Consider the following 72089-nt stretch of genomic DNA (forward strand, 5'->3'; position numbering starts at 1 on the left):
TACTCCTATCTGAAGAAGAACTCTGAAGCCCGAATCCATCAAATGGTTTCAAACAAAGAGCAAGCAAAAATTGAAGCTGCAGTCGAAACAGAGGAAGTCCAGGTAGATGAAAGCAATTCTAGCAAAAAAGTAAAAGTTGGGTCAGGACTCGAGCAGTCCTTCAAGGAGAGATTAATATCCTTGCTCCGGGAGTACAGAGATGTTTTTGCCTGGAGTCCAAAAGACATGCCAGGACTACATGAGTCCATAGCAATGCACCGCTTGGATGTCAACCCCAACAGAAAACCAGTCAAACAGAAGAGAAGAAACTTTGCCCCAGAGAGGCAAAAAGCCATCGACGAAGAAGTGGAAAAGCTACTCAAAGCAGAAATCATCAAAGAAATCAAATATCCGGAGTGGCTAGCTAATGTGGTCATGCTGAAGAAGTACATCGACAAATGGAGAATGTGTGTGGACTACACTGATCTGAATGATGCATGCCCGAAGGACCCTTATCCTCTCCCAAATATTGATCAACTGATAGATGCCACCTCCGGACACATCATGCTAAGTTTCATGGACGTCTTCTTCGGATACAACTAGATAAGGATGAACCCAAAGGACATCCCCAAGACAGCATTCATAACTCGAAAGCAGTCTACGCTTATGTGATGCTACCCTTCGGGCTTACCAGCGCAGGATCCACTTACCAAAGAGCCATGAACAAGATATTCAACTCCCAGATTGGGAGAAACTTGGAGTGCTATGTAGATAATATGATTTCAAAATCAACAACTATACCAGGGCATGTGGAAGATCTGAAGGAGTGCTTTGACAACCTAAGGAAGAACCAACTCAAGCTGAATCCGGAGAAATGCCCCTTCGGAGTAGGAGCAGGCAAGTTCTTAGGATTCATGATCAGCAACAGAGGCATAGAAGCCAATTCAGAGAAAATAAAAGCAATCCAAGAGATGAAAGCTGCCAAGACCCAAAAAGATGTGTAGAATCTGGCAGGATCCCTAGCAACACTCAGGAGATTTGTCTCAAAACTAGCAGAGAGGTGCCTACCATTCTTTGATTTACTCAAAGGAGCAACCAACAAGAAAGTGGTGAACTGGAATCCGGAGTGCCAAAAAGCATTCGAGGAAATCAAGTCCTACCTCTCTCAGCCACCAGTCCTAACTAAAGCACAACCAGGAGAGCCTCTCTACTTATACTTGTCAGCAGGAGCACAAGCCGTAGGAGCTGCCCTAATCAGGGAGGAGAATGGAACACAGCAACCAGTATACTACGTAAGACAAGTGCTAAAAGATGCAGAAATAAGATATCCAAGACTGGAGAAGTTTGCCTTTGCCTTAGTCATAACTTCAATAAAACTCAGACATTACTTTCAAGGGAGAGAAATCAGAGTAGTGACAAATCAACCACTAAGGAAAATAATTCACAAGCCAGATGTCTCGGGAAGACTTGTCAATTGGGCTGTGGAGTTGAGCCAGTTCAATCTAAGCTTCATTCCCAGGACTGCAATCAAAGCTCAAGCGCTTGCAGATTTTATAATCGAATGCAACTTCCCAGAAGAAGATCCGGAACCAATGGACATGGATCGGGACCCAAAAAAGGATACAAGCCCGGGAGCCTGGACCTTAAAGGTAGATGGTTCTTCAACAAGCGAGAGGTCAGGAGCCGGACTCATACTCAAGAGTCCAGAAGGATTCAAGATTCAGACAACTATATCTTTCAGCTTCCCAGCAACAAACAATCAAGCAGAATATGAGGCATTGATCGCAGGACTAAAGCTCTCCCGGACTCTAAGGGTCCAGAACTTAAAAATCTACAGCGACTCCCAGATAGTGGTCAAGCAAACAAATGGAGAATACATAGCAAAGGACCCTACTCTGGCGAAGTACCAAGTACTGGTTCAGAGCTACTTAGCTTCAATACCAAGCCACCAAGTCCTTCAGATATGCCGAGAAGAAAATGAAGAAGCAGATATCCTATCCAAATTAGTCCGGAACTCATCAGATCTGGACTACTCAGTCTACTTCGAATAACTCCACAAACCACCCATTGAATTTGGAGAGATCTTGGAGATAGAAAGCAGTCAAAACTGGATGACTCCATTCATAAACTACTTGGACAAAGGGGAGCTCCCAGAAGACAAAGGAAAAGCTCAAAGGTTAAAAGCAAAAGCAGCCAAGTTCTTCCTCGAAGAAGGAATACTCTATCGCAGGACCTTCTCATCTCCTACCCTGAAATGCATTGGCCCAGAAGAAGCAAAATACTGTTTGGCAGAAGTACATGAAGGGATATGCGGAGACCACATGTCTGCAAAGGCCCTAGCTCATAATATTATAAGACAAGTCTACTACTGGACAACCATTCATCAGGATGCAACAGAATTCGTCAAGAAGTGCAAGGAATGCCATCTCTTCAGCAATGTGTCCCGGATCAGCCCAGTCCTACCATCCTCAGTCCTGTCACCTATCCCCTTCGCTGTTTGGGGTATTGACATTATGGGACCCTTCCCCCGGGCCAAAGGAGACCTCAGGTACCTACTAGTCTCTATTGATTACATGACAAAATGGGTTGAAGCAAAAGCAATGAGGACAATAAATCAACAAGACTGCATAAAGTTTATGGAAAATATTTTGATGAGGTTCGGGATACCGCGAGTCCTAGTATCAGACAATGGGCCCCAATTCATTGGATCAGAGTTCGAGTCCTACCTCCAAGAGCGCGGGATCAAGCACAAGAAATCATCAGTGGCATATCCCCAATGAAATGGCCAAGTAGAAGTAACTAACAGAATCCTGCTCCAAGGTATCGAGAAAGACTCAAAGAAAGCAAAAGCAAATGGCCAGAAGAACTACCAAGTGTACTTTGGTCCTACAGGACAAGCCCAAGGACAAGCACCGGAGAAACTCCATTCAAACTAGCTTATGGAACAGAAGCAATGCTTCTTATTGAAGTGGGCTCTCCTTCCCACAGAGCAATAAACTTTGAAGAAGAAGCAAATGAAGAAGGACTCAGAATAAACATGGAGCTAATTGATGAGGTCCGGGACCAAGCTGTAGAAAGGATGGAAAAATACAAGGAGAAAATAAGAGAGCACTTCAGTAAGAAGTCAAGAGTCAAAAACGTCCAAGTTGGAGACTTAGTTCTTCGAGACACTGAAGCATCAGATCCCACAAACACTGGAAAGCTAATGCCCAAATGGGAAGGACCATACAAGATCAAAGAAGTCCTCAGGCCAGGAACTTACAAGCTCCTGAACATGGATGGCTCAGAAGTCCCAAACACTTGGCATGGACTAAGGCTAAGAAAATTCTACCAGTAGGAAAATAAACAAAGCAACAAAAAATCTTGTAGCCAATATGGCAAGCAACCAATTCGTTTCTCCTTCTATCTTGTATGAATTATTAATGAAAAGCTTTTTCCATTTACATATTTTCAAAAGCCAACACTAGTCCGGACAAGCTATTAGTCAGGACTAGAGCAACCATTTTTACTTAGAATTAATTTTCTAGCTAAAAGCAATTACTAGTCCGGACAAGCTATTAGTCAGGACTAGAGCAACCATTTTTACTTAGAATTAATTTTCCAGCTAAAAACAAACACCAGTCCAGACAAGCTATTAGTCAGGACTAGAGCAACCATTTTTACTTAGAATTAATTTTCTAGCTAAAAGCAAACACTAGTCCGGACAAGCTATTAGTCAGGACTAGAGCAACCATTTTTACTTAGAATTAATTTTCTAGCTAAAAGCAAACACTAATCCGGACAAGCCATTAGTCAGGACTAGAGCAACCATTTTTACTTCGAATTAATTTTCTAGCTAAAAGCAAACACTAGTCTGGACAAGCTATTAGTCAAGAATAGAACAACCATTCTTACTTAGAATTAATTTTCTAATTAAAAACCACCACTAGTCCGGACAAGCTATTAGTCAGGACTAGAGCAACCAGGATTACTTAGAATTAATTTTCCAACTAAAAGCAACCACTAGTCCGGACAAGCTATATTTCAGGACTAGAGCAACCAGGATTACTTAAAATTAATTTTCCAACTAAAAGCAACCACTAGTCCGGACATGCTATAATTCTGGACTAGTGCAACCATTTTTATTTGAAATAAAATTTCTAAGTAAAAAAGCTACCTACTAGTCCGGACAAGAAGTTAGTCCGGACTAGTGCAATAAATTTTACTTGGAAAAATATTCTAAGGCAAAAAACAAACAACAAAAACAAAGCGAAATAATAGTAAATATTAAAAATTACCGGACTTGAATAAGCCCGGAGCAGAGTACAAATATTACAGATGTCAAAGTTATCAAACGTCTTCAAGAAAAATCAAAATTACAAATTCAAGGCTCCAGAGCGTTAGGAGGCAAGAAGCTGGGACAGGGCCCGTCGAATGGTTCCGGATCTCCTAGCCCAAGTTCAAAATCTTCCTTCGCCTTAATAAACTCAGCAACAAAGCTGTCCCAGTCGGCTTCCGGGTTGGTCTTGATATGTCGCTCCAAAACCAACCAACAACGGGCTATCTCCGGAGCACCAACATTGGCAAGAGCTTTGTCATATTCTTCGGATCTCTTAAACTCAGCAATAACTTCAGACTCCGGACGCACAGCAGACATCTACCTCCGGAGCTCAGCCAATTCAGATTTCAGATCAGAAGCTTCTTTTTCAGCACTCTCAGCCCGGATCCTGACATCATCAAGCTGCTGGTTCAGCCCGGAGAGAGAAGTGTCCTTAGCAATGATCTGGTCTCGGAGCCTGCTAATCTCAGAATCCTTATCAACAATAGCAGTCCGGGAATTTTTCAGCTCATTGTAGGCCAGAGAAGCTGATCCGGCCATATACCCACCCAGCTACAAAAACAAGAAAACTTATAAAAATATTCTAAGGTAAGTAAAAACAACAAACAAGAACAAGAAGAAAACATACCTGACCCCAGAGCCGGGAACACTGCTTCATAGTTGCATCGAATCCGGACTGGTTCATCCTCTTCCAATCAGATTGAGTAGGAATCTCAGCCATAAAACGAGCAACTTTGTCCTCCAGCCCCGAACCACCAGCATCCGGACCCTCTTCATCAGCAATCTTTCCTTTACCAGCCCCGGACCCAGAGCCAGCCTCAAAATTTTCAGCCCGGGGAGGTTTTGACCCAAGAGTCCGGAGCCTCTTCCTCCTCCGTCCAGAATCAGCACCCGGAATTTCCCAAATAGGGCCAAGATCCTCAAGATTATCAAACTCATTTCCGATATCCAGCTCAACATTGTGATCCGGAGTAGACTGGTTCACGACAACTTCGGCTTCTGGCCTCGGAGCCACATTACTCTGGGATCCTTCCTCCATAGAGGCATTATATCCGGACCCAGCAGCCGCATTCTTCTTAGGCAACCTGAAAGCCTTGCCCAGACCTTTCAACGCATCACTGTATGCAGAAGATGACATGTCCGGATTATAGTGTGGCAAACCTGCAGGAAACAAAGAAAAAACACAAGTCAAGACGAATAAACAACCAAAGCAGATGAAAGCAGAAAAGAAATATATGGGAGGTCCGGACAGGAAGCAAAACTACATACAGCCTAGTCTATGCATAGTTCTATGATTCATAAAAGTGTCTCGGGTCATTTAGAAACCCAGAGACTCACAAAATGCAAACATTAACCGGATAGCTTCACCCCGGAGTACATCCCTACGGAAGCGAGTCCGGACCCCTTCTGAAGCAATATGGGGAAGATAGTACAAGTCTAAGCCCCGGAGCATGATCAATTCCCCATTCTAATACTTCAGCGAAGATTGCTGGATAACAGGCCTATAGGAGCCACAATAGCCGCACTCCGGAGCCCGGAACCGAAGTTCATATAAAGGGAACTGGCTGGACCGGACCAAATGAAAAATATGATGCCATAATTTGAACATGGGCTGCACCTTGAACTGATTGCAAGTAGCAATGAACCAGGTCATCCACTTCATACCATTTGGGGTTATGTGCATCGGACAGACCTTGTACACATATTTGCACAGATGCTTCAGGAACAAATGCCAATGAGGATTCCATCCGGACCGGAGATGCTCCAGCCATACCGGAACAAACCCATCAGCCGGTCTATGATGAGCCCTCTCGTCCGGAGTCGACCACCTCCACTCGATCCGGGGGTCCAACTGAAAAGCGGCCCGGATCGCAGAATCCTGAGCCGCGTGATCTAGGACAGCATACTCATCCTTGAGCTTATAGTGCTCCTTAGCCACTATGCTATCAGCAAACTTCCTATCAAACGTTTCCCTATCGTAAGGTCCCGGACCAGCATTTTGCTGCCTAGTATATCCAGACCTAATGCTCCTATAATAAAAGCTATTTTCTATATCCTCACTCTTACTAACAAAATACCCCAGATTCTCCACCTACAGCCCCTCCGGACTGCAAGGCACCTTTCGGGAAGAAATCTTAGCAACTGGAAGCTTCGTTATGGCCTCAGAGTCTGAAGTGGAAGCCTTCTTCCCCATCCCAGCTCGTTCAGAATCAGCAGAAGACTCGAAATCCGAACCAGATGGTCCCGGATAGCAAGTTATGTAAGCTTTGGCACGCGCCTTAGTCCGGACCATAAACCTAAAACAAGTGATAAAGGTTAGTTCAAAACCCTACAGTTTATTTATCTTGAAAGCTACATGGTCCGAACTACCCTATGTTCAATTTTATTACAAGTCAAAACCAAACAGTCCGAACTGAAAAAACCTAAAGCTAGAACCCAGCTCCGGACTCAAAGCTAGCATTCACCTCGAACCCAAAGACCAAAACATCACAAAAAACACCAAACTACAATTTCATAAAACAAAATCACTAGTCCGGACAAGCTAACCAAGTCCGGACCCAAGCAAAAAACCCTAATCCCAAAAACACAATTCGACAAAATCAAAATACCAAAATATGCCAAAAAACATATACATACAGATATACACAAGAACATTCAACCAAAAAGAACACAATAACACAAGCACAAAGAAACAAACCACTGGAATAGCAAACTAAAAGAATAAAACAAAGAAGCAAAAAAAAGACTTACGAGGATATAAAATATGGAGTGATTGAGGACGACCAAGAAATAGCAAAGAATCACCACGAACTCTCCTGTAATAAATGGCGGCGACGGAAAGAGCAACAAAGAACAAGACTCAGCGAAAACAGAAAAAGAGAAGAGAAGAGATGAAGAAAGGTAAAAAATAAAGAAAGAGGGTAGGGCCTCCTTTTATAGAGGCAGTGAAAAACTGAGCAGCCACGCCATGGGGCACGGTCCCAGCCGCCCATCATGAGCGGTCATTATTGGAGAGTCATTATTACAGCACGTCTTTTGAAAAAAGACAACTGTAACAATTCAAATCATTGGGGGTAAAATACCAAAACCGTTTCAACTTCCAAGTCCGAACTCCACCACTCAATTTAATCCGGACCAAGGGAAGAAAAGCTCAACTCCTGACTAGGACAACCACCTTAGTCCTGATTCGCCGAACTCAGCGCAATCTGGACTTGGGGGCAAGAAAAGCTCAACTCCTGACTAGGACAACCACCTTAGTCATGATTCGCCGAACTCAGCGCAATCCGGACTGGGGGGCAAGCAAAGCTCAACTCCTAACAAGGACAACCACCTTAGTCCTGATTCCCCAAACTCAGCGCAATCCGGACTGGGGGGCAAGAAAAGCTCAACTCCTGACTAGGACAACCACCTTAGTCCTGATTCGCCGAACTCACCGCAATCAGGACTGGGGGCAAGAAAAGCTCAACTCCTGACAAGGACAACCACCTTAGTCCTGATTCGCCGAACTCAGCGCAATCCGGACTGGGGGCAAGAAAAGCTCAACTCCTTCCAAAGCCAAACACCTTAGTCCTGATTCTCCGAACTCACCGCAATCAGGACTGGGGGCAAGAAAAGCTCAAATCCTTCTAACAAAACAATCAAAAACTCATGTTCTACAAACAAATCCAAATGCACTCCCCCATCCAGAAAATTAGCATAAGGGAGTTGGGGGCACATGATAGTACATATAGCTCCTGGGAGGACTACTCCTAGGCTTTCAACTCTATACAGCTCCTAGAAGGACTATTCCTAGGCTCCCAACTCCATATAGCTCCTGGGAGGGCTACTCCTAGGCTCCTAGCTCCACCCAGCTCCTGAGAGGAGTAGTCCCGCACACTACCACTCCTAACCAGCTCAATCCCGCAAGCCTAACCTTGGTAAATCCCAGCACGTGAGACGTTGGCTCAAGCACGTGATGGGGACAAATGTCACACATCAATCATGGAAATAATCAGGGCACGTGTCAGAGGATCCTCGGAACATTCTTCAGCCAGTCCCACACTGACACGTGTAAAGCATCCACTCCAGCCAGGTGTCCTCCGCTCCCAGAACCAATGGCTATGATCTAAAGGTACCAACCCCAGAACTAGTGGATTTAGTGCAAATTTATTTGCATAAATATTGGGAATATTTCTAAAATTGTTTTTATGATTTTATAATTACAATAATTATTTTTAGGATTTTATAAAATTGAGAAATCAATATTTCATTAATTATTTATCTTTATATAATTTTTTGAACATGTTCAATGGTAATATCCATATTTAATTCTAAAATTCTTAAAAAAAATTATGAAACTCATATTTATTTAAGTTGGGAATATTCCAAGAATTTTAAAATTATTTTGGAAATTTTCGGGATTAATTTCACCCGCGCGTTATTTTGTTTAATTGTTAAAAAGCTGGTATAAAGTGTACTTCGAAAATTGTTCTAAAATTTTGAAAATTTCATTTTTATGAACTTCGAGATATTTGTAATATTTTAAAACCATCTTCGTAATTTTCTGAATTTGTTTTAAGTACAGCTCGGTTCGTTAATTGTGAGATACGGGTATAAGTTGCGTTTCAAAAATACTCTTAAAATAATGAAAAATTTATTTTTAATAACTTTGAAATTTTGTGGTAAATTAGAAATTTATTTGGAATTTTTCGAATTTATTTTATTCGAGCAATGATTCGTTAAATCGCAAAAACGGGACAAAATGAGACCGTCAGAATAAGGGAGAGGGGCACGTGGCAGGTTGTTGGGCTAATTTCAGATACGTGGCAGCAGGGTAATTGCAATTGTATAATTGTTGTGGACGCAAAATAAAAAAAAATGCACGCACAAACCCCCCCATCCCCTGTTCTTTCGCCGCCGAGTTCTTCCCCCATATTTCTATGTTTCTCTGATAACTCCCTCATCCATTTCCCCGACTACTCCCTGTGGCTGGTAATCGTCTGTGCCGCCTTCTATTGTCCGTTATTGCTTCTCCGTTCGCCGTTTTCTATTTTCTTCTTTCCGATGACATCGACGTTTTGCTCAGTTTCGATGGTGGTATATACATACATGCGCGTGTGTATGTATTTCTGCGCGTGTATGTTACCACTGTTGTGTGCTGCCCGATTTCTGGGAAAATCGAACTACGGAAATACGGAAGCGTATCCGACGATTACCGGGATGGTGAATGGTTATATAAATATATATGTGTTTAATATGGAACTTGATTGCACGATGTGATGAAATAATTTACTAAAATCCATAACCCTGATTTTGTGAAATTACAAATATACGTATTTTCGGAAAGCGAACACCAAACCGATTTCTCGAGAATGTGAACCCTGACTGTTGGGTGTGTTGTTATATTATAATAATCCATATAATTACGAGTCGGGTTTGAATATCGTTGAGTAAAAATTAGTATTGAGGATATGTCAAGCATACCTAGACGTCTAACGTAGGATATTTCGACCCTGTAGGTTATAGTCGGGAACCTGAAAGTGGATGATGGACTAAAGATAACCTAGTGGTCAGTTGACGAGCTCAGTAGAGTTTCATCAGAAAGACCTGAGTGTCAAAGTCGAATCCAATGGGATCTAGTGGTTGGACGTAAAAGCCTAAGGGTAGAGTTGGCCCAGAATTGATCAGTAGTAGTTGTAAAGCCTTGTAAGGCAAGTACTTCCAAACTTTTCCTCAAGTTATATCACAATTATTTTCGAACTGTTTGATAAAATGTCGCTTTTATTAATAATAACTCTTGTTTACATTGCAAGTGCATTAAACTATTTACCCTTGAATCCCTGATTTTTCTTGATCTTGAGCCGTAAGACTTGTTCTTTATAAACCATCCTTTGTTGATTCTCAAACACTAAACCACACAAATATGATATTATTTCCCAAATGTTTAACTACCAAACACCAAACACCAGAAGAAAATGGTTTGAAAACACAAAAACTTTTATACTCCAATCATTCTTAGTAACATCAAAGAACCATATCCTGAAAAATCATTACTGGTTTGATACCTGACCCTTGTGCAAACTGAAAACCGTTTCTTATACATATCCTGATATACCCTTGAGATATCCATGAGTTTTCTTACATTTTTATGCAAATATTTAACATCATCGATTATGATCTTGTGTTATTGAATCATATTGTTATCATATTGAACTGCTTTAGGATTAAATAGTTTTTATATATGTGGACCAGATTCGTGGTCAGACCATACCAATGGTCAATTTAGGCCAATGTGTGCCTTGGATCCAGTAATTAGAGCAGTGTTGTATGCTTTGCTCGGGGTTAGTGCGTGACTGATCAGCAGCCTAACCTTGGTTTTATAACTTAAAATGAATATCCAATTCTAATGATTAGTTAAAAAGAAACTTGATTCCTTTGAATCATCTCATTTGATCGTTGTTTAACCCATGTTATCACTATTATGACTTGCTGAGCTAGTTAGCTCACCCTTGCGATTCTTTTATATATTTTAACAGTTGAAAAGAATATGGATGATAGTGAAGTTCCTCAGTCAAAAAGTGCGGGCTAAGGTTCCAATTGAGTTAAATCGAGCTAGCAGGAGTTTCATGCGGTATAGAGATAGTCAGATTGTAAGAATGATTTTAATTTCAATTGTAAGTTAAATTAGTTGGAATTTGGTACGTTGTAATAAAAGTTAAGGTTGTGGCTTGTTTTCATACTTTAACCTGTTGCGATCCGTGGTTTTTGTGAAGCAGGGTCATTATAATTAATATCTCTTTTACAGAGTTATATATTGTGTATGTGTTGTGGACCTCAAACTTCTGACCCAGGTTTGGAGGGCGCCACAGGTTGGTATCAGAGCTACAGGTTATAAGTCACTGAAACAAGCCTAGATTGTCGGGATTGGGTAGAGGGTTAGGATCAGGAATAGGAAACAGAAAGATAAGACGTTGTGAGGATGAGTGCGACTATATAGCAAGTCTTGGGCACGGTTCGTGTTGCGATTCGGGATTCTCAGCTTGCGACGTGATTTCCAGACAACGGCAATGGTAGATCATGATTTCCCGGTGTTATTTGATCATTTGGAGCTTTTCATTCGAGGATCGTCATCTTCTCCCAGATTGGAATTGCACCTTGTTCCTCCACCAGTATTAATGGCATTACCTTCTGTTATAACGGTTGCACTTCTTCAAGCTATTCTACGCTACTTTTGCACCTTTTGATATGATATCACCTATTCAAGAACCTCCATCTGTTTATTCTTGTTTCACTAGACATTCGGCTGTGAGCGTATCTCTTTAGTTTACCCTACATCATGTTCCATGCCCCCAGTTTAGAACTTGTCCTATGAAGCGATTGTATCTACGAGGATGGATTCGAGAGCTACAGTAAATGGTGAGCGCTTGAGTTATTAATAGTGGTGAGATAAAGTTTAGAGAGGAGATTTGAGTGTTTCAGAGGATAGCTGTTATCGGGTTAAAAGAAGCCCTTAGTGACTAAGCCACCCGTGAATAAGTATGGGATGAACTAGATGAATTTTGAAAGAGTAAGAGAGAAAAGTATAAACCTGGGATTTTTGTAAAATTAAATGATGATGATGATATGATAAATGCGATATGTAAAGTAGTAATGTGATGTGATACGAGCAAACTTTGTTCTATGAACCAGACTTATTGACTATTGGATAGCCCGTTTTACTTAACTATTGCAACGGTAATGTCGGGAGTATTACCAGTATGGAAGCTTTGACATGAAGCTACGAATAAGATATCATGCAACGACAATTGAAGTTTCGTCGATTAGGGAAGGCAAATGGACCCGATGAAGGAGAAAAGGTAGATTGGAGTGAATGAATTTTTATGTAATTATTTCTTTAATATGGTATCTTGCTATAGGTTGGAAGGACAACAACCAACTCATATAGTAAGGACAACCAGGTTTGTGATTTTCCAAACTTTTAAATAAGTTTTCGAAAAAGATTTCTCTTTATAAATTTCTAAAAGCCTTTTCGAATAAAATGATTTTTAAACATTGGTTGTCAAGTTACTACTTGAGTTTCTTGTTTGTTAGAAAGCCTGGATTACCTGGAAGGATGTTGTTTCAGACTTAGTATTGCTAATTTCGAGAATGAAGTAACCTATGATTATGAAGAAGTTGATTATTCCTAACAGTAAAGTGCAAGTATTGTTTGATAAAATTTACAACAGAATCAGCGTACGGAGTAACTATACATTCAATTACTAGGACTATCAGAGTTCGAAGAATTCATTGATTTAACAAAAGCCGGAGCGTGATCGAAGAAGATTGGAAAGATTTTTAGACCTCTCTCAAAACGGAATATTATTAACAAAAGGATCATTATGTCGAATGGTACGCAGTTATTCTAAATTAAAAAGAGAAATCTCGAAGTTACCTGGTAGGAACACCATTATGATTGAATTGTTAAAGTATTATCCGTGTGGGTCGATATTAAAGACGCAAGACGTGACAAGTAGGAATCTACCATATTGCTTAATTTGCAAAAGCATTTCAGTGTACCCTCTAAAGTTGCTATATGATGCAATTGGGATGTGATCGAACAAGCTCGAAAGATGAATACAAGTGAAATGTGGATGGTGACCAATGATATAGTTCTAGTTTTCAATATTACAGCGTATATTCCTTCTCAATTCCTAAAAATGTATGAACTTCTTTTCTCCAATGAACTCTTTTCTATGATATCGAAAAAAGAGGATATTCCATTCCTTCCAAATTTATTTGCTTCCCTCAAGTTTTGCTTTCTGATTGGGATAAATAGTGTTATGGTGAGACACTTTATCAGAATGACGAAGAGTCGGGTGGGACGCCACCTAATCATGCGCTGTATGCCATATGGTAGGAAAGACTGGCCATCTTAAGTACCAATGTGGTTGTTTCATTCATATTCAAATCCTTACTTCTTCTTTCTTTTCAACTCTAAATTTTGTTGAATTTTGAATCCTTCTAGTCGTTTCGTTGTATTGTCATTCTTTGCAAGAGTTTTTCCAATATAAATCAATGTATTATGGACCAAGCGGGCAAAGTCCCATCTACCTCTCATGCATGGACAAAAAATAAGGGCATATGATGAGAATTGTAAATCGCTAGCCCCAGTTAGAGATATACTAAGAATTAAGGGAATCTACTCCAAGGAGGAATACGTCTCCGAGAACGAGAAATTGCAATTTTCCTGTGAAATATATTATTCAGAATATGGATGTGGTGATGTGAATGATTATCGTGAATACTTTATGCATTAAAGTATTGAAAGATGTGAGAGCAACTTAATTGTTTAGCTCCTAAGGTTTTGTTGATAAGATGAATTACCCTGCTGAATTGACAAGATTGTGATTAAAGGATTAGCAAGTCAAGAATGTGTAATTGTTAAACAAGTAAATACCAATGGTGAAATTGAGATTCCTGGCAATAAGTTGTACAGAATCGATATCCTGGAAGATAAGAAGATTTGATATTGTTCTAAGGAATGGGTTGACTACTAAAGTGTGATGTCCAGACAGACCGTCGTGACGAAAAGATAATTCTACGAATGCCAAATGAGAAGGTGAGGAGGTTCAGAATATGAAAGAAGGTAATGAATTTGTTAATAATGATTACGGTGATCAAGATATGAGCATTATGGTGATTATGGAATACATAAAAATCGGAAGCAAACAGAGTATGAAGATTTTATAGTAATTAAGGAGTTTCAAGATATGTTTTTGGATGAGTTATCAACGTTTCCTTCAGATATAGAAATTGAGTTCGTGATTGATTTGGCACCTGAAATGAAGCCAGTGTCCAAGGCCCCGCACAGAATGGCGCCAGTTAAAGTGAAGAAGTTAGCAAAGTGAATGCAAAAAATGCTAGAAGAAGAAGCGATTAGACTTAGGGTGCCCCATAAGGTGCACCGGTATTAAATGTTAATAAGAAAGATGGAAGTATGTGATTATGCGTCGACTAGCAAGAGCTCAACAAGTTTACTATCAAGAACAAGTATCCGTTACCTTGACCCAATGATTTGCTTGAACAAACGAAGGAAGCAAAATACTTTTATAAGACTAATTTAAAACTTGGTACTTCACCAATTAAAGATTAAACTTATGGATTTATCAAAGACAATTTTCAGAACTAAGTACTGTTCTCGTATTGTTATTTGGATCAACCAATATACTCGTAATAATTGAACCTGATGAACAGAATCTTTACGGAATATCTGGATAGGTTGTATTTGTGTTACTTAAAGTCAATGGAGGACCATGCGAAGTATTTAATGATAACGGAGGAGTCGGAGAAGAAAGAAGTGTACGTAAAGTTGCAAGGTGAAAGTTTTGATGATAGAAAGCGTAAATAGTTAGTGAGGAGAAGATTAGAGGAGATCCAGTAGGAATTAAAGTCACCATGAATAAAGAAAGGCCAAAAGCACCAACAAATGTAAAAAGTTTTACCATGGACTGGCTATACTGAAAATTAGTACAAGATTTCTTGAAAATTTCAATACCTTTGACGAAGCTAATTAGGAAAAGCAATAAGCGAATATGAAATGGAGAAGGGTGAAGAAAGTTTTGTAGAGTTAAATGAAGGAATGGTTATAGTACCTGCTTTATCACTTTGAAGATATCAAGGAGATTTGGTAGATTATAGTAATGCTTCTCATAAGGGAGTAGGATGTGTGTTGATGCGGTATAATAAAGTTATTGTATATGCACCCAGACAACCGAAATCTTATGAGCAGAAGTATCCTACTTATAACATGGACTAACAATAATAATATTTGTTTTAAAAGACTGGGAAAAAAAACAAAGCAAAAATATTGACAAGCGATAGGCAAAAAGGAGAGAACGAGCATAGAGTCTGCACCAGAAGAATTAACTATGGGATTTTGGAAGTTGGAATTGGAAGCTAAAGGTTATAATCCAAAAGAAGCAAGGATGGATAGTATGACGAGATGGAAAGAAAGAATAATGGATCAGGATGTTAGCAGTTAGTAAGAGGAAATTTATGCGCCCAGGAAAATGATCACGATATCTCCAGATTTTTTTCCGGCACCTGGATGCTACAAGTAGAAGAATTAAGAAATGAAATCTCACAGGAAAACTCACAACATTAAGTATTTGAGTTATTGAAGAGATGCTAAGATGTACAGAAATTAAAGAAATATAGTGATAACCAGGTATAAGAAGGATATGTTAAGACGGATTAGAAAGTGTTGGACACATCAAAGAAGTAAGGTGAGGTATTAGAGACCTAGTAGACAAGGGAGACCAAGGAATGGTTTTACAAAAAGCAAATCGTGAAATGTATCAGTGGTGTTGTTAGAGAAAAGGAATGAAATTATGAGATTATGTACTAGTTAGCAGGAGTTCAATAGAACAACGAATAAGAATAAGTGACCCCTATAAAGATTGATTACTTACGAAACCTAATTCAAGAAGTATGTTATATCTTGGAGATTAACTTAAGATCCGACCTGAGAACATATCAGAGATTACGATTAAAGAGTGTTAAGAGCATTGCAAGCTTTGGTGATATTATGTGAAATAACAAGTGTATTAGGTGACTATAAGGAATTAAGGATCATGGTGTATAAGGAGCACTTAGATAGGCAAACTGTATTTATTGATAACATCTTCAGCTACTCAAAGAATAAGAAAGTCTGTGTGGAATGCCCAAGAATTTTTCTCCAAGGATCAGAAGGAAAACAAATATGCGTTAAGTCTTCAAGAATGAAATTTTGATTAAGGTTAACAAAAGATTCTGAATTAATCCATTAACAACTACTTAAGCAAAGCCGTATGATAACAGATGCCTTATACAGAAAGAAGGGATTGGGTGTAGTTAAGACTACCAAGGAATTAATAAACGAATTGGAAAGAGTGAAATCTGAAGTTCAAATACCTGAAGGCGAGAATATGTGAATATATGAAATTACTTTTCAGCCTTAACTGACGAAAAAGAGTAAAAGATGTTTAAATGCTTGGAAACCAAGTTGAAAACGAGCACCGCCTATTATCCTTAAGCGGAGAATCCAAGTACGAAAATAATTCAGGAAATGTAAGATATGTTGAGAGGTTGAGTTTTAAGGAAACACTAGAATGATCATTTATCAGCAATGTCAGCTTTAGAATGCTATTTTATTAAGCTTCATGTGAACGCAAGTGTAGGTCCCCATTCTTATTGAGACAAAGTAGGAGGAAGAAAGTTATTAAATTCTAAATTAATTCAGCACACCAAGAGCGTAGTGCTAGTGGTTAAAGCAGCTCAGAGTAGACAAAGAAAGAAGACGAAATTGTATTGAGAGAAAGTATGAGTATAGAAATAGGACCAGTAGTGATTAGTAAAAGTGTCATCTTGAAAGAGATGGGATAAGTTTGAGTAGAAGGGACAAGCTAAGTCCTAAAATAAGTGAACCATTCGAGGTATTGATAAATATAGATGAAGTTGTTCATAAATGATATGACCGTCACACCTGTGTGTACACCTAATGTATTTTACTTGTCAATATTAAAGTGATAAGTATTGGGTTTGAATTAAGTGATTGATCAGGAGCCAATGGGGCTCTTGTCCAAGTTGTTCTGTATACAGTGATCAATCCAAATTCTTGATTGTCAAAGGCAAGTCCTTGGAAATGAGTGCCTACCTATTGTGAATACGTTTGAACCCTCGAGTAGAAGGGTCTACTTAGAAATTAGAGTCAGATATGCTTGACAAATATCCTCACTTGTGTAACTAGACCAGATTCTGAGGACAGAATCTTTTTAAGGGGGGAAGGATATAACGACTCGTGTAAATTTTTTTTGAATTATTTAATTATGCAAATATGGAAATTATTAAATAAATAAAATATGTGTGTTGGTTTTGACTGCTATGTGTTGTTTGGTTATTATTCATATGTGATTTATAGTGTATCGGATTGTCCGCGCGATTAATTATGTGATCATATTGAATTGTTTTCACTTTCAAAAGTGGATTTAGTGCAAATTTATTTGCATAAATATTGGGAATATTTCTAAAATTGTTTTTATGATTTTATATTTACAATAATTATTTTTAGGATTTTATAAAATTGAGAAATCAATATTTCATTAATTATTTATCTTAAAATAATTTTCTGAACATGTTTAATGGTAATATCCATATTTAATTTTAAAATTCTTCAAAAAAATTATGAAACTCATATTTATTTAAGTTGGGAATATTCCAAGAATTTTAAAATTATTTTGGAAATTTTCGGGATTAATTTCACCCGCGCGTTATTTTGTTTAATTGTTAAAAAGCGGGTATAAAGTGCACTTCGAAAATTGTTCTAAAATTTTGAAAATTTTATTTTTATGAACTTCGGGATATTTGTAATATTTTAAAACCATTTTTGTAATTTTCTGAATTTGTTTTAAGTACAGCTCGGTTCGTTAATTGTGAGATACGAGTATAAGTTGCGTTTCAAAAATACTCTTAAAATAATGAAAAATTTATTTTTAATAACTTTGAAATTTTGTGGCAATTTAGAAATTTATTTGGAATTTTTCGGATTTATTTTATTCGAGCAATGATTCGTTAAATCGCAAAAACGGGATAAAATGAGACCGTCAGAATAAGGGAGAGGGGCACGTGGCAGGTTGTTGGGCTAATTTCAGATACGTGACAGCAGGGTAATTGCAATTGTATGATTGCTGTGGATAAAAAAAAAGAAAAACAAACAAAATAAAAAAAACGCACGCACAAACCCCCCCATCCCATGTTCTTTCACCGCCGAGTTCTTCCCCCATATTTCTATGTTTCTCTGATAACTCCCTCATCCTTTTCCCCGACTACTCCTTGTGGCTGGTAATCGTCTGTGCCGCCTTCTATTATCCGTTATTGCTTCTCCGTTCGCCATTTTCTATTTTCTTCTTTCCGATGACATCGTCGTTTTGCTCAGTTTCGATGGTGGTATATACATACATGCGCGTGTGTATGTATTTATGCGCGTGTATGTTGCCGCTGTTGTGATTGAGGAGGTGATGTTGTTGGTTGATCACTGTGTTTTGCAAGTTTAGTTCGTACAATTGATGTTGTGATTCTGATTATGTTCCCTGTGATTAATTCGAATCGGGTATTAGTGGATTTTGTAACTACTGGCGAAATTCCGACAGGAAACCCGTATTGCACCGTCGGAATTATGCCGCCGTCGGCGATGAACTCGTTGAGCCGACGGATTATTGGCGATGATGATTCGTGAGCCAAATAATAAGTTGTAAATTTATTTTTATAACTCTCGAAATAAAAGTAGTGGATAAATATTTATTCTCGGGATAATTTAGATTGTGTTATTGGATTGGATTGTGATGATTGATTGTTGTAATTTGACGTCGATTTATGTTTCGACAGGTAGTCCGATAAACAAAGGGGACGCTGCCCGATTTTCGGGAAAATCGAACTACGGAAATACGGAAGCGTATCCGATGATTATCGGGACGTCGAATGGTTATATAAATATATATGTGTTTAATATGGAACTTGATTGCATGATGTGATGAAATAATTTACTAAAATCCATAACCCTGATTTTGTGAAATTACAAATATACGTATTTTCAGAAAGCGAACACCAAACCGATTTCTCGAGAATGTGAACCCTGACTGTTGGGTGTGTTGTTATATTATAATAATCCATATAATTACAAGTCGGGTTTGAATATCGTTGAGTAAAAATTAGTATTGAGGATATGTCAAGCATACCTAGACGTCTAACGTAGGATATTTCGACCCTGTAGGTTATAGTCGGGAACCTGAAAGTGGACGATGGACTAAAGATAACCTAGTGGTCAGTTGACGAGCTCAGTAGAGTTTCAACAGAAAGACCTGAGTGTCAAAGTCGAATCCAATGGGATCTAGTGGTTGGACGTAAAAGCCTAAGCGGCAGAGTTGGCCCAGAATTGATCAGTAGTAGTTGTAAAGCCTTGTAAGGCAAGTACTTCCAAACTTTTCCTCAAGTTATATCGCAATTATTTTCGAACTGTTTCATAAAATGTCGCTCTTATTAATAATAACTCTTGTTTACATTGCAAGTGGATTAAACTATTTACCCTTGAATCCCTGATTTTTCTTGATCTTGAGCCGTAAGCCTTGTTCTTTATAAACCATCCTTTGTTGATTCTCAGACACTAAACCACACAAATATGATACTATTTCCCAAATGTTTAACTACCAAACACCAAACACCAGAAGAAAATGGTTTGAAAACACAGAAACTTTTATACTCCAATCATTCTTAGTAACATCAAAGAACCATATCCTGAAAAATCATTACTGGTTTGATACCTGACCCTTGTGCAAACTGAAAACCATTTCTTATACATATCCTGATATACCCTTGAGATATCCATGAGTTTTCTTACATTTTTATGCAAATATTTAACATCGTCGATTATGATCTTGTGTTATTGAATCATATTGTTATCATATTGAACTGCTTTAGGATTGGATAGTTTTTATATATGTGGACCAAATTCGTGGTCAGACCATACCAATGGTCAATTTTGACCAATGTGTGCCTTGGATCCAGTAATTAGAGCAGTGTTGTGTGCTTTGCTCGGGGTTAGTGCGTGACTGATCAGCAGCCTAACCTTGGTTTTATAACTTAAAATGAATATCCAATTCTAATGATTAGTTAAAAAGAAACTTGATTCCTTTGAATCATCTCATTTGATCATTGTTTAACCCATGTTATCACTATTATGACTTGCTGAGCTAGTTAGCTCACCCTTGCGATTCTTTTATATATTTTTACAGTTGAAAAGAATATGGATGATAGTGAAGTTCCTCAGTCAAAAAGTGCGGGCTAAGGTTCCAATTGAGTTGAATCGAGCTAGCAGGAGTTTCATGCGGTATAGAGATAGTCAGATTGTAAGAATGATTTTAATTTCAATTGTAAGTTAAATTAGTTAGAATTTGGTACGTTGTAATAAAAGTTAAGGTTGTGGCTTATTTTCATACTTTAACCTGTTGCGATCCGTGGTTTTTGTGAAGCAGGGTCATTATAATTAATATCTCTTTTACAGAGTTATATATTGTGTATGTGTTGTGGACCTCAAACTTCTGACCCAGGTTTGGAGGGCGCCACATGATGCAGTCAAGATATCAAATGAGTATGATGGGAGAACTTAACTATTTTCTTGGCCTTCAAGTCAAGCAGAATGAAGAAGGAACTTTTATTTGTCAATCTAAGTACACCAGAAATTTGTTGAAAAAGTTTGGAATGCAAGATTGTTCAAGTGCATGCACTCCTATGGCCACTACAACTGTAATAACCCCAATTTTTGGGAAATTTTTGAAACCCTTATGAATAGTGTTTTTGCTGAATGAGAAAACTTTTCATGCCACACTATGTAGGGGTTCTTATATGGATATTCTGAGATTTTATTAGTACTTTATATGGGATATAAGTGTATGTAAAGATCGTCAGAATCCAAATCCGAACACTTTGATTTTTCCCGGAAATACACTAGATACGGAAAGATTTGAGAAAAAGGTAACAGGATAAAAAGGATTTAAATTAAAGGATTATAGGAGAGGATCATAAAAGGAATATAATATATTGAGAAAGGTTAAGGGAACCTAAGTAATAAGATCCCGGGTATGATCCCTCAAACGATAAACGAAAACGAAAGTTAAGCGAACCGTATAACAGATCAGCGGTCATTAGGCAAACGATTAGGAAGTTAATCAAGGGGATTAGTGGGGATGATGTCATCCAACCAATAGAAAGAGGACAAGGAGGGGAGGATGACATCATGAGGATGACACAAGCATGGCATGGGAAGGAAGGAGGTGTGGTTGAATGAGAACCACACAAATTCAAGGGCAACAAGGTAATTGACTAAATCAAACACAAAAACAAAGCAACCAAGCCAAGTAAAATCATTTTCATCAAAATCAAAAAGAAACCAAGGCATTGTTCTTCATGCTCTCGGCCAAAACAGAACCAGAACACTAAAACTGCTGTATCTCCTTCATTTCTCACTCAAATATTGTGTTCTATAGCTCATTGGAAAGGTATTGAGATGGCCTACAACTCTTGTTCACAAGTCTCGTCCAAATAATCATGGTAAGACCCTCATTTTTACAGTTCTTTAAATCGGACTTTTAGAAACTTCAAAGCCTAACTTTGTGTTCTTGATTTCTTTGGAAAGATCAAGCTTGTAGGAGGCTCCCTAAGGCTTCCTAGCAACTTAACACCTCCCAAGGAAGGTATAAACTTCAAACCCTAGCCTTTACTTTATTTGTTAGTAAGTTTAATGGTTGGTGTTGTGAAATGAGAAGCATGGATTGTGATTATTAGTAGTTTGGTTTGATTTGGAAGTGTTTTGGTAATTGAAGCTTGATTATAGTTCATAGGTCTTGATTGTGGTTGTTTGAGTTGAAAACCTTGGAGATTATGGACTGATGTGGTATGGTTTAGGTGAAGTTTTGTTGTATTGATGGTTATGAGTTGGTTGGTGGTTAATTGGAGTAGTTTAAACATTGGTAATCGCGTAAACATAGCCGTCGTAACGTCCGATTTTCTTTGGACTGTTTTTGTGCATAGCATTAGGACCCGAGAACCCCCTGCTAGATTATGACCACTGCCATGTTTAGATAGCTCATGTTACGAGCTTCGTTTTGATATGTAGTTCGTTCGATTCCGATGCACGGTTTAGGAAAAACGACCGTTTCATGTAACGGCGTTTCGCGAACAAAACTTTTCCCCTCGCCTTACTTTGAAACATAGGTTAAAGACCAAAAAGGGTTAATTAATGCATGAAACATTTATGGTAAGTGTGTTAGGCAGTTGGTAAGACACTCGCGAAGGAATCGCCTTAAAACTCGTAAAGGTTAAATTATTAAAAATGGTGGAGCCGAGGGTACCCGGGTGACTTAAGCAAATCAGTAAGCGCAAAACGAGCGTTAGAGTCTGAGTTGGTTAGAGTATAGATTTACAAGTGACTTTGGTTTAATTCCAACTTACTTGTTGCTTATAGGTTACCAGACTCGTCCCGAGCCATTCGTAACCCCCAGTCGCTCAGGCAAGTTTTCTACCCGTTATACTGTTGTTGTGATGAATATATGTATATGCATTATCTTGCGATAGATGCATGTTGGTTAATTAGCAAATGTTGCGATATATTGAAGCATGTTGTTATGGTATATATATGCATGCCTGTTTCGTATTCTTACCATATATATCTGTTGGTTCAGTTGATAATACCTATGCTAGAGAATAGCAGTAATTTGCATATACCCTTAGTATAGGGACCCAAAGGTGAAAACATTTTCTAAAACCGGGAGTCGAGGATCCCGAGTAGATTTTATATATATATATATTTATATATATATATGGTTATAGTTTTCAAAACTATTAATCGAATAAGGTTTATTCGATAACTTTATTTTATTAATGAATATTATCTTGAATATTCATTCGAGGGCTTATGACTCCTTTTATTTTATTAATTGAATATTATTTGAATATTCATTTGAGGATGTATGACTCCTTTATTTTATTTAATGAATATTATTTATAATATTCATTCGAGGTATTATGACTCCGCTTATTACTGAAATATATTCTTTATTTTATTAAAGAATAAGGTGTTAATAATCAAACTTATTTTCGATTATTCAAATAAAGATAATACTTTCATATAAGTGTATCTTTGGTTATTTAATACTCGTTTCTAGTATAAGTTTTAATACTTCTACTTCAATTATTTTTATAAAGATTATTCTTTATGGGAATATTATTTAAATAATATTCAGATATTTTCTAATATATCGGGACTGATTTATTTCATTAAATCAGCTTTACTCCAAACATTCTTAAAAATGTTTTCGAGTCTTCAAAATGATTTTAAAAGTTAGAGCGGATCCCAAAACTCGTTTTCCGATTTAAGATCTTCCTTTCGAAGGAGACTTGAATATTCGCTCAAAATCTTGGGGATCCGGCTCTGTGGTGTATTTTATATTCGCAACATGGTTGCTGTTTTGAGAAAACAATTTGATTACTTGCCCAATGTTCGGGAAGTAAGTCCATCTGATTGAGTCGGCATAAGCGACAGGCCGGGGTACGGTCTATGAATGTGTAAGTGGCTGGGTGGCAGTCCATCAACGCGTAAGAGGCCGGGTGGCGGTCCAGCACAAGGTCCTTATGTGGCCAGGGTGATGACCGGTGGGGGATTCATCCATCTACTAGTAGAAAAGGTTACTTATTGGTATCTTTGCCTGATCAGCAAGATATCTGGTTTATGCCAAAATTCTTTTCCTTCCAAATTCATTGGATATTGCAACTCTGTTCATACTTTACATGACAGAGGTTTTCAGGAAATGTATGGGAGATATATATGAATATATTTATATATCGGGACTTAATGAAGTATCTCGTAACTTCATTATTTATAATGATATTCAAAGATTGAATCTATTCAAATCTTGTCTTGTAGTCTCATCTATGTGATGAACCTTTGAAACTGATTATAACTAGAACGGGGGTAGTTCAACTAGTATTTGGGAAAGATATAAGTATTTTGGGGTATCTTGTAACTTCATCTTTTAAACTTATATCTAGTTAATGATTGTCTTATGAATGACAAAGATTTTCGGAAAAATGTTGAGACAAGGTTAGATATATGAGATCACCTTGCAACGATATTTTTATATAGTTATACACTGGAACTCTGTGTATATTATGCATGGAAGAGGACTTCCAAGATTTTGAAAAGTATATATGTATATATACTGAATATTTTGCGACTTCATCGCATTAAGATATCAAACTTGGTTCATTTCTTTTGACCAAGACTTGCATGAGTACTATGAGAAGGCTCATATATTGTAAATCATTATACATATTATTTTGGTGGGCTTGCTGCTCACCCTTGCTTTATTTCTTCATCACACAACAACAGTTAGGAAAGATGGCCAGACTCCAGCAGACCCAGCGCAAGCGCGTGGGAAGCGTCCCGCGTCTTCCCGTTGATGTTGTAGCTGCTATAGCTGCAGAGGTAGATCTATTGTAGATCAGACCATCTACTTTTGAGAATCAATTATGTATAATTATAACTTGTGGCAGATAATGGCAATTAACTGTAAATTTATCAAGTAATCATTTTGGGTTGTAATAACTTTTAAATTGTGGATTCAAAGACTTGTACTTATTTAAATTTCATCTCTGAGACTATAACGGGTTGTGGTGTGTGTTAGTGTGGGGTCACAGCATAAGGTTAGTTATTATTAATTAAGTGAAGTGATATTGTGGAAAGAAAGACCGTGACGACCCGGATCCCCGACCCCGGATCTGGGGGTGTTACAACAACTAAGTTGGATAAGGATACTTGTAAATTAGTAGATATTACTGATTACAGAGGTATGATTGGTTCACTACTCTATCTAACTAAAAGTAGACCTGATATCATGTATGCTACCTGTCTTTGTGCAAGATTTCAAGCAGATCCAAGAGAACCTCACTTAACAGCTGTGAAAAGAATTTTCAAGTACCTTAAGGGTATAGCTGATCTGGGATTGTGGTATCCTTGAGAATCAGACTTTAAGCTAATAGGTTACTTAGATACAGATTTTGCAGGATGCAATATTGACAGGAAAAGCACAAGTGGAAGCTGCCAATTTCTTGGAGGCAGATTGATTTCTTGGTTTAGCAAGAAACAAAAGTCAGTTTCCACATCAACTGCAGACGCAGAATACATTGTTGCAGGAAGTTGTTGTGCACAGATTTTTTGGATGAAGAATCAGTTACTGGATTATGGGTTAGAATTTTCTAAAATCCCTATTTACTGTGATAATCAAAGTGCTATTGCTATGACAGGTAATCCAGTTCAACACTCAATGACAAAGCACATCAGCATTAGGTACCACTTCATACGGGAACATGTGGATGGAGGTACAGTGGAATTGCATTTTTTTCCAACAGATCAACAACTAGTAGATATCTTCACAAAACCACTGTGTGAAGCTACTTTTACAAGATTGGTAAATGAACTTGGAATGGTTTCAGGTTCTTTCTCTAAATCTGCTTAGTTTATGTTCTGATACGTCAGACTTTATGATCATTATTTACATATATTACTATCTTTGTGTATTTTGTGCTTAAATTGAAAATTGCTTAAGTACTGATTGTTGTCTGATGTGAATTTCTAAACTATGATAGTGATATGAATGTTTCTGTGACTATTCAAACCAATGAGGACAACTGTGCTAGATGCTGACCTAGTAGTCTTTAATATACTAAAGATCTCATGTTTGAAGTAATTGTTTATGTAGAAATCTTTTAACACAAGCAAATTTTGATATTGAGCTTAGTTAAGTTTACTTTGTGTATCTTATTACTAAGTCAAAAACTAGAATAATGCTTCTTATCTGTTAAGTTCTGATGTTAGTAAATCTGGTGGATGTACTAAGTGCTGATAAGCCTCACTTATCAAAAAAAAAAGAAAATAAATAAATATCAGGTACTCCTTTGAGATCTAAAGTTAAAATGTGGAAGGGAAGACCAAAGTGCATTGCTGGTATTAAGTAATATTCATTAGAAAAGCAAAATAAAATTTTCTTGGTGACTTTTCACACTCTATGATTACTGGAGAAATACTCTGATAACAGCATAAATTCTGATAAGCAGTCGTGACTCACTTACACTGAGAAGCCACTGTAAAATGGAATTTCATAAGATGCATAAAATGAGCACAAAACAGTTGAGGTGGACTCATGCATGAACTCATTCTAAAGTAGACTTCAGAATAATGACAGATTTTGAGTAAAGTTCTTAGTTATGCCTTATTTCTAAGATATACTGAAGTGAATCAGACTTTACTCTTTGTCTGATATTTAGCTTAATGCACATACTTACACTTCATATGAATGATGAAAATTACTGTGGTGATAAATATTGTTTTAGATGAACAGTCTTTGTGTCAGATTGCATAAATTCTGAGGACAAGTTTTGATGGAAGTTTTGATGATTAAGTTCTAATGAAACCATATCAGTATTTGTGTGAAGAATTACAGGGATACACATTCACTTTTCGAGTTAAGGAGCCATATTCTGATGACTTTTAAATCATGATAATAATCAAGTTTTGATGCTGACGTGGCAGTATTTATTTACTTGGTTTATTTTTGGTCATTACCTGAACGATAATATTTTTCCAGAATATTGGTTAATGTGAGATAAAACAGTCATAATCATTATGGGTTAGTGGTGAACGTGTATGTCTTGAAAAACTGCATGCGCACAATAATTATTATTATATCGCGTGCCCATTAACTCTAGCTTTAGATTTTTTACTGACTGTTATTATTACACATCTGTCTAGGGAGTCGAGGGGTCATTATTTTTACTTATAATTTTTAACCAGTCCTCGTGTCCCTTAGTATACCATTGCCTATTTAAATGACTGATCATTCATCAGTAAAACCACATATGTTCATTTCTCTCAAACAATGGCACATTTTAGTTGGTATTACTCTTATGGCACAAAAACTGTGACTATCTTTCGAAATGGAATTTCGACTTCATATCCTATCAACAACATTCCATTTGTCATCTAGATTTAACTTCCAGAGAACATTAAAAATGATCTGTTGTCTTTCCAAACAGAAGCTCATCTTCGTATTCTTAAACAGTAGGAGCAAATCATTCGTCTTGTTGTTCTCTTTGTTGAAAGTAGGAAGAAGAATTAATTGTCATCCATCCGTTTCTCTTCACCTTCAGCTTTTTCAGGCTTCTTAGCTTAGGACTAAAGCTGTTGATGTTAAGAATCGTAGAATAGGACTATCTTGTAATTTTTGCATGTAATTGATAAATTTCATGAAATGTAATCATCTGTTATATCAATGAAATTTTCTTTAATTGCAAGATTGTTCTTTGTTTCTCAAATTATGTGACTGTGCATGCTTAATTGCAATTTATTAATCTTTACTTCATCGATTGTTAATTTTTATTTTGTGATGAATGTTTTGATTAAATTCTGTTGATTTGAGGAAACAACTGCGAAACAGGTTCCAATATCAAAACTTGTTGTTGTAGAAGCTGAGAAGGTTTCTTCTCAGAAAGATACTGTAACTGGGAGTTCTAGGCCCCTCAAAAGGATTAGAAAGTTAAATTCTGATGATAAAGCTCCTACAGTGTCTCCACCGTTGAATAAATTAAAAAATAGAGAGCTCACAGGGACATAGTTGAGTCAAATTCAGATGATGTAGTGGATGCAGCTAAGGAAGGGGATCAGGAATCTCTGATCTCAACAGAACCAATTGTTATTGAACCACTTCCTTCTGCACAACCAGAAACTGCTCAAGACAGAATGCCTATACCTCCTATGTCACCTATAATTAATCCAAAACATACTGAAGAACCAGGTACAAGTGTTGAAATTGATATTCATAACTTGATTGTGCCTGAGGTTTTGTACTTGGAAGCTCCACCAATTCAACTCACTCCACCAACAACATCAATTTTGGATGTTGATCAGAACCTCGCTGCAGATCAGAATTTAGAGGATGATGTTAAAGCCTCTATAGCCTCACATACTGCTATTTTATCAGAGGATACTAATACTGCAGGATCTACAAGTTCTGATGCAGCCAATGAAGAAACTACTGGTAAAGCTGCTGCTAATTTCGATGCTGATGCAGCTGGTCCATCAGGACATGCACCTCAACAAACAGTTAATAAAGCTGATTTAGTCAAGAAGTTTGTTACAGGGGAAGCACCAGTACCTTGGAGTGAAACTCCTTGAGGAAAGGAGTGGACTAAGGAATGAAACACAGTTAGTTTTGTTCCTTCTGAAAATATTCTTGCTGAGCATCTGGCAAAAGCTGATGAAATGTTGTTAGATGATGATTTCAAGACATAACTGAGAGTTACTGCACTGAGTACTAGGCACCTTCAGGGTCAACACTCAACAATTCATGCCAAGGTGAACAAAATTCAAGAAACCTTGATCCAGCAAGATATGAATGTGAAACTTGAAAAGAACAGATTTTTCAAACTAGCCTTTGACAGAATTGCCTACATTGAGAAAACTCAGGAGAAGCAACAAACTCAAATTGAAAAAATTCTGAAGAATCAAGCTTCTCACCAAAATCAACTCAATGAGATCCAATCCTCAGTGGAATTGCTTGTCTCTCTTCTTTTACCTGCTGATGCCAAAAAGGGGGAGAAAGTAATTAAGTCCAAATGCAAATCTATTCAGACACTAAAAGGAAAGGATGATGAAAATGATGACCAGGGAAACTCTAACAAGGGTAGAGGTCAAGGTCAAGGCAAAGGATTTTCATCAAGTAAAGCTAGAATTACAAGTCAAGGAACAAGTTCTGATACCGGAAAAAGAATAAGTTCTGATACTGGTAAAAGGATAAGTTCTGGTGAACATCTGGAACTTGATGAAGAAATTTCAAAGCAGTTATTTCTTAAAGAAAATCCAGGAATGGACTTTGAGAGTCTAAAGGAAGAAGAAGCTAGACTCAAAGCAGAAGGTTTCAAGACAAATTCTAAAGCTTCTATTCTTGAAAAGAAATTTCCAAAGCCTAAGGATATTGTGATAAAGGAAAGAACAAATTCTAAGGCAACCAAAGCCAAATCACAAGTGGAAATTGATCAAAGGTCCAAGGGCAAAGAAAAAGTTGATGAACCTGTAAAGGTTTTTATGCCAGTCATGGATGAAGAAATAACTGATGATGAAGAAGATGTTAATCTTACTCTGATGCAAAAGAAGATTTTTCAAACAACCTCTGACATGGCTCATGTTGTTCAGAGTCAAGATATAGTAAGTTCTGATATGACAGTGAAGCAAGCAACCTCTGACATAGCTCAAGTTGGCTTGATATCAGAAGATAAGGAAAAGGAAACCTCTGACATTGCTCATGTTAAACCTTCAAAGATACTCCTACCAGGATTCACCAAAGCTAAACAGGCTCAACCTTTGAAGACTGCAACAAGTGGTTTTAAAGCAAGAGTTGTTACAGGAAAGGAAGCAAGCGATAAATCTGGATTGGGTAGTTCTGATGAAAGAAGAGTACATAACACTACCAATGATCCAACTTCCTTAAGTGAACCAGGTGTTGGAGCAACTCCTGAAAGATTGAATCAACTTGAATCTGTATAAATGGTTTACCATACCTTTTTGAAAGAACATATCTTGTTATATTTTATGACAGATGGAAGGGTATACCAGATTAGGCAGAATGCTATACCATTGAAGTATTTTGAGGAACTGGAACATGTTCTATTTCTACTTTAAGTGAAAGAAAAATTAACAGATAGTGCTGCAGGTTATTTAAAGTCTCAAATTTAAAGACAGAAGAAGCTTTATTCTATAAAGTCTGACAGCACATACTGTCCCAAGTACAGAGATCACAAAGGTGATATTGTCGAAATGAAGCCAAACTCTGCTAAGATTATAACTACTTTTCTGGGTAATAAGGCTGTGGAATTCAATCTAGAGTCTGACAAGGCATATCTGATCAGACTAGATCAGGAGATAAGAAAAGCTAAGATAAATGATCTCAGAGCAGCTATTTTTCAAACTGGTGAAGATACAGCTGAATTGATAAATGCTAAAAGGAGGATGGTTAATGAACTTGAATATGTTGAGAGATGTTTGTTGAAAAACTATCTCAGAATAACTCCTGATATCAAAGAGATCAAAAATTGAAGCCAAGTCAAAGATCTACAATTGCTTAAATTCTGAAGTGTATACAGACTAAAGCTGTTATCAGACCTTAAGATGGTAAAGCTAAAAGGACTGTAAGTTGTAGTTATCTAGTCAAATTCTCATGCATTTGTACTTAATGTTTTTGACATCATTAAATATCTGTTGAACTTGTATATTATGCTAATTTACAAGTTGGGGGAAATTGTTAGATATATTTGATAATGCCATGTGTAATATGATTTGTGTTTAGTTTTCAGATCTTACTTAACAGGACAAATCTGTACTTAACTAGAAATCAGCACTTATACTAAAGACAGAACTTAAGATATCAGAACTTAAGTTATAAGAACTTAAGTTATCAGAAGATATTTATCAGGATATAATATCAGGACTTAAGATGACTTTCAGATAAGGCAGATGGCTGATTGAAAGGAAAGAAGATCGAGACTAAGACAGAAAGAAATATGCATGAAGAAAGAATTCTATGAAGAATAGAATACTTGGAAGAAAAGATAACTAGTTGATATATTTTAGGAAGCAGAATTATATTTCATATCAATTAGAATTTATCTTGTAACTGTGTAGTATATAAACACAGGCATAGGGTTTACACTAAAAGTGTTATCATTATCGAACTTATTATTCTGTGTAACCCTAGCAGCTCTCGTGATAATTTATTCGTCACTGAGAGAGGACAGTTCCATATTGTAACAGAGTTCATTTTGTTGAATAAAATCTGTTTTCTGTTACTTGAATTCTTATATTCGATTTGATTATAGTAAACACTGTATTCAACCCCCTTCTACAGTGTGTGTGACCTAATATCTACCCTAACTAATCATGTCAGACAGCTGGATAAATTGAGCAAAGATTCTGTTAAAATCATAAGGATTGATAATGGCACTGAGTTCAAGAATTTAATCATGGAAGAGTTTTGCAAAGATCATGGAGTCAAACATGAATTTTCTGCACTCGGAACTCCACAGCAAAATGGAGTTTTAGAAAGAAAGAACAGGACTCCCATTGAAGTTGCACGAACAATGCTAGATGAAGCAAAGCTACTGTTAGGTCACACACACTGTAGAAGGGGTGAATACAGTGTATAGCACAATCAAATCGAACTGTAATAACTCAAGTAACAGAAACTTTATTCAAAATAATAAACTCTGTTACAGTATGGAACTGTCCTCTCTCAGTGATGAACAAATATCACGAGAGCTGCTAGGGTTACAATAAATAATCTTCTCGATAATGATAACACTTATAGTGTAAACCCTATGTCTGTGTTTATATACTACACCTTTACAAGATAATCACTAATTGATATGGAATATAATTCTGCTTCCTAAAATATATCAATCAGATATCTTTTCTTCCAAGTATTCCATTCTTCACGAAATTCCTTCTTCATGCATGTCTCTTCTTATGTTTGTCTAGATCTTCTCTTTCTTTAATCAGCTGCCTTCCTTATCTGAATATTTCCTTTAAGTCCTGATATTATCTTCTGATAAATATCTCCTGAACCTTAAGTACCGATGACTTAAATTCTGACTTCAGTATAAGTGTTGAATTCAGTTAAATACTGATTTGTCCTGTTTAAGTAATATCTGAAAACTAAACATAAATCATATTAGACATGATATTATCAAATGTATCTAACAATCTCCCCCAACTTGTAAATTAACATAATATACAAGTTTAACAGATATTTGATGATGTCAAAAACATTAAGTACAAATGCATGAGAATTTGACTAGATAACTACAACTTACAGTCCTTAAAGCTTTACCAACTTTAACTTCTGATAACAACTTCAGTCTGTATACATATCAGAATTTGAGCAGTTGTAGATCTTGACTTGGCTTCACTTTCTGATCTCTCTGATGTCAGGAGTTGTTCTGAGATAATTCTTTAACAAACATCTCTCAGCATATCTGAGTTCATCAATCATCCTCCTTTTAGCATCTTTAAGTTTTGCAGAATCTTCACCAGTTTGAAAGATTGCAGCCCTGAGATCATTAATTTTAGCTTTCCTTATGTCCTTATCCAGTCTGATCAAATATGCCTTGTCAGACTCAAGATTGAATTCCACAACCTTGTAACCCAGAAAGGTAGTTATAATCTTAGCAGAGTTAGGCTTCATCTCAACAGTATCACCCTTGTGATCTCTGTACTTTGGAAGATATATGCTGTCAGACTTAACAAAATAAAGCCTTTTCTGTTTTTGAATTTGACTCTTCAAATAGTTTGCAACACTTTCTGTTATTTTGTCATTCACTTGAAGTAAGAATAATACATGTTCCAATTCTTCAAAATACTTCAGTGGAATGGAATTTTCCCTTATATGATAAACCCTACCATTTGTCATGAAGTACAACAAGATGTGTTCTCTCAAGTAGGTATGGTAAACCATCTGTACAGATTCTAGTTGATTCAATCTTTCAGGAGTTGCTCCAATACCTGGTTTACTTAAGGAAGTTGGATCATTGGTTGTGTTCTGTATTCTTCTTTCATCAGCACTACCCAATCCAGATTTATCTCTTGCTTCCTTTCCAGTAACCACTCTTGCTTCAAAACCACTTACAGCAGTCTTCAAAGGTTGAGTCTGTTTAGCTTTGGTGAATCCTGGTAGGAGTATCTTTGAAGGTTTAACATGAGCAATGTCAGAGGTTTCCTTTGATTTATCTTCTGATATCAAGTTAACTTGAGCTATGTCAGAGGTTACTTGCTTCTTTGAGATATCAGAACTAACTATATCTTTACTCTGAACAACTTGAGCCATGTCAGAGGTTGTCTTAGAAATTTTTCTTGAAGTCAGAGCAAGATCAGCATCTTCAACAGTAATTTCTTCATCCATAGGAGGCACATAAACCTTGATAGGTTCACCAACTTTCTCTTTGCCCTTGGACCTTGGATCTATCTACAATTGTGATTTAGCCTTGGTTGCTTCAGGATTTGTTCTTTCTTTTATCACAATGCCTTTGGCCTTTGGAAGTTTCTTTATACCAACATAAGCTTCAGATTTAGATTTGACTTTTTCTGACTTAAGTCTAGCTTCTTCTTCCATCAGACTCTCAAAGTCCATTCCTGGATTTTCTTTCAGAAATAGCTGTCTTGATATTTCTTCATCAAGATCCAAAAGTGCATCAGAACTTATCCTTTTATCAGTAGCAGAAGTAATTCTTTTTCCAGCATCAGAACTTGGCCTGTGACTTGTAATTTCAGCTCTTCTTGATGAGAAACTTCTACCTTGACCATGACCTCCACCCATTCCAGAGTTTCCCTGGTCATCTTTTTCATCATCCTTCCCCTTCAGTGTCTGATCAGTTTTGCATTGGGACTTAATTAATTTCTCCCCCTTTTTAGCATCAGTAGGTAAGAGAAGAGAGACAAGCAATTCCATTGAGGATTGGATTTCATTGAGTTGAGATTGCTGAGAAGCTTGATTTTGCAAAATTTCATTAATCTGAGATTGCTGCTTCTCTTGGGTCTTCTCAATGTAAGCAACTCTGTCAAAGGTAGGTTGGAAGAATTTTTTCTTATCAATTTTCTGAGTCATCTCTTGCTTGAGCAATTATTCCTTAACTGTAAGCAGCTCTGCATGAGTTGTGGAATGTAGACCTTGAAGATGTCTAGTACTCAATGCAGTGACTCGTAGCTGTGTCTTGAAATCATCATTAATAAGCATCTCATCAGCCTTTGCCAAGTGCTCAGCAAGAACATTTTCAGTTGGAACAAAGGTGACTTTGTTCCACTGCTTAGTCCACTCCTGTCCTCTAGGAGTTTCACTCCAAGGTACTGGTGCTTCCCCTGTAACAAACTTCTTGACTATCTCACTTTTGTGAATAGTTTGTTGAGGTGTATGTCCTGATGGACCAGCTGCAGTAGCATCTTCATTTATAGCAGCATCACCAGTAGTATCAACATTTGAAGCATCAGAACTGACAGAATCAGCATCTTTTGATAAAATAACAGTATGAGAAGCAAATGAGGCTTCAGCATCATCCTCTAAGTGCTGATTTGTTTCCAAGTTCTGATCAACAGCCATATCCTGATGCTCACCTATATTCTGATCATCAACATCTAGATGCAGAGAAGGTGTTGTAGACAATTCTGGAGTTTGAGTAGCATCAGTAAAAGGTGTTGCTGATGGATTAATTGTTGTTGGAGCTTCTAAGTAGAGAACCTCAGGCATAACCAGGTTGTGAATATCAATTTCAGCACTTGTGCCTGGGTCTACAGGAGATACAGTTTCATGTACAGGAGACACAGATGGTGTGTTTACCTTATCGGTAGCAGCTTCCTGAGTTGGGGACAATGGAGAGGGAGATGCAGTAGCTTCAGCAAATTCTGGTTCTTTTGAGATCAGAGATTCCTGATCTCCTTCCTTAGCTGCTGCTTTCTCATCATCTGAAGCTGGCCTTTTAGCTCTCTGTTTCTTGTATCTCTTTGAAGGTGGGGATTCCTTGGGAGGTTCAGCATAAGTCATTCTTCTAAGCCTTTTGAGAAGCTTAGATCCCCCAATTCCAGAATCCTTCTGAGAAGGGACCTTCTCAGCTTCTTCAACAACAGATTCTGATGCAGAAACTTGTTCCTCACTATCAGACTCATCTCTCAGAACAATCCTCCTTCTCTTCTGTGGTGTCGGAGGGACAGTCCTTGTCCTCTTGGTCTTGGAAGATGAAGGCTTCACAGTAGGTGCTGAGGATGAAGGTTGAGCTATCTGTGAGGATTGAGGTATAGATGTATGAGTGGTATGTTCTGATGGTTGTTGTGGTGTTTGGGATGTGGTGGTAGGTTGAACATCAGGATAAACAGATCTATAGGTTTGAGGATCAGCATTTACCAGGATCTGTTTTACAGACTGAGGAATCTGTAAAGGTCTAACCACCATTTTCTTAAGGTCAGCATTTACCAAGTCATTAAAAGCCCGTTTTGCAAGTTTAAAGGGTGAAAATAGTCAGTGGTAGGTTGGGGTTCATCAGCACAACAGAAATTATATATAAGCTGACAAAATCTAGCAAAGTAGACAACATTCCTATCCTCTGTCATCCTATCCCCTATAAAACCTAGCACAGTACTTGCAAAATCAAAATGAGTTTGGTTAATAATAGCATATCCGATGTGCTGACTCATTATTGGAATGGCATTAAAGTTGGAACACTTATTGCTGAAGGCTTTAGTGATGCAGTCGAAGAAAAAGCTCCATTACTTTCTGATATGTGCTCGTTTCAACTTTCCAAGCTTAGCCAAACTCTTCTCATACCCCAAATTGGCCATGAGCTGCTGTAGAATTGGTTCCTCCGGTGTTGAGAAAATGCAGCCTTCTGGTAAACGTAGAGCCTTGCGAACTGTTCCAGGAGTTACCACATGTTCAAAATCATCCACTTCAAAAAAAATGCTGGGAGTACCAGTAGCACCACCATTATCAAAATACCCAGTCCGCCAAAACGTCAGAACTTGTTGGCTTGAAAAGACTGGTGGCTGGGTCAATGCATACCCAATTTCACTGTGTGCAAGAAGATCTTGCACAAAGTGCAACTCAGATGGAGCTTCATCATGATTTAAGATGGCAGCATAGTTGTTGGGAACGAACTTGGCTCCATCTATAATCAAATTCTTAGGTGCCATGAGAAAAAAAATTGAGAATTAAGGTTGCCTGTAAGGTATTTGATAAAATGTCTATATGAAAACCAACGTCAAGAGATGAGAGAGGGTAAAAGTAAAGAAAGAGAGATAAAGTGTAAAAGTAAATAAAAGATTGTATAATCTTCTCTCTCTCTCTTACTTATACATGGTTAAAAAAAATAACCGTTGGACACCTGTCAGATATGCAGCAATAATGAATAGTTAATGGGCATGGGAAAACAATAATCATTACTTATCACATGCAGTTTTTCAAGGAAAAACTGTTCCACTTACCAAGTAATCCCATTAATTGAGGTAAGTCAGTTTTAATTCAAAATTTAAACTGTTCCCACTTATTTAATCATTTTTACTGCAAGACCCATTTTCTGGAAAAATATAAAGTGTGAGAATGACCAAAAATAAATCAAGTAAACAAGTACTGACATTTCAGAATCAGAACTTAATTTATATCAGCAATTAAAATGGTCATCAGAATATGGATATATCAGGATTTAAAAATGCAGTAGAATTGCAAACATCTTAGAGACAAAATCTTGCAAAAATATAAAATTCCATTAATATATTAAGAGAATACATTCATGAAATTGAAATTTACATCAGAACATTACAAGACTGTCCTAAGCTACAAACTCAACATCAACAGCTTTTGTCCTTTGCTAAGAAGCTAGACAAAGCTGACGATGAAGAAAAACAGAAAGAACAAAACAAATTATTTCTTCTTCCGACTCTCTACAAAAAGAATAGCGAGTCGAATGATTCGCTCTTGTTGGCGGAGAGCTTCCAGCCTTTCTTCTTCCAATCGCTCAAAATGGCGATGGTAGTCCATGTAAAAGAACATGAGGTGCGTGAGAACCTCCTGGGGAACCGAGTCCCAAATCTCATCAGGAATGGCAGTAACATGCCATTCCTGCTACCAGTCTGCACAGCTCAACTCCATGTTGAAGATCTCATAGTTCAAGAACATGTTGTAGTTAACCGTGATTTTGTTGATATGAAGGAAAAGAGAGTGAGTGTGTAAGAAAAGAAGTGATGTGTAGACTGATTTGAGGTGTTGGTTTATATAGGCAATAGAATGCCAGGAGACGCAAGGAAATTTAATGCTGACAGGTAGAAATAATTCTACCTCATCTCCCTAGACTGGGAAGAAGAAAAAATAGTCATTGGAAGAGTAAAACAGGGTTTAATGCGCACAAGAAACAAGTAAAAATTACTGTTCATGTACGTGTTCCACTAACCTTAATTGTATTAACTGTTAATATCTCACCCGTACATATTCTGATTTAAAATAAGACTGTTTCAGATTTTAACCATAAATAAATCAAGTAGAGGATCAGAATTTAATATCAGCACTTAGACTTATATCAGAACTTAACAGTCATCAGAACATGATTTCTTAACTTGAAAAATGAATGCCTATCTCTATGATTCTTCACACAAATTCTGATTTCAGTTCTTCAGAACTTATTCATCAGAACTTTCAGCAGAACTTGTCCTCAGAATTTATACAATCTGACACATAAACTGTTCATCTAAAATAACATTGAACGCCATAGTAATTTTCATCATTTATATGGAGTGTAAGTGTGTGCATTAAGCAAAATATCAGACAAAGAGTAAAGTCTGATTCACTTCATTACATCTTAGAAATAAGGCATAACTAAGAACTTTACTAAAAATCTGTCATTATTCTGAAGTTTACTTTTGAATGTGTTCATGCACGAGTCCATCTCAACTGTTTTGTGCTTATTTTATGCATCTTTTGAAATTCCACTTTACAGCGGCTTCTCAGTGTAAGTGAGTCACGACTGCTTATCAGAATTTATGCCTTTATCAGAGTATTTCTCCAGTAATCATAGAGTGTGAAAAGTCACCAAGAAAAATAATTATTTGCTTTTCTGATGCATATTACTTAATACCAGCAATGCACTTGGGTCGTCCCTTCCACATTTTTACTCTAGAACTCAAAGGAGTACCTGATTTTTATTCCTTGTTTCTTTTCCTTTTTCTTTTGATAAGTGAGGTTTATCAGCACTTAGTACATTCAACAGATTTACTAACATCAGAACTTAACATATGAGAAGCATTATTCTAGTTTTTGACTTAGTAATAAGATAGACAAAGTAAACTTAACTAAGCTCAATATCAGAATTTGCTTGTGTCAATAGATTTCCACATAAATAATTACTTCTAACATGGGATCTCTAGTATATTAAAGACTACTAGGTCAGCATCTAGCACAGTTATCCTCATAGGATTGAATAGTCACTTAAACAGTCATATCACTATCAGAGTTTAGAAATTCACATCAGACAACAATCAGTACTTAAACAATTTTCAATTAAGCACAGAATACACAAAGAGAGTAATTTATGTAAATACTGATCATAAAGTCTGATGCATCAGAACAAAAGCTAAGGAGATTTAGAGAAAGAACCTGAAACCATTCCAAATTCATTTACCAATCTTGTAAAAGTAGCTTCACACAGTGGTTTTGTGAAGATATCTGCTAGTTGTTGATCTGTTGGAACAAAATACAATTCCACTGTACTTTCATCCACATGTTTCCTTATGAAGTGGTACCTAATGCTGATGTGCTTTATCATTGTGTGTTGAACTGGATTACCTGTCATAGCAATAGCACTTTGATTATCACAGTAAATAGGGTTTTTAAAATATGTTAACCCATAATCCAGTAACTGATTCTTCATCCAAAGAATCTGTTCACAACAGCTTCCTACAGCAATGTACTCTGCTTCTGTAGTTGATGTGGAAATTGACTTTTGTTTCTTGCTAAACCAAGAAACCAATCTGCCTCCAAGAAATTGGCAGCTTCCACTTGTGCTTTTCCTGTCAATTTTACAACCTGCAAAATCTGCATCTGAGTAACCTATTAGTTTAAAATCTGATTCCCTGGGATACCACAATCCCAGATCAGCTGTTCCTTTAAGATACTTGAAAATTCTTTTCACATATGTTAAGTGAGGTTCTCTTGGATCTGCTTGAAATCTTGCACAAAGACAGGTAACATACATGATATCAGGTCTACTAGCAGTTAGATAGAGTAACGAGCCAATCATACCTCTGTAATCAGTAATATCTACTGATTTATTAGTATCCTTATCCAGTTTTGTTGCAGTGGCCATGTGAGTGGATGCACTTGAACAATCTTGCATTCCAAATTTCTTCAGCAAATTTCTGGTATACTTGGTTTGACAAATAAAAGTGCCTTCTTCATTCTGCTTGACTTGAAGGCCCAGAAAATAGCTAAGTTCCCCCATCATACTCATTTGATATCTTGACTACATCAGTTTGGCAAACTTCTTGCAAAGTCTGTCATTTGTAGAACCAAAGATGATATCATCAACATATATCTGAACCAGAAGTAAGTCCTTTCCATGGTTGAGGTAGAACAGTGTTTTGGCTATAGTTCCTCTGTTAAAACCACTTTCCAGAAGAAACTGAGCTAAAGTCTCATACCATGCTCTTGGAGCTTGCTTAAGGCCATAAAGTGCTTTATCAAGCCTGTAGACATGATTAGGATATTTGGGATCTACAAAGCCTGGAGGTTGTTCAACATATACTTCCTCCTCCAATTCTCCATTGAGAAAAGCACTTTTCACATCCATTTGAAAGAAAGTAAACTTTTTGTGAGCAGCATAAGCCAAAAATATCCTTATGGCTTCCAATGTAGCAACTGGTGCAAATGTTTCATCATAATCAATTCCCTCCTGTTGAGAATATCCTTTTGTAACCAACCTTGCCTTATTCCTTGTAATTATGCCATCACTATCAGTTTTGTTTCTGAATACCCACTTTGTACCAACAACAGATCTATTTTTTGGTCTTGGCACTAGGGTCCAGACTTTGTTTCTTTCAAATTCATTTAACTCTTCCTGCATTGCTTGCACCCAATCAGCATCTAGAAGAGCTTCTTCCACTTTCTTTGGTTCAGTCTGAGAAAGAAAAGAATTGTAAAGAAATTCACTTGAAGTAGCTGTTCTAGTTCTGACACCTGCATCGGGATTTCCAATTATTAAATCAGGTGTATGTGATTTAGTCCACTTCCTTGCAGATGGAAGGTTTTCTCTAGAACTGGATGCTCCCCCATGATCCATGCTATCTTCATCAACATTTTCTGATGCTTCCCCTGAAACTATGCTCTCTGAGTTGGATTCTTTAGAATTTAAGTTTTCAGTATTATCAAAACTTGGCTTATCAGAACTTGACGAATCAGAACTTGAAGAGCCAGATGTATGTTCTGATGCTTCTTGAGATGTGGTTGTATCCTGAGTATGCCCCCCCTGCATAGGTGCATCTTCCTTTGGCGTAGTCACCACAGTTTTAATAACATCAGAGTTTAATCCATCAGAGTTTGCAGTATCAGGATTTAGACTGTCAGGATTTTCAGTATCAGAATTTAAGTCTTCATTTTCAAATCTCAGCTGATCATGATCATTGAAATCTTCAAGTCCAGTAATCTTCTTATCATCAAAAGAGACATCGATAGATTCCATGACCACTCTTGTTCTCAAGTTATAGACTCTGAAGGCTTTTGTGGAAAGTGGATATCCAACAAAGATTCCTTCATCAGCTTTTAGATCAAATTTGGATAGCTGTTCAGGGTGAGTCTTAAGAACAAAACATTTGCATCAAAATACATGAAAATACTTCAGATTTGGCTTCTTTTTCTTCACCATCTCATATGGTGTCTTTCCTTGCTTGTTAATGAGTGTTGCATTCTGAGTAAAACAAGCAGTCTACACAGCTTCAGCCCAGAAATAGGTTGGAAGCTTTGCTTCATCAAGCATTGTACGTGCAGCTTCAATGAGAGTTCTATTCTTTCTTTCAACAACTCCATTTTGCTGTGGAGTTCTAGGAGCAGAGAATTCCTGCTTGATTCCATGGTCTTTGCAGAACTCTTCCATTATCAAATTCTTGAACTCAGTACCATTATCACTTCTTATTATCCTTACTAAATTTTTGACCAATTTATCCAGTTGCTTGACATGATCAATTAAGAGAGATGTAGTTTCACTTTTTGTGTGCAAGAAATACACCCATGTGTATCTGGTGAACTCATCCACTATGACCATAGCATATTTCTTCTTTGCAATAGACATGACATTTACTGGACCAAATAGATCAACATGTAGTAGGTGATAAGGCTCAAGAATTGATAATTTAGTCTTGCTCTTGAATGAGGATTTCCTTTGTTTAGCCTTCTTACAAGAATCCCAAAGGCCATCAGGAGCAAATACTGACTTTGGAAGTCCTCTCACAAGATCTTTCTTGACTAGTTCATTTATATTGTTGAAATTTAAATGAGAGAGTTTCTTGTGCCAATTCCAGCTTTCTTCAATTGATGCTCTACTCATCAGACAGATTGCAGAACCATCAGTACTTGTTGAAAGCTTGGCTTCATAGATGTTACCATGCCTGTATCCTTTCAGAACAGCTTTGCCTGTAGATTTACTAATAACTTCACAGTGTTCTTCAAAAAAATCCACATGATAACCTCTGTCACAGATTTGACTAACACTCAGCAGATTGTGTTTAAGTCCTGAGACCAGAGCTACTTCTTTAATGATGACATTCCCAAGATTGATATTGCCATATCCCAATGTTTTTCCAATATTGCCATCTCCATAAGAAACACTTGGGCCAGCCTTCTCCACAAACTCTGATAGCAGGGCTTTATTTCCAGTCATATGTCCTCAATATCCACTGTCCAGAACTAGGATGTTTTTCCTGTTGCCCTGCAATCACAAAGACCACTAATGATTAGTTTTAAGAACCCAAACTTGCTTGAATTCTTTGGCCTTATTAAGTTTGTTAACATTTGCAGCGGATTTAGCATCCGAGTTTATGTTAACATTTTTCTTATTAGAATTTACACTATCAGATTTTAAATCAGAACTTACACTAGAAGGAACAATGGTAACTTTCTTTAAAGAAGGTTTTATTTGATAATAATCATAGTACAAACTATGATATTCCTTACAAGTATAAATGGAATGCCATAGACTACCACAATGAAAACAAGGATTTTGTGGCTTATATCTAACAGAATGACTCTTAACTCCTGACTTTGAAGGTAAGGAGTTTATGTTCTTATTCTTCATGCAAAAAGAAGCCAGATGGTTAGAACTTCCACAGTTATGACATATTTTTCTAGGAGCATCAGGAACAGGCTTATAATCATTGCTTTTATTCACACCTTCCTTTCCATTCCTATTTTTCCTAGGTGATTTTACCTTGTTTGCATTCTTAACTTCTTTCAGATTATGCTTAAGCTGCTTCTTTGTCATTAAGCCTACGTTTACTTCAATTGTCTTTTCCTGTTTTAGTTTGTCAGAAGTTAATTCCTTTTTAACTTCTGATTTTTTATTATCAGACTTTACAGCTACAAACTTAACATGCTTTAACTTATATTTTTGATTAACAACTATAGGCTTAATTTCTACAGTTCCTTTATCATTCTTATCATCTCCATAACCTAAGCCCTCTTTCCAGTTTTCATTACATAACAAATTCTGAGTTGTTCTGCCAGAGTTAGTCCAAGTCCTGATAATCTCTCTTTCCTTTTCTAACTCAGTTTTTAGAGATTCATTCATTTTAAGTAATTCATCCCTAACATAGAAAGCATCATCTCTATCTTTCTGAGTTTGATGGAACATGACTAACTCTTTTTCTAAATAATCATTCCTATTTTTACAAGCAAGATTTTCAGAAGTTAATCTTTCACATGTTAAAGTTTGATCTCTATAGCTAATGAACATGGTTTTAAGATATCTTCTCAACTCATTGATATCATCAGTTTGAAAGGCATAAGTAGTTTGAGGTACCTTTAACTCAACAGCTTCAGAACTACTTTCAGCACTTGCCATATCAGCATTTGCCATCAAGGCATAATTCTCCTCACTTTCAGAATCTGAGGTGTCTGTCCAGCTTTTGTTCTTTGTGACAAGAGCCTTGCCTTTGTCACTCTTAACTTTCTTGCAATCAGGAGATATGTGGCCTTTCTCACCACAGTTGTAGCATTTGACATTTGTATAATCTCCTCTGTCAGACTTTCCTCCTTTGCCCTCAGATTTTCTGAAATTCTTCTTATCAGAACTTGCACCTTTCCTGGAAAATTTCTTTCCCTTCCTGAACTTCCTGTATGCAATCTTTGTGATTCCTTTCACCATAAGGGCACATAGCTTCATCATCTCTTCATCAGCATCCATCTCAGGCAAGTTTTCAGATTCTGAGTCATCATCACTATTAGAACTTGATGACTCAGTAACAGACTTTATGAAGAGCGCTTTACCCTTGCCTTTCCTTGAGGTGGGTGCCTTGGGGGATTCTTCTTCAGCCTTAAGAGCAACTGTCCTTGACTTTCCTCATTTCCTCTTGCTTCTTTGTTCCATCTCAAGTTCGTGAGTGTTGAGCATCCCATAAATTTCATCAAGAGTTGTTTCATCAAGATTATAGTTGTCTCTTATTGTTGTTGCCTTCAAATCCCAGCTTTCAGGAAGAGCCAACAGGAATTTAAGGTTTGAATCTTCAAGATCATACTCCTTATCAACTAGTGACAAATCATTCAAGAGTTTGACAAATCTATCATATAAATCAGTGAATGACTCATTAGCCTTTGAGTCAAAGTGTTCATACTCTTGAGTGAGTATTGTCTTCCTGTTCTTCTTAATCGTATCAGTTCCCTGGCATCTTGTTTCCAAGGCATCCCATATCTCCTTTTCAGTCTTACAGTTTATTACCCTGTTTGACATTACATTATCAATGGCACTATGCAGTAAGTGTCGTACCTTAGCATCCTTAGCAATTGATGCGATATCTTCAGCAGTGTAGTCACTTTTCTCCTTCGGTACTGACTTTGCTGCTTCACCTGCAACTGCAACAGCGAGCTTGGTTGGTTTGTGAGGCCCTTTCTTGATTCTATCAAGATATTCTGGATCTGTAGCTTCCAGAAACAAAGTCATCCTCACCTTCCATATGGGATATTTAGATGGTCTCAATATGGGAACTCTAATAGCCTCATATCGGTGGATTTGTGTCTTTGGAGGTTCTTCAGTTTTGGTGGGCTTAGTTGGAGTTTCTACTTCATACATGATTATTTTTGGATCTTAAACTGTTTGTGTGTTAACAGATAGGCTCTGATACCACTTGTTAGGTCACACACACTGTAGAGGGGGTGAATACAGTATATAGCACAATCAAATCGAACTCTAATAACTCAAGTAACAGAAAACAAACTTTATTCAAAATAATAAACTCTGTTACAGTATGGAACTGTCCTCTCTCAGTGATGAACAAATATCACGAGAGCTGCTAGGGTTACAATAAATAATCTTCTCGATAATGATAACACTTATAGTGTAAACCCTATGTCTGTGTTTATATACTACACAGTTACAAGATAATCGCTAATTGATATGTAATATAATTCTACTTCCTAAAATATATCAATCATATATCTTTTCTTCCAAGTATTCCATTCTTCACGAAATTCCTTCTTCATGCATATCTCTTCTTACGTTTGTCTAGATCTTCTCTTCCTTTAATCAACTGCCTTCCTTATCTGAATATTTCCTTTAAGTCCTGATATTATCTTCTGATAAATATCTCCTGAACCTTAAGTACGGATGACTTAAGTTCTGACTTCAGTATAAGTGCTGATTTCAGTTAAGTACTGATTTGTCCTGTTTAAGTAAGATCTGAAAACTAAACATAAATCATATTAGACATGACATTATCAAATATATCTAACAACTACCAACCTATTTTTGGGCTGAAGCCGTATAGACTGCTTGTTTTACACAAAATGCTACACTTATAAACAAGCATGGAAAAACACCATATGAGATGGTGAAGAAGAAGAAGCCAAATCTGAAATACTTTCATGTATTTGGTTGCAAGTGTTTTGTTCTTAAGACTCATCCTGAGCAGCTATCAAAATTTGATCTAAAAGCTGATAAAGGAATTTTTGTTGGATATCCACTTTCCACAAAATCCTTCAAGTCTACAATTTGAGAACAAGAGTTGTCATGGAATCTATCAATGTCTCTTTTGATGATAAGAAGATTACCGGACTTGAAGATTTTGATGATCATGATCAGCCGAGATTTGAGAATGAAGATTTAAATTCTGATCCTGAAAATTCTGATCCTGTAAGTTCTGATGGATTAAGTTCTGATGTCATTGAAACTGTGGTAACAACTCCAAAGGATAATGCACCTGTCTAGGGGGAGCAAGCTGAAGATCCTACCACATCTCAAGACTCTCGAGAAGCATCAGAATCTGTCACTGGCTCTTCAAGTTTTGATTCATCTAGTTCTGATGAGCCAAACTCTGATAATTCTGGAAGCTCTGATTCTTCAACTCCAGAAAAATGAAATTCAAATTCTGAAGTCTCAGAGAGCATAACTATAGGGGGAGCATCATAAAATGCTGATGGAGACAGCATGGATCATGGGGGAGGATCTAGTTCTAGAGATCAACTTCCATCTCCAAGGAAGTGGACTAAAGCACATACACCTGATTTAATCATTGGAGATCCCGAAGCAGGTGTCAGAACTAGAACTGCAACTTCAAATGAATGTCTTTATCATTCTTTTCTATCTCAGACTGAACCAAAGAAAGTGGAAGAAGCTCTTCAAGATGCTGATTGGGTGCAAGCAATGCAGGAATAGTTAAATGAATTTGAAAGAAATAGAGTCTGGACCCTAGTGCCAAGACCAAAGAATAGATCAGTTGTTGGTACAAAATGGGTGTTCAGAAACAAAACTGACAGTGATGGCATAATTACAAGGAATAAATTAAGACTGGTTGCTAAAGGTTACTCTCAGCAGGAGGGTATTGACTATGATGAAACATTTGCCCCAGTTGCTAGATTAGAAGCCATAAGGATCTTTTTGGCTTATGCTACTCATAAGAAGTTTAAATTCTTTCAAATGGATGTGAAAAGTGCTTTTCTCAATGGAGAATTGGAAGAAGAGGTATATGTTGAACAACCTCCAGGCTTTGTAGATCCTAAATTTCCCAATCATGTCTACAGGCTTGACAAAGCACATTATGGCCTTAAGCAAGCTCCAAGAGCATGGTATGAGACTTTCGCTCAATTCCTTCTAGAAAGTGGATTTCACAGAGGCACAATTGACAAGACTTTATTCTACCTCAACCATGGAAAGGACTTACTTTTGGTACAGATATATGTTGATGATATCATATTTGGTTATACTATTTCCAAACTGTGTGAGAAGTTTGCAAAGCAAATACAGTCAAGATATCAAATGAGTATGATGGGAGAACTCAGCTATTTTCTGGGCCTTCAAATCAAGCAAACTGAAGAAGGCACTTTTATCTGTTAATCCAAGTATACCAGAAATTTACTGAAGAAATTTGGAATGCAATATTGTTCAAGTGCATCCACTCTCATGGCCACTACAACCAAGTTAGATAAGAATACTGGTAAATCAGTAGATATTACTAACTACAGAGGTATGATTGGCTCATTACTCTATCTAACTGCAAGTAGACCTGATATCATGTAAGCTACCTGTCTTTGTGCAAGATTTCAGGCTGATCCAAGAGAACCTCACTTATTAGCTGTGAAAAGAATTTTCAAGTACCTTAAGGGTACAGCTGATCTAGGATTGTGGTATCCTAGGGAATCAGACTTTAAGCTAATTGGTTATTCAGATGCAGATTTTGCAGGATGCAAAATTGACAGGAAAAGCACTAGTGGAAGCTACCAATTTCTTGGAGGCAGATTGGTTTCTTGGTTTAGCAAGATACAAAAGTCAATTTCCATATCAACTGCAGAAGCAGAATATATTGTTGCAGGAAGCTGTTGTGCACAAATTCTTTAGATAAAGAATCAGTTACTGGATTATGGGTTAGAATTTTTTAAAATCCCTACTTACTGTGATAATCAAAGTGCTATTGCTATGACACGTAATCCAGTTCAACACTCAATGACAAAGCACATCAACATTAGGTACCATTTCATAAGGGAACATGTGGATAAAGGTACAGTGGAATTGTATTTTGTTCCAACAGATAAACAGCTAGCAGATATCTTCACAAAACCACTATGTGAAGCTACTTTTATAAGATTGGTAAATGAACTTGGAATGGTTTCAGCTTCTTTCTCTAAATCTGCTTAGTTTTTGTTCTCATGCATCAGACTTTATGATCAGTGTTTACAGATTGTATTATCTATATGTAATCTGTGCTTAATTTGAAAATTTATTAAATGTTGATTGTTATCTGATGTGGATTTATATACTCTGATAAGTGTTTTGAATGTTTAGTGACTATTCAATCCAATAAGGATAACTGTGCTAGATGCTGACCTAGTAGTCTTTAACGTACTAGAAATCCCATGTTTGAATTAGTTGTTTATGTGGAAACTCATTAACACAAGCAGATTATGATATTGAGCTTAGTCAAGTTTACTTTGTGTATCTTATTACTAAGTCACAAACTAGATTCTTATTTCTTATCTGTCAAATTCTGATGCCAGTAAATCTTAAGAATGAACTAAGTGCTGATAAGCCTCACTTATCAAAAGAAAAGAAAAGAAAAGAATAAAAGTCAGGTATTCATTTGAGATCTAGAGTAAAAATGTGGAAGGGAAGACCCAAGTGCATTGCTGGTATTAAGTAATATGTATTAGAAAAGCAAATATTTTTCTTGGTGACTTTTCACACTCTATGATTACTGGAGAAATACTCTGATAACAGCATAAATTCTGATAAGCAGTTGTGACTCACTTACACTGAGAAGCCACTGTAAAAAGGAATTTCAAAAGATGCATAAAATGAGCACAAACAGTTGAGGTAGACTCATGCATAAATTTATTCTGTAGTAGACATCATGACTGATGACAGATTTTAAGCATTTTTTTAGTTATGCCTTATTTCTAAGATGTACTGAAGTTGATCAGACTTTAATCTTTATCTGATATTTTGCTGAATGCACACACTTTCACTCTATATAAATGATGAAAATTACTGTGGTGATTAAGTTATTTTTGACAAACAGTTAAGTGTCATTTGCATAAATTCTGAGGACAAGTTCTGATGGAAGTTCTTATGATTTAACTCTGAATAAAATAAGTCAGTATTTGTATGAAGAATCACAGAAAAAGATATTCACTATTTGAGTATAGAAGCCATGTTCTGATGACTGTTAAAATCTGATATAAGTTAAGTTCTGATATTAAATCCTGATGGAATCCTTGATGCTTACATGGCATTTTTTCTTTACTTGACTTATTTGTGGTAAAATATGAAACAGTCATATTTAAATCAGAATAAAATTGGGGTGATATAAAAATAGTCATAATCATTATGGGTTAGTGGTTAACGTGTATGTCTTGAAAAACTGCATGTGCACATTAATTTATTTCTCGTGCCCATTAACTCTTGCTTTAGATCTTTTACTGACTGTTATTATTACACATCAGTCTAGGGAGTCGAGGGATCATTATTTTTACTTGTAATTATTAAACACTCCTCGAGTCCCTTGGTATTCTATTGGCTATTTAAACCGACTATTCTTTCAGCCAAAACATCTTCTATTTTCTCACAAACTCATTCTCTTTTTATTATTATCAACACAAATGGTTCGTTTCAACATATTCCTGAACTATGAAACCTTCAATATCGAGTTGAGTTGTGATGATTGGCAACATGAGTGGCATCTCACTGCCATTCCTGAAGAGATCTGGAACTCAGTTCCACAAGAGGTTCACACAGACCTCTTGTTCTATTCGATGGACTACCACCTCCATCTTGATCGTCTGGAGGAGGAAAGGAGAGAAGCTCTCTGTCAGCAAGAATGAATCATCTGTCTTGCAGTGCTCTTCGTCAGCAGCAGAAGGAGCTAGTCGATAGGTCTTCTTAGACTAGGACTAGGGCTGTTGATGTTAAGATTCTTAGAATAGGACTATCTTGTAATTTTTGCATGTAATTGATAAATTTCATGAAATGTACTCCTCTGATATATTAATGAAATTTCCTTTAATTGCAAGAGTTGTTATTTGTTTCTCAAATTATATGACTGTGCATGTTTTAATTGAAATTTGTTAATCTTTACTTCATCATTTTTAACTTTATCCTATGATGAATGTTTTGATTTAATAATGGTCAATAATAATTTTTGATGATTTGAGGAAATAATTGAAGCATGAGTTCATGCATCTGAACCTGTGATAATTGAAGCTGAGAATGTTACTTCTCAGAAAGAAACAGCAGCTCGAAGTTCTGATACTTTGAAAAGGAAATTTGTAAATTCTGATGCTGCTGAAGCAACTCCTTCATTGGCAAGGAGATTGAAGAAAATGAAGGCAAGGAGGTATTTGGCTAAGGCTATATCAGAAGATACTAAAGAAACTGAGAAAGGGGATCAGGAATCTCTGATCTCACAAGAACCAATTATCATTGAAGCCCTTCCAGCTCAAGCCAAAGACACTGCTAATGACACAGTTCTTATCCCTCCTGTCTCTCCTATTAAAGCTACAGATGATGCTAAAAAACAAACTGATAATTCTGAAATAGATATTCATAATTTGAATATACCTGAAGTTCTTTATTTGGAAGCTCCATCTACATCAAAGACACCAGCTCTGGAGATAAATTCTGCTGATCAGAATTTAGATGATGTTATTCCTGAATCTCCAGTTGCTTCACACATTGTTGAGCTATCAGAATAGAATGAGTCTTCCTCAAGTTCTGATGACAGTGATTCTGTTGAGACTCCAGTACCTACTTTGGGCAAGGAAGAATTGGTGAAGAAATTTGTTGAAAAAGAAGCACCTATTCCTTGGGAGGATACTCACATAGGTGTTGAGTGGACCAAGAAGTGGAATGAATCAGATTTTATTCCATGTTCTAAAGTTCTGACAGAGCATATTGCAAAAGCTGATGAGTTGCTCACAAATGCTGATTTCAAGACACAACTCAAGATCACAGCTCTGTCTACAAACATCTTTAAGGTCTACATACTGCTACTCATGAAAAGATTGATACACTCAGAGAACAAGCTGATAAGATCGATCAAGTGCTCAAGCTTGACAAAAACAGGTATATCAGACCTATTTCTGAAAAAGTTGCAGCCATTGAGAAAACTCAAGAGAAGCATCAGGCCCAAATTGCTGAGGTTCTGGTTAATCAAGCTTCTCAGAAAGCTCAATTGGATGAAATCCAATCTTCAGTTGAAATTCTTCTTTCTCTCTTACTTCCTGATGATGCCAAAAAGGGGGAGAAGGTAGTTAAGTCCAAATGCTCACCTACTCAAGAACTGAAGAAAAAGGATGATAATGTGTCCAAATGCTCACCTACTCAAGAACTGAAGAAAAAGGATGATAAAGGTGATGACCAGGGAAACTCTAAAAAGAGCAGAGGTCAAAGAAAAGTTCAAGGAAAATCTTCTATTCAGAACAAGTCAAGTTCTGATGCTGTGAATGCTCAAAGACTGAAGTCAAGTGGTGATAAGCAAAGTCTGATGTCAAGTTCTGATATTCTGATTCAGTCAGGATCTGAAGACTCTCAGAAGTTTTTTGTAAACTCTGAAGTTAAAGGGGAAGCAGACTACGGTTTATCACAAAGATCCTAAAATCCAGACACTTGATGAGGAGATAGCAAGAAGATTATTTCTGAAATACAATCCATGAATGGATTTAGAAACTCTCAAGGAGGAAGAAGCTAGATTTGCTGCTGAGAAGACAAATCCTAAGTCTAAAGCTTCTGATGCAAAGAAACCTCCAAGGCCAAAGGAAAAGGGCATTGTGATCAAGAAAAAGTCAAATTCTAAAACTTCAAAGTTCAAGACTAGATCACAGACTGAGAGTAATCCCAAAGACAAAGGGAAAGGAAAAATTGATGAACCAACCAAGTCACTGGACTTGAAAACTTCTCAAGATCTGATGAAACCAGTGTGTAAAATGGTTCAAGTATCTGATGATAATCTTGTTAAAGATGAAACTGTTCAAATTCTGAAAAGAAGAAAGATAAGTGAAGATTCTAAAACAACCTCTGACACTGCTCAAGTTGTTGTTCAGAATAAAGGACAGGAAGGTATAGAAGAAACAGCAAATTCGGATCAAGCTATCAAGACATCAACTGCTGACAATGCTCACGTTGATTTGAATAAACAATTGTTGATAAGAAGAAGCTGTTGTGGAAGAAAGCTACTCCAGTTGAACCAAAATCCAATCTCATGATTAATCAACTTGCTACATTTGGGTTGAAAGCCAAGCAACCTAGAGATAGAGCTAGATTAGGTTCTGACGAAGAGAAGATTTAAACAGGAGTAGAGGTTACTCTAAGAGATCCTTTCATGTTGACAGACAAACCATATGAACAAATCAAACAAAGGCACCTTGAAAAGGTGTTGTCCGCTCAAGTTCTGATAGATGTTCATGATAAAGAGAATCTGAAAGAGAAATTAATCTTATTTCTCAATGATGGAAGGACTTATAGATTAACTGATTCTGATATATTAAAGAAGTCTATAAGAGAACTTCAACATATTCATTATCTTCAGGAAGTAAAATCTGATGTTACTAGAAGATGGTCAGAATATATTTTGAAGGCTATAAGAGATCTATTCAGAATCTCTGGTACAAAGACTTCTCATTATAGTCCAATGATTACTGAAGGTGATGGAAGAGAAAATCCTATGTTGAAGAATTCTGCTAAGGTGGAAGTTATTCTGAAAGGAAGATGCCTATGTTATAATGAAAACTCTTCACATCCTAAGGTTGTCAAACTTGGTGATGGACTTGAAAGAACATCCATTCAAGCTCTCAGAACAACCATTTATCAAATTGGTGATAGTAATGAAGAAGAACTGATTCTGGTCAAAGCACAGTTAGCTGAAGTTCTGAAGAAAGCTGAAGATAATCTGATAAATGATTTTGTTAAGAATCATTATGGATTCAGATTGATTCAGTAATATTGGTAAAGCTGGATGTTTTGTAAGTTGTAATTTATAGTCTTATTAAACTCTTATTGCATGTGAACTTAAGTGTTTTTGACATCATCAAATCTATTAACTTGTATATTCTTGCATAATTACAAGTTGGGGGAGATTGTTGGATATATTTGAGATGTCATGTCTAATATGTTTCATGTTTAGTTTTCAGATCTTAACTAACAGGAAATATCAGTGCTTACTAGAATCAGGACTTACTGGAAGTCAGGACTTAAGGATATCAGGACTAAGATTATTAGAAGATAATATCAGAAGATGGATATTAGAACTTAAGTACTTGAGGACTAATAGTTAAGGAAGGAAGCTGATTCACAGGAAAGAAGATCGAGACTAATACAAGAAGAAGATATGCATGGAAAGAGTTTGAGGACTAGAAGAATTATATAAGATATCTGGTTGATATATTTTAGGAGACAGAATTATATTCCATGTCAACTAGAAGTTATCTTGTAACTGTGTGTCTATATAAACACAGACATAGGTTTACTCTATAAGAGTTACGATCATCGAGAAGATCATATATTGTAATCTAGCAGCTCTCGTGATATTTGTTCATCACTGAGAGAGAACAGTTCCATTGTAACAGAGTTTATTATATCGAATACATCTGTTTTCTGTTACTTGTGCTTTAAATCGATTTGATTGTATTCTACACTGTATTCAACCCCCTTCTACAGTGTTGTGTGACCTAACAAGTGGTATCAGAGCCTATCTGTTAACACACATACAGTAAAGATCCAAAACAATCATGTCTGAAGAAGCAGAATATCCAACCAAGCCCGCTAAAACTGAAGAAACTCCAAAGACTCAAACGTATAGTCAATATGAGACTATCAGGGTTCCCATGCTGAGACCGTCTGAATATCCCATATGGAAAGTGAAGATGGCTATATTTTTGGAAGCTACAAATCCAGAATACCTCGACAGAATTAATGAAGGACCGCATAAGCCAACCAAGCTCTCTGTTATAGTTGCAGATCAGCCAGCAAAGACCATACCAAAGGAGAAAAGTGAATACACAGCTGAAGATATCTCATCTATTGCCAAGGATGTAAAGGTAAGGCATTTGCTGCATAGTGCCATTGATAATGTCATGTCAAATAGGGTAATTTACTACAAGACTGCAAAGGAGATATGGGATGCTTTAAAGATAAGGTTTTAGGGAACTGATGCAATCAAGAAAAACAGGAGGACTATACTCATTCAAGAGTACGAGCACTTTGACTCAAAAAGTGATGAGTCATTAACTGACTTATATGACAGGTTTGTCAAACTCTTGAATAATCTGTCACTGATGGACAGGGAATATGACATTAAAGATTCAAATCTATAATTCCTTTTAGCTCTTCCTGAAAGTTGGGATTTGAAAGCTACTATCATAAGACATAACTATGCTCTTGATGAAACTACTCTTGATGAAATTTATGGAATGCTCAAGACTTATGAGCTTGAGATGGATCAAAGAAGCAAGAGACATGGGAGAAAGTCAAGAACAGTTGCTCTTAATGCTGAGGAGGAATCCCCCAAAGTGGTTGTCTCAAAGAAAGGAAAAGGAAAGGCTCTCATCATAAAGTCTGATTCAGAATCATCAAGTTCTGATGATGATGATTCAGAAACTGAAAGTCTACCTGAAGTAGATGCTGATGAAGAGATGATGAAACTGTGTGCTCTTATGGTGAAGGGTATCACAAAGATAGCATAGAGGAAATTCAGAAGAGGAAAGAAGTTTTCCAGGAAAGGTAGAAGTTCTGATAAGAAGGGATTCAGAAAATCTGAAAGAAAAGAAGGAAAGTCTGAAAAAGGAGATTACTCAAATGTCAAATGCTACAACTGTGATGAGAAAGGCCACATATCTCCTGACTGCAAGAAAGGAAAGAGTAACAAAGGCAAGACACTTGTCACAAAGAAGAAAAGCTGGACAGACACCTCAGATTCTGAAGATGAGGAGAACTATGCCTTAATGGTAAATGCTGATAGTAATTCTGATGCTGCTGAGTTAAAGTTACCTCAAACAACTTATGCCTTTCATACTGATGATATTACTGAGTTGAGATTATATCTTAAAACCATGTTTATTAGCTATAGAGATCAAAATTTAACATGTGAAAGATTAACTTCTGAAAATCTTGTTTTTAAAAAGAGGAATGGTTATTTAGAAAAAGAGTTAGTTATGTTCCATCAAACTCAGAACGATAGAGATGATACTTTCTATGTGAGAGATGAAGTTCTAAAAATGAATAAATCTCTAAATACTGAGTTAGAAAAGGAGAGAGAGATTATCAGAACTTGGACTAACTCTGGCAGAGCAAGTCAGGATATACTAAGTTGTGGAAACTGGAAAGAGGGCTTAGGTTATGGAGATGAGAAAAGTGAAAAAGGAACTGAACAAGTTAATCCAATTATTGTTAAACAGACTACTAAGCCAAAGGTAAATCCTGTTAAATTTGTAGCTAAAACTGTAAAGTCTGATTCTGAAAAGATGAAAGATATTGAGATAGAAGTGAAAGTAGAGTCAACTTCTGACAAATTAGAACAGGATAAACCAACTGAAGTTAACATAGGCTTAATGACAAAGAAGCAGCTTAAACATAAGCTGAAAGAGATTACCAGTGTAAAAAAAGGTAAAGGAAGCTAGGAAAAATAGGAATAGAAAGGAAGGTGTGTATAAAAGCAACAATTATATGCCTGTTCCTAATGCTCCTAGAAAGAAATGCTATAACTGTGGAAACTCTAATTATCTGGCTTCTTTTTGCAGGAAGAATAAGAATATAAACTCCTTACCTTCTAAGTCAGGAGTTAAGAGTCAGTCTGTTAGGTTTAAGCCACAAAATCCTTATTTTTATTGTGGTAGTGTGTGGCATTCCATTTATACTTGTAAGGAATATCATAGTTTGTACTATGATTATTATCAGATAAAACCTTCTTTGAAGAAAGTTACTTTAATTCCTTCTAGTGTAAAGTATGATGCAAAGTCGGATACTGTCAATACTGATAAGAAAAATTTAAATGTTAACAAACTTAAAAAGGCCAAAGGATCCAAGTAATTATGGGTCCTTAAAACTAACCTTTAGTGGTCTTTGTGATTGCAGGGAAACTGGAAGAACATCCTAGTTCTGGACAGTGGATGTTCAGGACATATGACTGGAAATAAAGCCCTGCTATCAGACTTTATGGAGAAAGATGGGCCAGAAGTTTCTTATGGAGATGGCAACATTGCGAAAACTCTAGGATATGGCAAGATCAATCTTGGGAATGTCATCATTGAAACAATAGCTCTTGTCTCAGGACTTAAACACAATCTGTTGAGTATAAGTCAAATCTGTGACAGAGGTTATCATGCAGATTTCTTTGAAGAACACTGTGTAGTAATAAGTAATTCAACACGCAAAGTGGTTCTGAAAGGATACATGCATGGTAACATTTATGAAGCCAGACTTTTAACAAGTACTGATAGTTCTGCAATCTGTCTGTTGATTAGAGCATTAATTGAAGAAAGCTGGAATTGACACAAGAAACTTTAAATTTCAACAATATAAATGAGCTTTTAAAGAAAGATCTTGTAAGAGGACTGCCAAGAATAGTATTTGCTCTTGATGGCCTTTGTGATTCATATCAGAAGGCAAAACAAAGAAAATTTTCTTTCAAGAGCAAAACCGAGTCATCAATTCTTGAGCCTTATCACCTACTGCATGTTGATCTATTTGGTCCAGTCAATGTCATGTCTATTGCAAAGAAGAAATATGCTATGGTTATAGTGGATGAGTTCACAAGATACACATGGGTGTAATTCTTGCACAAGAAGACCAGAACTGCATCTACCCTAACTGATCATGTAAGACAGCTGGATAAATTGAGCAAAGATTCTGTTAAAATCATAAGGAGTGATAATGGCACTGAGTTCAAGAATTCAATCATGGAAGAGTTCTGCAAAGATCATGGAATCAAACATGAATTTTCTACACCTGTAACTCCACAACAAAATGGAGTTGTAGAAAGAAAGAACAGGACTCTCATTGAAGCTGCACGAATAATGCTTGATGAAGCAAAGCTACCAACTTATTTTTGGGCTGAAGCTGTGCAGACTGCTTGTTTTACACAAAATGCTACACTTATAAACAAGCATGGAAAAATGCCATATGAGATGGTGAAGAAGAAGCCAAATCTGAAATACTATCATGTATTTGGTTGCAAGTGTTTTGTTCTTAAGACTCATCCTGAGCAGCTGTCAAAATTTGATCTAAAAGCTGATGAAGGAATTTTTGTTGGATATCCACTTTCCACAAAAGCCTTCAGAATCTACACTTTGAGAACAAGAGTTGTCATGAAATCTATCAATGTCTCTTTTGATGATAAGAAGATTACCGGACTTGAAGATTTTGATGATCATGATCAGCTGAGATTTGAGAATGAAGATTTAAATTCTGATCCTGAAAATTCTGATCCTGTAAGTTCTGATGGATTAAGTTCTGATGTCATTAAAATTGTGGTAATAACTCCAAAGGAAAATGCACCTGTCCAGGGGGAGCAAGCTTAAATGATGGATACAGGTTGCGAATTTCGGCCCCTGAAGATCGTATGTGGGTGATGCCGGAATTTGGTATGCACGGTATGCCGTTAATCATGTTTGAGTACGGGCTCCGACTTCCAATGCATCATTTCCACTTAGCGATGTACGAAGCTATAGGTTGTGGGATTGCGTAGTTGTCGCCTAATTCAGTGGCTCAGATTAGCGGTTTCATAGCTTTGTGTAACGAGAGAGATAGAATCCCATATGTATAATTGTTTTTCTCCATAAATTGCATTCGTTATCACAACGGACAGGTTTACTTCGATACCCAAAGTAAGCGTCCTAATATTGTTAGTGTTAAATCCTCTAATTCGGGTTATCACCCAAAATGGGTTTACATTGGGGGGAAAGATTTAGAGTTCGTTAGACCATGTCGTAAGGTGACGTAATCGACCCTCGAGTATCTGAACAATCTTGATAAATACGATGCGGCCTATCTTGATAGGTTTCAGGGGTCGAGACCTGTCTATACACATAATGATTTGAAAGATTTTAAGTTTCTCGAGGAGCACCATTATAAGATGTTATTACTTGTATCTTGTGGTGACTATATTGTTCCTTGTTTCCTCTCTTTTGTCTTTGGTCTTATTAACATAACATTTTCTTTGTCAAATTGTTTCTACTACAGTTGCTGGAAATACCTTGAAGAATTTGTTAGAGAGTGGGGTGTTGGAGGAAATGACAAGGCTATGATGTTGTTAGTTAAGAAGTCAAAGGCTGGAGTTGTCGACCTACCGAGGGTTGAGGAGAATCCTTCCTCACAGACGCTCTCAATTGAATTATTAGACGACCAAGGGAACAAAGTCATGGGTGCTTCTGAGCGTGTCATCTCTGAAGGCGTGGGGAATCCTTCTCGGAAAAGATCCTGAAGTGTTGATGTTGATGCACCAGAGATTGCATGTAAGAAAATTCTCAAGGATGTTGCGGGGAGTGGTGTAAATAAATGTCACACCCCAACTTAAACAACAAATTAAATATAACTATTACAACATTTAATAATAAATAAACATACCCAAATCCAAGACCTTACAGTTTAGGGTTTGGAACAGCCCAACACTACCATCTATTACAACTGATTTTAAATACCGAGTCCTCACACAAACTACTATCACTTATTCTACCTGAGCTCGAACATAGGCATCAGCATCACAGGTCTTACGGGCAGTCTGCTTGAATCTAACCATAGCTGCTAGCTGTAATATCAGGGTAAAGCAAGGAGTGAGCCAAATGCTCAACAAGTGCTAAACAATACGATACAAAACATAAATCGAGAGATATATATATTAAAGAATGTCAATGGGAGGACATGACCAATGATAATGAGAGATAAAACTTTGGGTGATGGCATCATTTTGTTGGTATCAAAACAATTTTAAAAAAAATCATATCTTAATCAAAATTATTTTATGACGCTACGGATTACAGCCGGTGATCAGCCGCGAAGTAATCCCGAACCTCGCTGGGTTCTAAAACATTAATGGGAATCCCTAGGCAACTTTTAACCCTAATATAAGTGTGGAAAGGACTCGCGTCTCAGTCGAGATCCACTATTCAAAGAAAACATTTATCCCCCTTTGGGACTGAAAACCCACATTTTATTTATATCAAAAACTGATGCCGATTTATAACAAAATCTCTTTTCCAGTAAACATTTTTTTTTATCAAAGGATTATAGATCAACTCGAAACACGGGAAATATGGTACTAAATCTCAGGGCCATGATTCACAAAACTATACTCTATTAAAGTAACTGAATGGTTTTCATATATCAAAGATTGGACAAGGGGATTTAGTGAGGCTATAGGATATTATAAAGGGTAATGCCAAATTGGGATTTAAGCAATGGTTTCTCATCAAGGTTCAAGTGCTGGATCATCAAGAAGATAAGCTTCATGAATACTAAGGGTGTTAAGGTATGCAGAAATGATCTTTAACTCAGGATATATCAGAATTGTCAAGCTTCAGGATAAGAAAGAGGGGTATCAATCAATGAGGAATCACTTTGATAAGTATCTGGATTTTAGGGTTCAAGGTAATGTTCTATAGGGGTTCAAGTATCAGGATGAGATATCAATACTTAGGAATTATCACCATGTTAATCAAGAGAATCAACAAAGAGTTATAACTACCCTTTCTTTTATCCTAGCATTCGAATTACTTTAATATACTATCATGATAAGACCACTTTGCAATACGTACTCGAGGATTCATGGCATTTTTATATAATTCAAAGGTAAACATAATATACGCTTGATTTAATATATCAAATGACACAGGATAGTTGCAGCAATGTATGAACTATTAGCAGTAAATATGAAGGACAAGTTGAATCACTTGCCTTGAGAAAGGCTGGTCTGGTCTGACTGGTAGGAGCAACTGGAGCTTCACTCGAACTTTATGGAAAGTTTTCCCTCGTCTCGAGATCCTACATAAATAATAATAATCCTCATTATAATATATTCTCACCAACTTAACCTATTTACAACCCGAATTTAAACACGGATGTCACTTAGGCCTATATGCACTTAATTTATATTCACCTTTAATTTATAATTGCACACAAATAGCCACATAATCACATATCATATATTAATACCAAATAACACCATATACACCATAATGCAACACTAGGCTTGGATGATCTCGATCCCCCAACTTAAGTCACTTGGTTGCTAAACTAGACAAAGTCTTCTAATTTTGGCTTCCTAACTCGATGTGCCTTTACTAAAATTTCCAAGACCTATTGACCCTCACTTGTGCCTTTTATTCTACTGACCTTATACTATCTTAAAACTATGGTGGTTAACCAAGACCTCACTCCTAAGTGTTCTAAAACTATGTGATGAGTGAAAGTGTTCACTGGTGCAAATTTCAGAATGACATCTATGGTTTCTTGAGTGCATTTGACACCCTTAAACTATAGGTTTTCATTCAAAACTCTTACACAAGACTCTCCTGACCTAAGGGCATCTCCCAAACTTGATGTGGCTCAAGGGCCTGGCTTGGGCCTTCTTGGGCCTAAGCTCAAGGTCCATTGTTCCCCTGTTTTCCTGGGCAGAAAACTCCCAACTAGAATTAACTTGTGACACATGGTTCTAACTCATATCCTATGAACTATGGTTGGAAAAAATTCTCTGACACTCCCTCTAACTAAGGCCCAACAGGGCCTAATGAGGGCCTACCCATGATATGGTCAAATCTCCCTATTTATAAGTTGCAATAAAACTGTCCCCTGCTGGACAGATTTTGTTATTCTACTTGTGATCCTAACCAAATGACATGCAATCCTCCAACCAACACCTAAAACCTTTTATATACTCCCAATACTAACTTCTGGTGGCTTGGGCCTCAAAGTGCACATCAATGACATGGTCAAAACTCACTCTAAACCTCAGGGTACTAAACTGATTTTCTGCAGAAATTATAACTCTCCTTTCTCCAAGGTTTGGACTTGACAAACTCAACCACCAATAACCCAATACCCAAATCAAGACTTAAACATGGTGATCTACTAAACTAACTCCCTTATACTCAAAATAATCTTGGCGGAGATCATCCTTACCTAAGGTGCAATCATGGCAAAACAAAAGAAACCACATTTCTCAACTCACAAATCATCAAGTTTTTGAAACAAGTTATGCATTTTATAAAAGATATACACGACTTATTACCATGCATCAAGAAGCATTAATCAATATTAACACATTATTCCTACTGAAATTAAAGCTTACTAATAAAATCTTTCCAAATGATCAAAATCTTATAACATTATAAGTGAAATCCACATGCATGCATGTCTTCGAGTTTTGCAAGCCAAACAACATGTTTTCTAAATATGTTTTACCAAGAAATTTACATGCAAGCCTAGCATGAGCTATATCTAGATGATCACTTAGCATGCAAGGAGTTTCATCAAATTTTTACTACAAAATTCAAGCCATTATCACATAAACATGCAAAAATTGAACAAAGCAACAAGAATGGTCTCAAGAACCATTCATTCGGCTCCCCTATGGTCATGGCCGAATGAAATGGAAGGGAATGGCCATTTAACATCAAGAGTTTCCTTCTCAAGACTTGGCACTTCACCATTCCTTGTAGTCCTCTCAAAAACAACCTTAAACTCACAAGAATCAAGGTTGTACTTTGAGTTTCAACTAAAACCTTAACATGCAACCTTAAAACTTAAACTTTCTAATCAAAACTCTTTGAAATATATGTGATCATGGTATGGGAAGTAACATTTACTTGTGTAGGAGGTGGGAACTTGATTGAGAAAGAAAGAAAATGGGGAGGGGGTGGTTTCCGCTGAAAAGCCGAGAGTGAGGGGGTAGGAGCCGAGAGTGAGGGGGTAGGAGCCGAGAGGAGGGAGAGACGAAAGAGTGTGGTGTGGGTGATGTGTGAAATGATCATGTCTTTTACTTGTTTTATGGTTTTTGTTTTGACAAATGTGAGTGGGAATAGGAATTGATATGACTACCCTTCCACTTATACTTGGATCATTTTGCATGCAAGGGTAAAGGAGGAATTTGGCTAGAAAAATAAGAGTTAGTGGGGTGGTAATTGTCTCTTTAGCACTTTTGGATTGAATAGAAAGGATTTGCATGCAAGGACAACTATGTAATTTTCTAATTACAACAATTAACATTTATAAAGATTTATTTTTGTAAAATAAAACACAAGTTCAAAAATTATAAAATTTATACCATAAAATAATTTGGATTTTTAGAAATTTTATAAAACTACTTTTGAAATTTGTGAACAAAATAACTTTTAAAGAGAAATTTATTCAAGGTTTAAAATATTCCTTATAAATCAAAAATGAAAGAAATAAATAATCTTTTGCTTTGAAAATTCGTATACCACATAACGAAAATTTAAGATGCAGAGTTCTCATTCACACAAGCATACAATAGTTGCATATATTGGCATTCGGCTTTTAAAGTTGTACTAAATTTATAATTAATATTACACAGAAATGCCGGTTATAACATCCTCTCCCCCTTTAGGGATTCTGTCCCCAGAATTTAAGAACAGATGAGGATACCGGGAACGCATATCAGACTCTAACTCCCAAGTCGATTCTTCGACCTTAGGGTTCCTCCAAAGTACTTTTACTAACTTTACTGACTTATTTCTAAGACTCTTCTCTTGCCAGTCGAGTATTTTGACCAGTTGTTCCACAAATGACAGGTCTGCCTGAATTTCTACTGGTTCATATTCTATTACATGGCTAGCGTCAGGATTGTACTTCTTAAGCAATGACACATGGAACACATTATGAATGTGCTGATACTGAGGTGGTAAGGCCAACTCGTAGGCCACCTTCCCTACTTGACTCAAAATTTCAAAAGGACCTATGTATCTAGGTGCTAACTTCCCTTTCTTGCCAAATCTAGACAACCCTTTTCTAGGTGACACCTTCAACAAAACAGCTTTGCCAATTTGGAATTGAACATCCTTACGTGCCGGATCCGCATACTTCCTCTGTCTATCTTGAGCAGCAAGTAGCCTTTTCTGAATTAACTTGACTGAGTCATGCAATTGTTGTACCAATTCTGAGCCAAGAATCCTTCCTTCTCCTACTTCATCCCAACTTGTTGGTGATCTACATTTTCTCCCGTACAAAGCTTCGTATGGTTGCATGCCGATACTGGAATGATAGCTATTGTTGTAAGAGAATTCAATCAACGGCAAGTGGTCGTCCCAACTTCCTGCAAAATCGATTGCACAACTGCGCAATATGTCTTTGATTGTTTGAATTATCCTTTTGCTTTGTCCATCAGTCTGCGGATGGTACGCCGTGCTCATATTCAATTTCGTGCCAAGACATTCTTGAAATTGCTTCCAAAATCTCGAGTTAAATCGGGGATCTCTGTCTGAAACTATTGATACAGGTACTCCATGCCTTAGTACGATTTCGCGCATATACAGATGAACCAATTTGTCTAATGACGACTTCTCGTTAATTGGAAGGAAATGCGCTGACTTTGTAAGACGGTCAACTATAACCCATATAGCGTCATGCCCGGATTTCGTTCGCGGTAGTCCTATTATAAAGTCCATAGCGATATTTTCTCATTTCTATTCTGGAATCTTTAAGGGCTGAATTAATCCGCTTGGTCGTTGATGTTCTGCCTTCACTTTCTGACAAGTATAACACTTCGCAACCCATTCCGCTACGTCTCGCTTCATATTTGGCCACCAAAAGTTTTTCTTTAAGTCCCGATACATCTTGGTACTTCCCGGGTGGATTGAAAATTTCGAATTGTGGGCTTCGTGTAGGATCTCATTCTTTATTTCAGGTATATGAGGAATCCATATTCTGGAAGAAAACCTTAGTATCCCTTGCTCATCCCTTTGAGTATTAATCTCCTCTCCAGATAACTGATTCTTCTCTTTCTCCATTACTTCTTCTTGACATTTCTTTATCTTTTCCACTAGTGTTGGCTGAAAAGTCATTGCACGACAAACTTCTTCAACTTTTCCACAATCACAAAGTTCCAGTTCAAATCTCTTGATTTCTTCAGATAATTCCTTTGATGTTGTCATCATATTCAGTCTCTCCTTCCTACTTAGAGCATCGGCCACAACATTCACCTTTTCAGGATGGTAATTTATCGAACAGTCATAGTCCTTGATCAATTCCAGCCATCTCCTCTGCCTCATATTGAGCTCCTTCTGAGTGAAAATATACTTTAAACTCTTGTGATCCGTGTAGATTTCACACTTTTCTACGTAGTGGTAATGTCTCCAAATCTTAAGTGCGAACACTATGGCGGCTAGTTCCAAGTCATGCGTCGGGTACTTCAACTCATGCGGTTTCAACTGTCTTGACGCATACGCGATCACCTTACTGTGTTGCATTAACACACAACCCAATCCCTTATGTGAAGCGTCGCTGAATATCACAAAGTTTCCTTGGTCATCTGGAAGTACTAACACCGGAGCTGTTACCAATCTCTGCTTCAACTCTTGAAAGCTATCCTCACATTCTGCACTCCATTCAAACTTTTGATTCTTTCTGGTTAACTTGGTCAATGGCGTGGCGACTTTCAAAAAATCCTTGACGAACCTTCTATAGTATCCTGCCAACCCTAGAAAACTTCGCACCTCCGTAGGAGTCTTTGGCCTCTCCCAACTCATAACTGCCTCAATCTTTGCCGGATCCACTTTAACTCCTTCATTTCCAATGACATGCCCCAAAAATTGAACTTCCTTTAACCAAAACTCACATTTGGTAAACTTGGCATACAACTTCTCTTGACGAAGTATTTCCAGTGCTATCCAGAGGTGCTGTTTATGTTCTTCTTCTGACTTAGAATAAATAAGGATGTCATCAATGAATACCACGACAAACTTGTCCAAATAGTTCTTAAATACTCGATTCATCAGATCCATAAATGCGGCCGGGGCGTTGGTCAATCCAAACGGCATTACTAGAAATCCATAATGCCCATATCTGGTCCTAAATGCTGTCTTGGGAATATCTTCTTCTTTGATCTTTAGTTGATGGTATCCCGATCTCAAGTCAATCTTTGAAAAGCATTTTGCTCCTTTCAGCTGATCAAAAAGGTCATCTATTCTTGGTAGCGGGTAGCGGTTCTTGATCGTTACCTTATTCAACTCTCGATAATCTATGCATAGTCGCATACTCCCATCTTTCTTCTTGACAAACAGAACAGGTGCTCCCCATGGCGACGTACTTGGCCGTATCACTCCTTTATCTAACAATTCTTGTAGCTGGCTCGCCAACTCTTTCATTTCTGCTGGTGCCATCCTATATGGGGCCTTTGAAACTGGTTCCGTTCCTGGAGCAAGGTTGATCTCGAACTCGATTTGTCGATCTGGTGGTAAGCCTGGTAGTTCATCTGGAAACACATCGGGAAACTCGTTAACTACAGGGATATCTTATATATTGGGGTTGCCCTTTTCTGAATCCACTACATTCGCTAGGAACGACTCACAACCTTTTCTTAAGTAGCTTCTTAGCCTGAACGATTGTGAGAAATAGTTGTTGTAACACCCCCAGATCCGGGGTCGGGGATCCGGGTCGTCACGGTCTTTCTTTCCACAATATCACTTCACTTAATTAATAATAACCAACCTTATGCTGTGACCCCACACTAACATACACCACAACCCGTTATAGTCTCAGAGATGAAATTCAAATAAGTACAAGTCTTTGAATCCACAATTTAAAAGTTATTACAACCCAAAACGATTACTTGATAAATTTACAGTTAATTGCCATTATCTGCCACAAGTTATAATTATACATAATTGATTCTCAAAAGCAGATGGTCTAATCTACAATAGATCTACCTCTGCAGCTATAGCAGCTACGACATCAACGGGAAGACGCGGAACGCTTTCCACGCGCTTGCGCTGGGTCTGCTGGAGTCTGGTCATCTTTCCTAACTGTTGTTGTGTGATGAAAGAAGAAAGCAAGGGTGAGCAGCAAGCCCACCAAAATAATATGCATAATTATTTACAGTATATGAGTCTACTCATAATACTCATGAAAGTCTTGGTCAAAAGAAATGAACCAAGTTGATAACTTAATGCGATGAAGTCGCAAAATATTCAGTATATATATATATACATATATACTTTTCAAAATATTGGAAGTCCTCTTCCATGCATAATATACACAAAGTCCCAGTGTATAACTGTATAAAAAAAAATATCGTTGCAAGGTGATCTCATATATCTAACCTTGTCTCAACGTTTTTCTGAAAATCTTTGTCATTCATAAGACAATTATTAATTAGATATAAGTTTAAAAGATGAAGTTACCAAATACTTCACTACATTTATATCATTCCCAATACTACTTGAACTACCACCGTTCAAGTTATAACCAGTTTCAAAAGTTCATCCCACTGATGAGACCACAAGATAAGACTTGAATAGATTCAATCTTTGAAATATTATTGAATGAAAAAGTTATGAGATACTTTATTTAGTCCCGATATATATATAACCACATATATATATCCCTTTAAACATTTCCTGGAACCTCTGTTATGTGAAGTATGAACAGAGTTCGAAACATCCAATGAATTTTGGAAAGGAAAAGAATTTTGGCATAAACCCGATATCCTGCTGATCAGGCAAAGATACCAATAAGTAACCTTTTCTACTAGTAGATGGACGAATTCCCCACTGGTCATCGCCCTGGTCATAATTAAGACCTATGCTGGACTGCCACTCAGCCACCTATGCATTTGATGGACTCCCACTGAGCCACTTACACAATAATAGACCGTACCTCGGCCTGTCGCTTATGCCGACTCAATGAGAGGGGCTTACTTCCCGAACGTTGGGCAAGTAATCAATTCATTTACCAAATCTGCAACCTTGTTGCGAATATAAAATACACCACAGGGCCGGACTCCCCAGGTTTTTGAGCGAGTATTTAAATCCCCTTTAAAAAGGAAGATCTTAAATATAAAAATGAGTTTTGGGATCCGCTCTGACTTTTAAAAATCATTTTGAAGACTCGAAAACACTTTAAAGAGTGTTTGGAGTAAGACTGATTTAATGAAGTAAATCAGTCCCCAGAATATTAGAAAATATCTGAATATTATTAATTAAATAATATTCCCATAAAGAATAATCTTTATAAAAATAATTGAAGTAGAAGTATTAAATTTATACTTGAAACGAGTATTAAATAACCCAAGATATACTTATATGAAAGTATTATCTTTATTTGAATAATCGAAAATAAGTTTGATTATTTACACCTTATTCTTTAATAAAATAAAGAATATATTTCCGCAAATAATCGGAGTCATAGATCCTCATATGAATATTCAAATAATATTCAATAAATAAAATAAGCTGAGTCATAATACCTCGAATGAATATTATAAATAATATTCATTAAATAAAATAAAGGAGTCATACATCCTCAAATGAATATTCAAATAATATTCATAAATAATATAAAAGAGTCATAAGCCTTCGATTGAATATTCAAATAATATTCAATAAATAAATAAAAGGAGTCATAAGTCCCCGAATGAATATTCAAAATAATATTCATTTAAATAAATAAAAGGAGTCATAAGTCCTTGAATAATATTCGAAATAATATTCAATAATAAAATAAAGTTTAAAGTTATCGAATAAACCTTATTCGATTAATAGTTTGGAAAACTATAACCATATATATATATATAAATATATATATATATATATATATATCCATATCCATATATACAAGATTACTCGGGATCCTCGACTCCCGGTTTTAGAAAATATTTTCACCTTTGGGTCCCTATACTAAGGGTATATGCAAGATACAACTATCCTCTAGCATAGGTATTATCAAATAACCAACAGATATAAATTTCAAGAATATGAAACAGGCATGCATATATACCATATCACATGCTACAATATATCGCAAAAATTTGCTATCAACAATCATGCAATATCACAAGATAATGCATATACATATGTTTACATCACAACAACAGTATAACGGATAGAATACTTGCCTGAGCGACTGGGGGTTACGAATGGCTCGGGACGAGTCTGGTAACCTATAAACAACAAGTAAGTTGGAATTAAACCAAAGTCACTTGTAAATCTATACTTTAACTAACTTAGACTCTAACGCTTGTTTTGCGCTCACTGATTCGCTTAAGTCACTCGGGTACCCTCGGCTCCACCATTTTTAATAATTTAACCTTTACGAGTTTTAAAGCGATTCCTTCGCGAGTGACTTACCAACTGCCTAAAACACTTACCATAAATGTTTCATGCATTAATTAACCCTTTTTGGTCTTTAACCTACATTTCAAAGTAAGGCGAGGGAAAAAGTTTCGTTCGCGAAACGCCGTTACTTGAAACGGTCGTTTCTCCTAAACCGTAAATCGGAATCGAACGAACTACATATCAAAACGAAGCTCGTAACATGAGCTATCTAAACATGGCAGTGGTCACAATCTAGCAGGGGGTCCTCGGGTCCTAATGTTATGCACAAAACAGTCTAAAGAAAATCGGACGTTACGACGGCTATGTTTACGCGATTACCAATATTTATACCACTCCAATTCTTTACCAATTCACTACAAACCACCCAACCATCATCAATACATCAAACACAACTTATATCAAGGCAAAGTCAGTCCATAATCTCAAGGTTTTCCAACTTATTCAACCACAAACATGATCTACTAATCCATAACTTAAGATTCATTAACCATTAACCAAGATTCATATCCAAAATCACCACAAATCCAACCCAACTATCTAACATACATGGATCTTGCTATACATACATGGATATTTCTATATAGACATTAATCCATCCATAAACTCATCAAAACTCAAAGTTCAAACTATAAGTTAAAGGTGAAAGTTGTTTATACCTCCTTGAAGCTTCCTAACACAACCCAAGAGCTTTGAATGCCTAAAAGAACCTTGATCCTTGCTTGTATAACCTTAATCTTTCATAAAAATCCAAGAAAACTAAAGTTATTTCTTGAAGGTTACTATTCACCATCTTTTTCCTTGATTTATAGAAAAAGATTGGCTTGGAATTAGAAGCTTAAACTTATAGGAAGTATGTAACTTAACTAGGAGGAGCTAGGATAATTACCTTGGAAAATAACAAGTGGAGGAGCTTGGACTTTCAAAAATTAAGAAACCCACCCGAGAGCTTCATGAAGAATGGAGAATTTTGTGTTTTGTTTGATGAAAATGAAATGATTTGCTTGGTTGGTTGATTTGGTTTTGTTTTTGCTTTAGTGAATTACCTTCTTGCCCTTGGATTTGTGTGGTTACAAAGCCACCACACCTCCTCCTTCCCATGTCATGCTTATCTCATCCACATGATGTCATCCTTCCTTCCTTGTCTTCTTTCTATTGGTTGGATGACATCATTCCCATTAATCCCTTTGATTAACTTCCTAATCGTTTGCCTAATGACCGCTGATCTGCTATACGGTTCGCTTAACTTTCGTTCTCGTTTATCGTTTGAAGGATCATACCCGGGATCTTATTACTTAGGTTCCCTTAACCTTTCTCAATACATTGTATTCCTTTTATGATCCTCTCTTATAACCTTTTAATTTAATCCTTTTTATCCTGTTACCTTATACTCAATTCTCTCCGTATCTTGTGGATTTCCGGGAAAAATCAAAGTGTTCGGAATTGGATTCTGACGATCTTTACATACACTTATATACCACATAGAGTACTAATAATATCCCATAAGATCAATAACAGAACCCCTACATAGCGTGGCATGAAAAGTTTTCTCGTTCAGCAAAAACACTATTCATAAGGGTTTCAAAATTTCTCAAAAATTGGGGTTATTACAGTCTCCCCTCCTTAAAAGGATTCCGTCCCGGAATCAGATAGAAGACAAATGGGGATACTTTCTTAGCATTACACTTTCTAACTCTCGAGTCAATTTTCCACATTGTGGTTCTACTACCAAACTCTGCCTAGTTTGATAATCCTTCTCCTAAGCACTTGTTCCTTTTCACTCTATAACCCTTCCTGGTTGCTCCATATAGGTTACGTCGGGTTGCATATCTATGCGCTCATATGCCCCTATTTGACTGGCATCTGAATTACACTTCCTTAACATTGATACGTGGAACGCGTTATGAACTTGCTACATATTCGGGGTTAGGGCTAGCTTATATGCTAACTTCCCAAACGTCTTAATATATCCAAGGGTCCAACAAATTGTAGACTTAGCTTTCCTTTCTTTCCGAACCTCATCAATCCTTTCCAAGGGATACCTATAACATTACTAGGTCCCCTATTTCATACTCTTTATCCTTTCGTGTCAAATCAACATACTTATCATGTCCATCTTGGGCTACTACCAGCCGTCCTCTGATTAGATCTATCATATCCTTGGTCCTTTGGACTACTGCGGGTCCGAGCATCTTGCGCTCTACAACTTCATCCTAACATAAGGGAGGTCGACATTATCTTCCCTCAAGGATCTCATAAGGCGACATCTCCATAATGACATATGATCTATTGTCGTAAGATAACTCAATCCGAATTAAGTGATCATTCCAAATTCTTTCAAGTCTATTACACAGACTCTCATCATAGCTTCCAATCATTAGAGCTCTTGCTTCTCAATACCCATTCTTTTCCAGTTCGTAATCGCTACTACCTTCCGTTCCTAATATTATACGGGTTATACTTTTGCTCGCTAGCGTTCTATAACCTTTTAATAACCACGTCAACCTCAGTATCACGAATGTGTTCCCATTCCGCATACTACCACCACTTTATTACTCCTTTTTCAGTTGTTTCTATTTTCCAAAATTTGATCAATCAAATAGAAGTAAAGGAATTTGTTGAGAGATCACTATGATCATGAACACTTGTTATATTGCATAGTTAGTACAGAAGGTGGCCAGCCTTTAGTACTTGACAAGCAATTAAACAATAGCTGGTATCCTACTCGGCTTCTATCACACAGATAGATAGTCATTCGGCAATACCTCCCCTTCTGGAAGGGTTGTTCTTCTCAGCTTACATGAAATGATAAGAAGAGAAAAGAACGAATGGAAGAGAATTGTATATATGAAAAAAATATACTGCCACAAAATATCCGGCTTGGAACCTACCTCTGAACTATAGAGGTTTGTCATAGGAGAACGAATCATATGAGTATTTATATCAACATCAAGTATTATAGCATCGTATTTCCCATGCCTAAATATTTCTATTCCGTCCATCATTCTGTGGACCCATGCTCTTCATCGAGCTTATACACAATCACCTTTGAAACTCCCTCGACATCGAAAATCGAATCTGGGATCTCATTCTATACATCATCGTTACTAGAATTCTATGCTCGCACCGCAACCTTCCTCGTATAATAATACGACTCTCTTATTGATAAGAAAGAATAAATATTCATTAGGTAGATACTCTACTTAATTAGTCTATCAATGATAACTTATACACTACCACGACCCGATTAGTGGTACTCAATCTCAACACCCATTCTAATACAACTCTCACGGTTGTAATCATCTCACTACTCGCAGAATCATTGCTGCCTTACTATGGTCCACCACTGACCCACTGTAGTCATTCATTTTCCATGAAGTCTTAATAGCTAACCATACGGAGTCCATACATGTCGTATCAAATCCTTCTAAGGAGGTAACATAATCACCATTCATGATTCATGGAGTACACTCCTGATTCTGACATACATACATGACATGAAGCAGATAAAATTGCAGAAGAGTTTCAATCAAAGCAACGATAGCAGGTTAATACCATTCTTAATCGTATGCCTTAAATAGAAGACTTAACTCAAAGGTTCGTCTAGTCCTTTTGGAAACATGGTCCTGGCTTATCCCAAGATAGGACTTCCTAAGATAGATAGCCCGTTCATGGCGATTACACGAATTAAACTTTTACCAACTACTATTACGGTTGGGTATTGCACAGTCATCAGAAGGAATGTCAATCTTCCAAACCATAATACAACCTTCACAGTTTTAACCATCATCACTGTATTCCTCTGGCACAAGCGCCTATAATTATCCTCTTACCTTTAAAGTGTCGGCCACCTCTTTGGCCTTTCCTGATATTAAAATTTCCTTATAGTCAATGTCATTTTAACCACCTCCAAATAAATTTTCTACCTTATTTCAATCACTGCTTTTGTGAAGATGTATTCCTTAAAATCAGATGGGAAAAAAAATCACCATTTTTCCATAAGTTATTGCCTCAGTCTTTAGAGGTTAATCACTGTCACTACTGACTCTCAATCATACTTAGAACATCTTTTATCTTAAGTCTTAATTGCCCTGAATAATTTCGACCTTTACTGGTTCGATCCATACTTTCTCGTGGTTTAACACGTGCCCCACTTGGCATCATTATAATTATGTCATATTTCCTTTATCAACATTTTTATTCTTGAGAATTTCGAATATTTCCTTTCTCCTTGTAAAACCTCTAAGATTATCCTTCAATCGTTCCTCCTGTATTCCCTATATACAGGGCATATCAAAATACCATTTATTAATACTAGAACCATTGTCTATATACTTCTGAAAAATTTCTCCACTGATTCTTAAAGGTTATTATTACCTTAATCCTTTCCAATTCATACTGTCAAAACTCATACTATCCCTATTAAGGGTGAAATGCCAACCTTTATGCATTCCCCTAGGATTCGTTTTAAGTTACCGATGTTCTATCCTTAATTCCACCTTTAAAAAGGTACAAGCATCCTTCCATGGATAAATAAAGTCATATATCCCTGATATGGGTATCTTATTCAATCATTCCCACCTCGATAGTAAATGCCTAATTTCACAATAACATCTGTATACAAAATGAGGTTAATCAAAATGGCCTCCAAAAGATAACAACGGTTATCCGCTTTTCTTGCCTAATCTGGTAACGATAACATGGATGTTCTGGAAGATATTGGTCGTGTTCAACGTGAACTTCTTCTTAATAATTCCTTATTTACTTTTGTTGTTTATCTCAACAGTCACCTCAATGTTGGGATATCTTTCATATCTGGCGTCTCCCTTTCTGGGTATCATGCCACCGGTCTTACATTTCACCTTCTTGAAGGTCACTTCCTTCATCCAATTTTCTTAATTTCTTACTTTCTTATCCCCTTAGTCTATCCGCGTCTCATTATTTATCCTTCGAATTATCTCAAGGTTTCCTCGAATCCTCCCAACTTACAGGGGATAAACTATATGCATCTCTTATGCCTTCAACCGTCAACTTTAACTCATGGTGAATCACCCTCATCCTGACGATCATATACTTTTCTATTTCTATTAATAGGAGTCTTTAGGGTTTCCTCATACCCAACTCCCTTATCATTCCTCAAACTCTGTTGCCTT

The sequence above is a fragment of the Apium graveolens genome, chromosome 3, assembly GCF_009905375.1.
Source record: "Apium graveolens cultivar Ventura chromosome 3, ASM990537v1, whole genome shotgun sequence".
NCBI classification, from domain to species: Eukaryota; Viridiplantae; Streptophyta; class Magnoliopsida; order Apiales; family Apiaceae; genus Apium; species Apium graveolens.